General features: G+C 35.6%; 2 protein-coding genes across 2 annotated transcripts; both read right to left on the minus strand.

Annotated features, from left to right (window-relative positions):
- Window positions 1-3,731: 3,731 nt before the first annotated feature.
- LOC113350761 (probable serine/threonine-protein kinase At1g54610) lies at window positions 3,732-4,350 on the minus strand. The gene is made up of 3 exons (XM_026594883.1): window positions 4,219-4,350; window positions 3,940-4,133; window positions 3,732-3,831 (listed from the first exon to the last, which is right to left on the minus strand). The coding sequence occupies exons 1-3, from the start codon at window positions 4,348-4,350 to the stop codon at window positions 3,732-3,734; spliced, it is 426 nt and encodes a 141-aa protein (XP_026450668.1).
- A 13,067-nt stretch (window positions 4,351-17,417) lies between these two features.
- On the minus strand, window positions 17,418-25,104 carry LOC113350763 (ankyrin repeat and SOCS box protein 2-like). The gene is made up of 11 exons (XM_026594884.1): window positions 25,060-25,104; window positions 24,246-24,393; window positions 23,534-23,674; window positions 22,319-22,458; window positions 21,940-22,026; window positions 21,017-21,142; window positions 20,250-20,405; window positions 19,290-19,391; window positions 18,560-18,730; window positions 18,394-18,473; window positions 17,418-17,692 (listed from the first exon to the last, which is right to left on the minus strand). The coding sequence occupies exons 1-11, from the start codon at window positions 25,102-25,104 to the stop codon at window positions 17,650-17,652; spliced, it is 1,239 nt and encodes a 412-aa protein (XP_026450669.1). The 3' UTR covers window positions 17,418-17,649.
- Between the last annotated feature and the right edge of the window lie 46,985 nt (window positions 25,105-72,089).

Consider the following 72,089-nt stretch of genomic DNA (forward strand, 5'->3'; position numbering starts at 1 on the left):
GTAATTCCTTTAATATATCATCACAAGAACAACCATACTTACGTATCCATCCTACACATACCTATCACCTAACCGCACCTAACATATATGTTCCCATAAATCCCACTTCCTTCGGAACAACCTTTCCCCTAAGGTTGTATTTTAGCTAAGATCAAAACGAAATATCAAAATCGGGTTTAGGACAGTAAATCAAACGATTTTTTTTCATATGCCCTCGATGCAGATAAAATGTATATATGTTTCCATCATGCAAATCATGCCAGCACGTGCAACTTCGAGGTATGATTAAAGCATGGTTTGGATGTGACTCTATACATGTCATATTGTTAGCTCTTTCGGATTCTTTCTTGGTTCCTTGAAAGTTATTAGTTGATTGAGAAAACTATTTGAGATTCTTATCAGCGATGCAATTTAAGTTTTTTCATATCCATAGAGAAGGTAATAGAGTTTGTTAGCAAAGTGAGGAACATCGAACTGGTTACAATGGTGGAATGAATCACCTCGTTTTATTCGTTTAACTTTAAGGACGGTCAATATGTCTTTATATAGGTTCAGATAAGTATGTATTATGTCTTTCTCCTTTTCTAATCTTGTTGCTTATTTTCTTCTTTAGAGCCCAAGTCTAGCCCCTCTCTCTTTGTTCTGTTATCTATTTTTTTTCGAATAGAATATCCTAACGATCTTTGCTTAAAAAGTCATAATAAATTGATGTTTTGTGATTAATGCATTTTGATTCTGAAGTTTCAAATGTACCTGGGATGTGGAGTACGTACTAATTAGAAATGACAATAGTTTAACTCTAGGACTCCTGGCCCAATCTATCGATATAGGCACTTAGGTTTCTGCTGAACTCTAGGATACAAGACACGCTTTAAGGATAGCACAAACAACTTAAAGGAATGATTAAAGTTTGGTTTGAATATGACTACATATATATCATATGATTAACTCTTTCGGATTCTTCCTTGTTTCCTCGGATGCTATTATTACTTCACTGGAAAAACTATTTGGAACGTTTCAATTCAATTTCTTTCAATTTATAGAGAGGGTAACAAAGATGCAGACTTATTAGCAAAGTGGTGGATTGATTACAATGGTAGAAAAACCACCCCTTTTATTCGTTTAATATTAGGAAACGATCGAATCTGCTTTTGTATAGGTTCAGATAAGCACGTATCATTTTTTTTTCATGTTTTACCTTATTCGCTTCTTTTCTTCTCCAGAGGTCAGGTCTACACCTGATCTTGTTCTGTAGTCTATTTTTATGAATAGGATCTCCTAGTGAACTTTGCTTAAAAAGAATCATGAGAAACTGTGGTTTTTCTATTAATGCACCCTGCTTATGAAGTTTCAAATTAGTTTCGAGTGAGCATCCAAAAACGGTCTTATATATGTGCTTGCTTTAAATAAGGAGAGGATTATAAGAGGAGGATCCACTCACACTTCTATTTTCGTTCTGTCTCACGTTTTGGCGTTTTTTTGCTAATAAATCCTAAACATTAGTGGATTTGAATCTAATATTTTGGGATATATTATTCTTGTAAAGTTTTGCATATCTACAAAAAAAAAAAAATGAACACATTTCGAAATATCAAATTTCGCAGTCTACATACATAATTTTAGTGGTTAAAAATCTGTTGGTTTCCAAAAACTAATTTTTAGATGGTGGTGTTACGTATATTTTAGTGAGGGTGTAATTTTACTGAAACTTACGAAGGATGTCCAAAGCTTTTCGCGTAGATATCGCGGCCCTAGTATACGCCACTTCGTTGGTTCTCCAATGAGGTTTGCGTGATCACTAGTTATGAATAGCTAGATGCTAGTAATCTTCGTATCCGACTAGTAGCTAGAACAAATTTGCTTTGTTTGTGAGGTAATTTGATATATGGTATACTCGAATTTGGTAAATAATGATATGTGTAAAATATTAGAGCATGTTTGGTACAGTTTTCAAAAACAGTTTTCTGTATTTAAAAACAGAGATAACAGAAAACGGGAGAAAACGTGTTTGGTAGGGACATTTTCATAAAATGTTTTCTGTTTTTGGAAATAAAAAAAACGGTCCGCGGGTTATAACCCCTTTTGGGATTATAAACCATCACAAAAAAACCATCCAAACAAAAGTGATACAAAAACCTCAAATATCATAAACTGTCTAAACTACCCTTCTAGTATTTAAATCACCCCAACAAAAACAAAAATCAACCTCACTTTTAAATATACTATCACCACCAACAACAACAAACCACCAGCAACAGCGCCACCGCCGTCAACCACCACCGTCGTCACCCACCACCGCCGACCATTGCACCACCGCCGCCAACCACCACCGCCGTCTCCGACTACCGCCGCCACCGATATTGAGCAATTGCATCACCCCCGCTACCAGTCAGCACCACCGCACCGCCACCAGCACCACGACCGCCCACCACCACCCAAAAAATTAGATGAAACCGATTTTGGTTTCATCATAAATACGATGAAACCGATTTTGGTTTCATCTTGGTTTCGTGAGAATTCACCTGCAAGAAGAATTATAAGAGGTATTATACATGTTCATGGATAGAAATACATCGTTGAAATACGATGAAACCGATTTTGGTTTCATCATAAATAAGATGAAACCATAATTGGTTTCATCACACTAACAACTGTCATTTCAGTTCCTGCAACTTCATTTTCTCTCGGCAATAGCGGCATCTCCCTTCAGTTCAGGTGCAAATGTGCACTATTGTTCCATATCCTCTTCAATCCATTGCCACCAACAAACCAACTTCTCTGTCTTCTAGGTGCAACATCCGCAACCGCAATCTTCCATTCTCTTCAGCACGAACTCATCAGCACCATCAGTTCTTACCTGCAACACCTTCATTACATTGCAGAGTCTTGCTGCGTTACAGCAGCACGGTAACAACAATACTGCTTCCTTGATGCTCAAACACCACCAAAATTCCACCAGCATCATATTAGCTTCCCTGCCTTGCTCTTTTGTTTACAATTACACCAGCACACGACCTAGTTTTCTTCTTTCATGGCTCAGGCTTGTACTCAAAATCTCAATTGCAAGCAACCCCAACACATCACCATCTTTATCTAGTTATCATGACCACAACCACCTGTAACACGGCTAGCTCAATCACCACCAATGCTGCAACTGCACAATCCTGCACTTGAGCTAACACCACCTGCACCAGTCACTGCACATGCATCTACTCCCTTGTTAATCCTTCCATTAATCAGTTGAACCCAAATCAAACCATCCATATTGCATCTCAGCTCAGAGAGCTCTTAACTCTTCCCATGTCCAGCTCTTTCACTGAATTTCACTAATCTGTAGCGGAAACCCTCGTTTCTCCTTATACTCTGTCCTGAACAGTTTGCGACAAAACCCCAATCACAGACCAATGTTGTAACTGCCATTATCACTGCTTACAGCATAAGCTTCTCTGCAAATTCAGCTCGACTTCTTGCACATTCTCTACAACAACAGCATATCACCAGCTTCATTCCTTCTCTACATTGCAGCAACGCCAACTCATTCAGCTGACTTGCAATCACTGCCATCACCTGAATCTCTTTCCCTGCATTGCACTTCTGTTGCAACAACAGCAGTACTGCCTCTCATACTTTCCTGTAACTTCTGTTGCACTTCTTTACTGCCTTCTCCAGCAAATTTTGTCATTCCTCGGCTTCCGAGATCAGCCTAAAACCACTTCCTGCAACCCTTTCATTTAAGCAACAAAAACTGCTCCTATCATACTCCATTTCCTTCCATCTGCGAGTTGGTATTCAACACCACAGACCCAATCAACCACATCAGCAACCTGAACCCTTTGATTCAAACACACAGCATATCAACAGAATAAACAACCAACACTCCGTAGATCAACAGATTGCCCATAACTGGTGGATCCAAGCAAAAGTTCGGGAGGCCGATACCATAAAGTAACAACTCGACTAGTTAATGGTTGAATGTTCCCGACACTAACAAAATTTTCTAGGCCGAAATCAGCTATCTTCAGAGCTCCATCATCACTAACAAGAAGGTTGGATCCCTTGATATCTCTGTGCATTATACCTCTTGAATGACAGTGTTCAAGGCCAGATATTAGTTGCTGCATATAGCATTTAACCTACACAACATGAAAAAATCAAACCCTTTAACATTGGTAATTCCCGAATACTAGAACACACATCCAGAGTTCCATATATACGAACCTGTGATTGACTGAACTTGATGTCAGGAAAAGATGATAAACCAGCAATATCATGTTCCGTGTACTCGAAAACAAGATATACACTAGTTGACAGTCTTGAAGTAATTAGTCCCTCCAGTTTGCGGAGAATCATTATTTCCCGCGACATAAATCTCACACTTTCTGGCTCAAAGTTATCGAACCGAACTTTCTTTAAGGAAAGCATCCTCCCAGTTGCAAGCTCTCGTGCTCAGAAAACACTGTTGTATGTACCTTGTCCAATCTAAAGATACAGTCATAAAATTGCAGTATTCACATAATTGCAGCACATGAACAAATACAAAAATACCTTGTCGACGTACTAATCCACTTCAACATTCCGATGTACAACGACACAAATTAGACCAGAAATGAGCAATTCAAGAACAATAAAAAATCGTAGAAAAATAACAAAAGAAGAAGAAAAAACCCTTACCTTTTCCAATTTCTCGAAACTTTCAGCACGAAGAGGAATCCAACCATGAATAGCTTCACGAGCAACAACACTAAGCCAAGAAGGCCAACCAGCAACAACTTGTTCACCAAACCCAACAGGTCTTCTGAGATTAACATCACCAATTTCTTGTTTGATTCTGCTCTTATCGACAGACCCAATTCCCTTCCTGTTCTTCGTTTGGAGATTCAAATCGAAACCCTGATTTCATCAATTTCTTCTTCATCTCTGAGATTAACAGCAACAGGTCTTCTTAAACAGCACCAAACCCAACTCTCCATCTGTCTTTATCTGTATTCTTGAACCAAATGCAGCCACAACTCAACATCAGAACATAAACCCTAATTTCTTCATTGTTTCTCGATCTCAATAAATTCTAGCAACAGTTTTTTGCTGATTCTTCCTCTCTACGCTCTATGAACATCATCTCAAATCTTATTTCCTTCTCAATTTCTCAATCAGCGTCTCGATCTGGTCTCTCGGATTTAACAGCAGCGGCTGCTGCTTTCTCTTTCTTTTCTCAGTTTTAGGGAAATGAATGAACTAATGATTGAGAGAAAACGTCTCTCGAATTCTTCATCTCTTGAATCAGCGTCGTTCTTCTCGTGGAGATCCATTGTTGCTGCTGGTGATGAAGGTGGTGGGAGAAGGAGACGAAAGAGAAGAAATCAGAGAAGAAGAAGAAGGAAAGATAAAAGGGTACAATTGGGTTTTTTTAAAATAAAAAAAGTTAAATTTGCTCATTATCATTTGACTTGGGGTTTTTGTCCCAGTTTTATTTGAAACGGTTTTTATTTGGTAGAAATAATATGACCGGTTTTTTCTTATCACTAGTTTGTTCACCTAGGGGTTTTGTCACTAGTTTTGTAAAAAAAAATGAAAACAAAATATTTTTGTTCTCTGTGTTTTCTATTTTTTTCTTTTTTTGTTCCTCCTTCTTCTTTTCGGAACAAAGTAAGAGATCGGGAGAATGACTGCAAGTGAGTCATGGCCAGTTTTACTATCTCTTAGACGAGTCTTTACATTTGGTCTGATTTAGTTGATTTTTCTTGATTTTCAAAAACTGTTTTTATCCTACCAAACAATTTTTAGAAAATGAAAACAAAAAAAAGGATATGTTTTTAAGACAGTGAAAACTTATTTTTGAAAATTGTTTTTAAAAATCGTACCAAACAGGCTTTTAGGTTTCCGCTTACAAATTTGTACGCGGTTCCAATTAAATAATTTATATTGGTGGCCAGCAGTAGATAAGCTTTAATGAAAATTCCAAGGAAGTTCAGATGGAATTTCCAAAAAGGAAATATTTATGAACCTATATTTATATTTTGTAGTAGGTTCTAACTTTTACGGTAGATCCAAAAAAGTAATATGTCAATAATTTTTGAAGCTGGTGTTTGGTAAAAAAAAAAATCAAAGTGTTTTTTATCCAAAGCACTTCGCAAATTTCTCAATTTTTAAAGCTGGGGAGGAGGAGCTTTTAAAAACTACATAAGCATAAGTTTTGGTCCCACCAAAATTAAATACTTGATTATCCTTTTTGTCCTTATTTTATTTTATAAATGACAAAACTTATCCTTAAATATATATACAGTCAATTTTTGATTACTTATATTTTATTCTTTCAATGTTATTATATTTTATTTTCAAACTATTTTATATACCATTTCATTTAATTTGGCAATCATAAAAATAAAAGCAAATATTAAATAGTTTGATTTTTTTGAAAATGGTTAAGTAAAACAAATTTTTTTAACAATCATAATAATAGTGACAATTAGTAAATTTAATACCATATATATTATATTTAATAGTAAAAAGAATTAATTATTTGTATACACAATAAAATTAAATAAAACTATATTAGAAATATGTCTATTTTTGTCATTTACTACAATAACAATGGTTGAATCTGATATTTTACCAAACACATTTTGGCTGTTTTTTTAATCAGTTTTAATTTTAATTAATTTTTTACCAAACGTCTAATTTTTTTTTCCTCACAACACATCACATCAACGCACGGCACAAAAATACCTTTACAAAAGCTGCAGCAATACCGAATTAAACTAAGCCTAAGTCAATCGGTGGTTAATTAGGTTGGATTTGGATGATACTCCGTATTTTGTAACTTATTCATTCATGATATCGCTTTAAGCGTATGAGTTAGAGCTGATCGTAACCGAACTTTGATTCACGTAAACGTAAATGTTCTGTAGTATTATTATACGGATTAAGTGGAGTCCGTAAAAGAAACGAAAAAAAAGAAAAGTGCTTTACCTGCTAACTCCAGCCATGACGCACGAAAATCAACTCTTGTAAATGCAGATAATGGCAATGGCTCGTGTCATGGGGATAGATTCTGCAAACAAGTGTCGTCAATCCCTTGTTGGCAGGTCATGTAGCCCCAAAAAATAGAAAACGACTAATCGGACACCGTTGGTGGCCGGATCGGATCAGCAGCTCGATGGATCTAGTCTGGGCGGCTGTTCCGGACTGGACAGCACCGGTAGGGCGGGATGTACTTGGCAGGGGTGTAATCGGGGAAGCGGATTAAAACGGAGATTAAAAACGAGACGGAAAACCGATCTGTCGACATGGAGAAGGGTCGAGCGAAGAGTGTTCTCCTTAGCAACAAGGACACTTATGCGGTCTGGCCACGCGGGCGGGACATTAAATATCTGCAGCACTCACGGTCTAAACGGTGTGGATTAGCTCTCTCCAAAAACATCCAACTCGAGTAAAGGGAACAAAGGGTCATTTTCATCTGGGTAATGGCTACGTGTCGTCTGGTACGTACATAGCAGCCTATTTTCTGATACGTAGCGACGGCCCCAGGATAACTTGAGATCTTAAATGGAGCGGACTCGGGTCGGGCAGAAGAGGAACATAAGTCACCTGTCAATTGTGTAGTCCTCGGGTAATTCAAGTTGGAAATTCATAAAGTCTTTTGGCCCCGGTATGCTTTGATTCGTTGATTTGACTGTTTGGAGAATGTCCCTCTCTGAAGTTTGGCCGTCCCTTTCTCCAGTTTCTCCAACTTTATCATGTACGCTGATTTTTTATTTCAACTGAAAAGCGCAAATATTATAAAATGGGACTCGTTACGTCACCGAAATAGTGTAGCAAGCGGAAAAAAAAAACTTACAAAACCTAGCTTGATTGGGACCAAAACTTTTACGGAAAATTTGCTATTTGGTCCTAAGCCCATATACTTAGTTATAGTAGGATCCAACCGGAATTTTTTATTATCCGGAGGTCCAAAATTAATTAAAACATGGAAATGATTGGAATATCCATCGTTTCCAAACGTGTGTACTAACACGCCTCCTAATATCATTCGATATTCTTCTCTTTCTCATAGAAAACCCAATCTTTGTGTTCTTCCTCTCTTTTCGTTTTTCATTTCTCTTCTCTGTTCTAAGAGAAATTCTTGTGTTTCAATCGGAGAATCACAAACCAAAAACGTAGATTTCGATCTAAGAGAAACCAATACTCAAAAATCCAAAAAGATTTTCGATTTTCCAACTTAAATAAATATATTTTTCTAGATCTACGAAGATAGTACCGCTCTCGTATAAGAAGATGATTACGAAGAATCACCAACACCAAAAACCAAATCAACGAGCAAAATATAAAATAAGAGTACTGAAATCAATAGCAGAAAAAGGTATGAATCAGTAGTACATATATGTTGTACTGAAAAAATCTTTAACCAATATGATACATCACTGTGTATAAGATGGTTTTTTTAGCTTTTGACTGTTCAAATTACCAGTACATAACTTAAAAACTGATGAAAATCATCATAAGTGATGTACGGTTTGTGTTTGTGTTTGTAGTTTGTGTTTCTGGCACATAGATTTGCGAGTACATAAGTCAAAAAAATGTTGAATAACAATCAAAGACATGCGGTGTGTTTTTATTTGTATTGACAACATATATCCAACGATACATATATACAATACTGAGGTAAAAAAACACTATGTTGTTTATTTTTGGTTGATGAGATAATGATCCGCCAGTACATATCTCTAGTACTTATGAAATAGGTTTTTTTACGCTTTCATTGGATTTAGGCACTATGAACATCAAGTACATAACTCACATACTGAATAGTAACCATTATTATGCTTTCACATGTGATTTTGGGTGTTTTAGGCATATGAGTATGCAGTACATAAGGACAATACTGATTATGTAACATTGGTTATGCTTCTATATAAGATTGTTTGTGTTTCTTGCACATAGATTTACCAGTACATAACTCAAAAACTATCGAATAAAAATCAAAACTGACATGAGGTATTTTCTTTCATACGTCTTTTCGCTGCACACCAGTACATATATGATGTATTGAGGTATAACCGTGCCTTTGTACTCTAAAATCATTAAGTTGGTTTATGAGATAATAATCTTGGGTATGCAGTACATAAGTCCAATACTGATGAATGTTTTTATGCTTCCATATATGATTGTGTTTAAGGAACATTGTTTAATTTCAAAATGGTGGTGGACAACAGGTAATGGAGATGGTGGTGGCGGCGGTGAAGGATTCGGGATGGAAGATATGTAAATGTGTTAAATTTGTATAATTTTTCTTCTTCTATGTCCTATATTCTTTCTTTGTTTGTTTTAATCATGATGTGGATTTTGGTTGCCAGTGTACCGGCAATTGTTGATTAAACAAAATAAAGTTAGTTTAATTTCTACGATTCTGCTAATTCCGGGGAAAAAACAGGGTCGATTTTACAGCATGATCCTAGAGTATATATACGTAACATTGGTTGCAGGTAAGGTTGTCACGAAATCCAGTAGGAAGTTATTTAGATTTTGTCCAACTGCATTACATACTCATTTTGACATGAAACTAACTTTTATAATGTGACAGGTATTGGTGCCGGGAGACATAGTTTAGTAGTAGCAGTGTTGGTGGTGGTCTTGGTATTGGTAGCACTGGAGTGGAAGATCTAGTTTTATGTTTAATTTTTTTTCCTCTTTGTTTATCTTTTATTCTTCTTTTTTGTTATAATCTTGGACCCTTGATGTATATATTGGTTGTTAATGTAGCTGCAATGTTGGAGTAAGCTAATTTTATTTACTCTTATGTTTAACTGTGTAGAAGAACATAAGTAATACAATGAATAATACTAATTTTATTCTACGATTCTATAGATTTCGATTCCATTAGTATGTTATGGCTAACAAAAACAAAAATTATGTCGATTTTTATAGTATAATCCTACAGTATATATGTGTTGTACTGAAATTACATATTAATTGTGCTTAAAAATACAAATTTTACATTAACAAATGTCATATATTGGTTGTACTAAAAACTAAAATATATCGATATCAACTAACAATTTATATACTTGAGCAAAAGCTATCAAGTGTTTTTGCCTAAATACAGATTAAGTTCACATTCAAGAAATGGGTACATCTGATATACGATGAGAAAAACTTCAAATACAAAAAATGAGTACATCTAATATATACTGAGAAAAGTATACAAAAAATGAGTACATCTGGAAAAAAAACGAACATAAAATATTTTCATTCACTTTTAACTCCACGTATTTAAAACCGTTCTTCATAATTTCACAAGTGAACCTGTAGTAATACCCAGTGCTCTTCCCAAACCCCAGCTTAACTTGTTTAGAATCATTGGTGATGTTCCCTGGACATTATTAAAGAGAAAACAAAATATTTCAGCTATGAAAGAAATGAAAACAAAACCTATTCATAATATTAAGAGGGATGTTCTCCACTTTCAGTACATATTGACTACACTCATATTTTCAGTGGATTTTAAGCATCCTAACATATATTGCATTAAAAAACACAACTAATTCCATCCAAAACCTATGCGTAATGCTAAGATGGTTATTCTTCCTTCCACAATCGTCAGTACATATTGGCTTCACTCACACACACACATATATATTCACTGTGACCATCGAATGTAAGCTAAACGAGATTTAGGATTGTGGCAACATTGGAAGGTTAAACCTATCTAGTACTCCATAACATTACTCTTTCACAAAATTACTACCCTTGCTAATCAAATTTCTAAAATATAGTAATTCTAGGGGAACCTGTGTATGGAGGCTTGCCGAATACAACTTTAGTACACATTGAGATGTTGTTGCTACACTTTCGGATCCATGTAGAAAGCATCTAGGCAGGAACTACAAGGACTATCTCTCCATGCCTGTAAAGAAAGAAACAAATGAAATATCAGAAACATCTTCAACCTCAAAAAATGAAGTAAAATTGTTGTGCACTTCTCAAAAAATCCAATACAACTGCTATGTACTGTATGTTCTATTCTAGTCTCGAACATACTGCATTGGTAGTAGTGTGAAGACGGGTATGCAGTAAATTTTTTTTTACTTGAATACGAAAATCCAATATAGTTGTTATGCACTACTCAGAAAATCCAGTACATCTGCTATGTATTGTATGTTTTATTCTAGTTCGAACATACTGCGTTGGGTGGTAGTGTGGGGATTACTAGCATCTGATTTTTCAGTATACCGAATATGTACTCAATATATTCTCAGTACATGAATATGCACTCAACTCAGTCCGTAAAAAAATTTTCACACCACCATCCTATAACCATGATGTACTGTAACTAATAAGAGAGAATAGCATTACCAATTCTCTCAGCCAATTTTGCTTGTTCAAGAGGACTCCTATATAAAAATGGTAATACCCAGACACGAAAATGACAGCATACCATCAAACGAATAGACAACTACTCATAGATACAACCTATTGGAATATAATTAGCAACATGTTCCTTACCGGATCACAATAACTATGAAATCATGATAGCTAAAACTAGGTTTAGTAATCTACAAAGTAAATTAATCACTATGAAAGCATGATAGCTAAACCGCAGTCAAAAAATATTACGCAGTTTAGAAGAAATACACATTTGTAAACAGACATAATATGGGTCTATATCTTAAAGATACCAAAAAATAAACAAATTAATAGGGATTTCAAGACAAATGACAAACATATATACAAAAAAGATCATGTCTATATCTTAAAGATACCTACCCTTAACTAAAACAATACATCATATATATACTGATAGCTAATGTAGTGTAATAAACTGAAAACAAACACAAACCAACAAAATGAAGCTAAAATAATCAGATCTAGTAAAAATTTCAACATAATACATCTAATCAAGCATGAAAATTGCATAAATACAAAAAAAATCATGTTATTCCGGTACTCCACATATGTAGTGCTGATTCACAACCTAAAATTCAACTGCATGTCAAAACAAATGATGAATCTATATAACTAAATCAAAACACTTTTTTTTTTCCCAGTACGCCATATATGTACTGCTGGATCATATAAATAAGTGATGAATCTATGAAAAACAAAATCATAGCATTTCTTTTCAGTATACCATATATGTACTAGCGGATCAAACAATCTCAAACAACAAAAAAACACAAAAAACTAAGTAACCATGAGTGAGTTTATAAGGAAGTGGATTAAAAACATAAAAGAAAAACACAAAATACAAACCGTCAATTCTTTGAATCTTTTTATTATACTCTTGTTCTTCTTCCCCCCTTTCCACCGTCTTTCCTTCTTCTAATTAAAAACCTAATTCTTGAAATACAAATTAACAATTAAATCACCGAACTCAATAACTAAATCTCGATCTCATCTTAATATTGAGTTCAAAAACCTAGTAATGAATCTACGTATATAACATAATCAAAAGAATTTTACATGATATTAAGAAAAAAATTAGGTATTTTATCAGTACGACATATACATACCGATGGTTCATACATAAAAAAACTGGAAAAAAATAATCTAAAACTAACAAAAACAAACTAGTATAGTCAAATCTCGTAACAAAATAAACAAAAAACATGATTCTCCATCTAGATCTGAACTATTTTCACAAAAATGAACTAATTCAGTATGGAGATTGAAAATTTAATCAAACATCAAAAAGGACCATATATATGTGAAGATCGAAAAGATCACCAACTATGGAAGATCAAGATGATATAAGTGATTAATGAGTAGCAGAAAGGTCAAGATGATTTAGATTTAAAAACACAATCAAATATGAAATTCACTAACTTGAGGAGTAGCAATAAGAAAATCGACCTACCAATTACAAGATATGAGTTTGAATTCACGAATCGGGCGAGAATCTCAAAAGATTTCATCTTCGGAGCTCTTCTCTGAAACACAAATTGAGAAAATAAATTGAAATGAAAGAGATAGGTTCATGTGCTTTTATATACTGGAGGGTGTTTTGGGAATTTTTAAAATACATCGTATTGGTTCCGCACGTGTATAGGACCTGGGAATAAAATTTTTGGTCCATTTTTCTTTTTTCTTTTAATTATGGACCTCCGGTTATTGAACTCTTAATGGGTGGACCTGCCACTAATCAGGCCCATAAGAATAGTACAAATTGGTAATTCCTACAACTTTTAATTGGGGCCTCCCACTAGAGGACAAAAAAGATCACCCCATTCTAATTTGAGCCACCCCTTATCAGTTTTTTTCTAAATGGCTAAAAGGTCTTTGCATAATTAATAATAATCTTAATTAGTTAGTGATAATCTTACTTAATTAGAGTTTAACCTTTTTTTTCAAATTTTTGGTTTATCCATATGTGTATGAAAAATTTCTGAGAATGCAATTAAACTGCGAGAAGGTTTTGAAAGACTTAGTGAGTTCGATTCTGACTTCGATATTCTTCCATCAAGTCAGCAGTGGGAACAAGGAATAGAAATTTGTAATTGTTTAGAGGCTTTTAATAATATTTCAACTGAGTTTGTAGGGATTAAGTGTCCAACTGCGAATCTTTATTGGGGTATATAAAATTAACCAAAGCATCAGAAGTTGGGAAGATAGTACTTTTGAGTATGTCAGAGAAATGGGGTTGAAAATGAGAGAAAAGTTTAATGCATACTGGAGTGAAAGTAACTTGATTATGAGCATTGGAGTGGTTTTAGATCCAAGATATAAGGTAAAATGGGTTAGGTTCACATATAAGATAATTTTTGGGAATAATGAACGTGCATCAGTTGAGTATGAGAAGTTCAGAACAGACTTGACCAAAATTTTCAAGGCATATGGATCTCAAAACAACACTTCAGCTCCTGCTTTCTTTAGCAACCCTGTCTCTCGCATGGATGTAAGAGGCCTAGGTACAAGTAACCCTGATTATGCTACTTTTTTGTTGGAAAATGATGAATATGATGTTCAGAAATCTGAGTTAGAGACGTACTTATAAGAACCAATTCTTCCAACTGTGTTACCCCAAGATGAATACAATTTTGATATATTGAGTTGGTGGAAGCTAAGTACCGCTAAGTACCCAATTATATCAAAGATAGCAAGGGATGTGTTGGTTGTTCCCGTGGCCAGTGTAGCATCAGAGTCCATGTTCAGCGATGGTGGAAGGGTTCTAACAACACACAGAGCTTCACTAAGTCTAGAATTGGTCCAAGCATTGCTATGCTTAAGTGATTGGATGCCAGGCTTCTTTGATGCAGGTAAATCTTCTTTTCCTTTGCTTAGTTATTTTCCTTTGCTTTTCTGTGATGCATCATGTACCATTAGCTGATCGAACAACCATTGAATCTTTCATTTTCTGCAACAACCAACATGGTTTATGTTTCTGCACTGTTACTGCAACTAAGATGATTTCTTGTCTTTTGATAATGCTACATTCTTTCACACCTGCCAGTATGGAGTTGTATGTCTGTGTAGCCTGTACTTAGGTTCTCTAATTTTGTAAACACAGTAGAATACTTATTCATACTGATATATGCTTTTGAAATCAATGATTTATTAAAGACTTGTATTCATCCAACATTCTATATTGAGTTCAAATATTGTTAGGAGTATATCTTCAGCATCTATCCTGAATATACACTGCTTTGAATTCAGTTTTTGGTGTTACAGTGTAGAAGATGTCTCTCCTGTTTAAGACTATTTGTTTTTCTTTTCTAGTTGATTGTTTGTGAATGTAGATATGGAAGTCATCGACTGAAGTTGATGCAATGATGCAACATGCAACTAGGCAGCCAAGGAAGATCATCACTAGCAAGTTGTTTGACATTATTGTTAAGTCTGTGTACAAGAAGACATGGTTTTTTCTTTTTTGATGTTGTGTACTTTAGTTTGCAGACTGTTTGGTTGGGTGTTTGTAGTTCTTTTTTCATGTGTGATGTGACTGAGACACTGGAGTAGTGTTTGTGTGGGTTTTTCTGTCTTTCCGTTACACTAAACATTTGAAAAGTCAGTTAAATTTCAGCTTCTGCTTCTGTCCCACAAAACCGGATATTAGAGGATAAAAATGTGACATCCGATAGGTTAACCTTAACCTTATCAAATTGGATTTTTGATATCCGCCGGATGTTATCGGATATCGGATATCCGATAACCCTTAACCTTATCGGTATGGCCAATATCCTGCGGATATTTATCCATTGAACCACTTACTCAAGTATTTTGGAAGCACGACAGTGTCACCTTTCGGAAAGAAAAGGCAGAAGTGGATGCATGCATCCAGCAGTTTTGGACCCCATTTCTTGGCTGGTCATATACCATGGGGCATTCATTTTTATGTCGTTGACTTTTGCTCAAGCTCAAGGGTTCCACAAACAACCTCAGAGAAATATGAACAGATACCTCTTTTGGTTTGGCATACCTTTCCGACATTTTACTAATATTCCAGGCCTATGAGAAGCATAAAGGAACGTGAAGATAAAATCTGATTCTTTGATTTTGAATTTTGATTGAGTCAATGCTATAGCTCTAGGCTGAAGGAAGGACAGTCTTTACTCTTACAAAAGCAGAAGTTGTTTCCATGCAACTCGTTACTGGAATTTCTGTCCTTTCGAATACAAATTACTGAAACATTGCCGAAAATGCTTACTATGGGCGAATGTATGCTGTTTTCTTCCATGTACTTCACGCTTTTGCTTAATTTAATCGTCAGAAAGGTGTGGGATATTTAAGTGCACGCATTGACTTCGTTTTGATGCTGAATTGGGAAGATATATCAAATCTTATCTTTATCTGCAGTGATCAGGGATGAAATTTCCTTGGGAGAGATATCATTTCGGTGTAGTTGTTCGAATTTGTCTTATAAAGAAAATGGTTGTATTTACGCTCCTCGATTTCAAACACCTGATTTATGTGTTGTATGTCGCACCGTGCAGAAAAGCTGTTAAGGATCGAGCAAGAGAGAGGAGAGCATAAACGCGCGGAAACAATAGACTACATTGAGAATAATTCGGTGTGTCAACTTTCATGGCTCAACAGCCTATTTATATTGTTCACAAACTTGACGACCACTCAAGGTATTTTTCTAACTAAGATCAAACTCTAAACATAGACACTTTCCTAATATAACTCTCACAACTTAATATGCATATCTCCTAAATATAGACTCTCATATATTATTTCCTAATAAAAGCGCATAAGATTTAATCAACCGAGTCAAAAACTAGGATCATGAAGTGGTATTAGTTGCAACTACAGGCTAATTGAAACCAGAAGTCCACTTCATTATTTTACAGTTGACGTTATATAGCTATTCCTGGAAATTTGAAAAAGTAATCAAACATTAAAAATACTGATGCAGCTAGACTTGATTCGAATTGTGGAAGCTGACGGTTTCAAACCCCACGCTACGTGCATGGTGTCATAAACCCCACGCCACATGCATGACAAACCAATTGAGTTGATGAAGATCGAAGTCAAGTCGAAGTATTGGCATTAGTTGAAATTTGTTACCTCATCAAGCATTTGACAACATGCCGTCATTTGTAAAAGTGCAATGATCGGTGAATCACCGGCACACCTGAACTTTTGCAACACAACCGTAACTATTTTAAAAAATGACTGATGAACTCGGAAAACTAGCCAAAACTTTTGCAAAAGCTGTCCATGTTTTAAAGTAATGTTATATACTTCGAATGATCACAGTTTACCACATCACGCCATAATTGCGGACTATTTGAAATGAGAAGGATTATATTGGTACAACAATGAGAGGAAATACTTTATGCAGAGTCGCTTCCCTTGAATATGTGTTACACTGGATCGCTCTGTATGCTGCAAGCAGTTTTCTGGCTATTTCCTTTTCTGACTTGAGAACCCAAATGGGTATAACATCACTAAGATATTTTAGTTAGAAAAAATCTCCTCCAATATCTACTGAAGGGGGATCTCTTCTATGTTAACACTGGTTGACAATCAAATGTAATCTGCAACAGTGCCTCTATACGTTCTACAACTTAAGGCTTTGGTCTTCATTTTAGTACCTATTGGAAGTTTCATAAAGCAGCAGAACATTATAGAACCTAGTTAGCATAGATGAGATAATGGATTAGTCTCATGAGTCAAGAGGCTAAATAACAGTGGGCCTTGAACAAAACTACCACTAGTACAGTACCCTATCAATATATGTTTCATCATGCCCAGTTGGCTGTTTCTAATGATAAAAGGTTCTTAAACCTAAAAATCTCCACACATGTACCAAAAAACACCCTAATGCATTATACCTAAAATGTCATCAAAGGAGAAGGAGACACTAATGAGTGATGATCGCATCACTCTCATTAAGGGGAAAGATAAATATCCCATAACATTGCAGTACCAAAAAAATCACATGTTGAATGCTTAGGAGGATCAAAGCCTTCAGCTACAAAATCCATATCAATTATCCAAACCTCAAGTTTTAAAAAAAATGTGGAGGTAAGTAGGGGAGACGTGTTGGAAGTAAGATAACTGAAACTTATTTACACAGCTACTTGAGGCATAAGAGGTTAAAAGAGTTGCCTTCATCAACAAAAATTCCAAGTGGAACAGGAAAGTACTAATTAAGGTAAAGAACCGTCGAGATGCTATTGTCCGTGTACAATCATTACCATCTTCTTCTGCCTATGGTTGTAGGATGGACTTCAACCTAGCTTCATTAGCACCCCTGTAAGCAAAAACGGGAGTAAGTAAATAGAAAGCATGCCAGAGCAGAAAATGAGAAAATTATGATACAGTTTCACCAATGAGACGTATTCTTCAAATTTAATAATTGATGGCTTCAAATTTAGAAGAGAAATTAATGGGGTAATTAAAACAAAAACAAGATATGAAAAGGCTTAGAAAATGAAATACTTAAGTTTTTACATTGTACTTTTTATAATGCTTCAGACAAGATTATAGTTTTGGCAAAATAGAGATGACACTTCTCCAACCACTTGATGGAGTACGGATCATAATGAAACCATGTGCAACATTGACGGCTGATGTTCCATATGGTCGTTAAGACTACACTACGCGATTCAAAGGGGTTTAACCAGTAAACACAGGTCATATAAGCTGTGGGTACAGAATTGAGCCTTTTAACTTGTGGTCTTAAGTCTAATGATTCTGTAAATCACATTTCTTGGGAATGTGGTTATTCTAGACAAATTTCTTAAGAAAAAGGGATAAGACGTTTCTAATAGGCAAAATGGACACTGATATCTGGAAAACATGAGGAATACCTTAAGACAACCAAATTGGTCGCCAAATTTGAATTGGAATCAAGGAACTTTAATTATACTGTCTTCATGGTGAATAGATGACAAAATTAATGACTATAACACATGGGAGTAGAATTCTTAATAAAGGTTAATAAAACTGAACCTGAATGCATCAGCAAGATCTTTGTTTCCAGGATCCAGCGTCAAACCAGTAAAAAATGCATCTGCTGCTTCGCTGTACCTCTGTGATAAAAAATGCAATAAATAAATTCAAACGTGATTTGTCTACGAAGAAAAACGAAAAACTAAGCAGAGGAAAAGTCACAAACTTTCAGAATGTTGAGCGCTGCGCCTTCCCTGTAGTATGCCTTTGGCCAACAAGGCCTTAAAGATATGCATTCAGTTGCATCCCTTAATGCTTCAGGTCCATCTTGCATACGGGCATAACAAGCACTCCTATTGGATAGTAGACTTGCATCTGTTGGAGCAACTTCCAATGCCTATATTTCCATCACAAAAATTTAATTGTTAAAGCAGTCACAACTCGCAATACACAAGAGGAAACCCGGAAAATTAAGATTATAAGAATGAAAACATAATAAAACAAAATATGACACGGGTAGAATTGACTGGCTGGAAAGATTACACAGTCTCTTGTTAATCTTTTAATATATTTTTCCCTCCATAACCAGAATTAGAGTTGACGAATGTTTATACAGTTTTGTATCCCTAAATGAGTCCTCTAAATCCAATGATCATTATAATAATCAGGCTAAACAAACTTCATAATGCAATTCATTATTGCAATTGATAAGCACTAATATGATTGATAATCCCATGACATAAACCATTTCTTAACTTCCCATAGATCCATACATTACCGAGCCCAGAAATCCGTAATAACTACTAGTCAACTTCTTAAATATCATAATTATGGTAGCCTTCAGCTGTAAGTCTACTCCAGAAGCATACACTCATTCTAATATATCATGAGAAAGTATTCAGTTACCACTATGTTATTGAGGGATCATTTGCTTTCAAAGTTAAGCATAAATGTACCTTTGAGTACCAGGTCGCTGCCAAAGAATACTGCTTTTCCTGAAATGCTTCTGCGCCTTTCATTTTTGCTTGAAGAAATGTCTCATAACCTTCAGGTTTCTTCTGTTCGAAAGTTCGGATTTTTGTATTGTTAAAGAAAATTCAAAAACAAACAAGAAGTACAAGGCATTTAAAAAATGTACAATGACGGTGATGGCAAAGAATAGGAGATGAGAGATCATAGTTAAGCACTGGTATCATGACGTGACACATTTTATTGTTTAATGTGGGTATTTTACTTCATTATTATACCTCTGTCCCTTCACTTCCTTTACTATTATTATATTCTTTCTGAATTGCTGATTTTTTTCTAAAAGATTTAAGCCAAAAAGTGCAGATGAGCTCAAAAGCCTTTAGTTCTTCCCTTGTCCTTATAAATTCACCAAGCATCATTGCCTAAATCTTAAATTTGAGAAAGACACAGGGTCTCGAATTCTTAAGAAAACTTGGGCCTCTACTTATTTATGTGGCTACTATCCCATGCAGTTCTAAGGGTTGTATAATGTTGTAAATGTACCTCTAGTTCTGAGCATAAGGGCCTGCTACACAGGTAATAATTGCCAGGTACCTGCAGTGTTTGATATTGATGCAAATGACACAATCTAGACTTGTAAGTTGAGCGGAGCCATCTGGCCTTATTAGTGGTATTACATAAAGCAGGTCCAGCGTAATATGTATATACCATTGGTTGAGATATTTATTATCCAATAAGGGGGGTGCAGCAGGACGATAGATTGGTGAGCAATCAATAGAGGTTGATGTACATATGGAGGAAAAATGCGAGGTCGCGAAATATTACTGTAGGCGCAAACAGACAGAAGTACTCCGTCGTATTTTCATCAATAAAAATCCAACGGTAAGTTATCACATAATTACAGACAGAAGTCAACTCATCAACTGTGTAAGATATAGATTCTGTACCTTCTTCTTTTTGGCAGCTTCAGAATGCACATGCTCCATAAGTCCACCAATGGTCCAATTCGGATATGTTGGAATGCAAGAAGTCACAGGAAATAGAATCTCAACAATTTCGCTATTACCCTCTTTTGCAGCAATTTCTACTGCAGTCATCCCTTCCTGTGTTTTAAAAATAAAAGAAAGTTTGATTCAATAAGCTGGATCATAGGATAACCCGACTTCTAGTCAACCCAGGTCTCTGTAATGGTATTGCCAATTCTCTTGACTTCTGGTGGAGAAATCTGTCACATCCAACCAGCCTGCAACTTATGTTCTCAAGAAATAGGTCGTCATGAAAGTATGGCATCTTGGCAACCTTTTAACTGTAAAAGGAGGTGTAAGCGTGTAGCACACTAAGATTATGATGGTGTTCTTTTTAATAGAAATGGGTCAAATAACTCCAAGTATGACAGAGTCGAATGCACGAAGAATATTGTTTTAATAGTCTTATACATGTATTACCTTTCACCTGTTCTTGTAAACCAAGGTGTTGGTCTCTTAAGAGTATCGAATCCTAGGGTGGTGTACAATCGCAATTGAGACTATGACTATCAGATGAACATCCTTAGAGTGGCCATAGGGGTTAGCTGAACCCACGATTGGGGGTCATGATGGGGGCCACAAAGTCATCTATATGGAAATAAAAGATGATTTTGGCGACCAGATAGGTTTCAGAAGAAGTTTGAACTGGAGAGAAATCAATTAAGAGGCTAAGTATTAGGTATCCATACATTATCTGTAACATTTGGATCAGCACCAGCCTCTAGTAAGCGCACGATACATTGTGTTCGCCCATGATCTACTGCATATAGCAGAGGGGCAATTCCACTTGATTCGGCATTTGGATCAGCACCTGCCTAGATAGATGCAAAAAAAGAATGGTAAGACTTTATTAGTTATCAGGATATGCGGAAAATTCCATAAAAGTCTAGGAAGACATGCATGACATCTTCGAGAAGATTATGACATAAGAATTACACTAGCATGTGGCAGAGAGTATTATGCTTTGAGAGTTTTCCAGACATCCACAATTATCTTTCACATTATTATGCTTTTATTTATTTTTTGTTCAGGATTTCAATTTTAATGAACCAGAGACATTAATTTTAAGCATATACAAGTTATGTAAACTTATGACCAGCAAGCTAAACAATATCTTTTTACATCGTAATTTTCAATAAGGTAAAATGGTTTATGGGCGGTGCATCCATGTGAATCTTATTAATACAACTTGGGGTTGATCAACCAGGGTATGTGATACTTAAAGGTACCCAAATCTGGGAGTGTTGCAGCATCAACTTGTGTAACGGTCCTCATAAGTTGAGTTAACAATTACCTTTGGACCTAGAAAATGAGCTAGCGCATGGCACAAACTAAGAAAAAGAAGTTTGGGATCAAACTCAAATACAGCTTAAAAAATTTACGACCAGTGGTTTTACTCAGAAATGATCAAACAGATAAATAAAGGGATGAGCCTTTTGATATAAGCAGGAATTGTAATCCACATTCACTAAATGTGGATACTGTGTAAATTCCCTCAAAGATCAATGTGAGTGGATAAATATATATTTAGTAATCCCAAAACATTTCTTAGGCAACCCTCTGAGAAGATAATAGGACATTGTGCCACCAGAAGGTTGAGCCAAATTTGTACCTGTAGTAAAAGGTCCATGATTTGCAGGGAATTGTTAAGAATAGCTGACGCTAGCGGTGTAACTGCACCCGACATCACTACATTAGGCTGCACAGGAAGGAACATAGATTTAGTGAATAGCCTGGCCAAGTTGGAAAATAAATAGTAGATAAAAATCATTTGCGCACTAGACGATACTCTTAACTGTTTTCAAGTAGATAATAATCTAGTCATTCTTTACAAAGGTAAGTTAAGATGTTGCATAAAGTTTCTAAAACGCAAGAAAGGTATATCTTCCTATTTATAAAGATTGTAACAGTGCCCTGTTCTATTTTTCTTTGTTGATCGACTACTTGAAAAAAAAAATAGCCCTTTGTTTTGTTGAGGGTGGTCAACTTACATCTGCATGGTGATCAAACAACACTTTAACAGCATCAAACTGGCCAAGAACAACAGCATATGATAGGGCTGTGCCAGATGTAGTAGCAGCATTGATGTGAATACCTTTTGAAAGTAGCAATGTCTGTATCTTTCTATCTCCTGCAGATAAAGCGGCACATGATATACACGCCTCATTGTATGCCGAAAGGGGAAAAAAAGATACTATAGAAGAGATGGGCTACATCTTTATGCTATTTTTGGAATAAAGAAGTAGCAACATGGAAGAATTCTACAATGCTCTAGTTAAACCGAGCACCAAGGTGAAGTATTTTGTTATATCCCAAAGTTCACTATAACAGACTCACAACCGATTCACATTCAATTATAAATCTAAGTCTTCTAAAGTAAATATGCATGCACTGAGTGTTTCCCTCTTATGTAGCAAGAGGTAAGCTGTACGCTTCAATCTTCCAACGCTCCAGAGAACTCCAAACAACATAAAAAAAATTATAACAAACAAACTTATGGAGAATAAAAAGTTTATGAGAAAGTTCATCTAAGCTTTACCCAAGCATGTTCATCTAATGCAGAATAAAGTCTCACAACAAGAAAAATTTTGCTAAGAAAGCTATATTAGGACGTCGAACAGTCCTAACATAAAATTTTGCTTAAAAGGTCAAAGATAAGAATGGAATTTTTTTCCTACCAGGCAAAAAATTAGTCTGATATTTTACTTGTATGCCAACCATAAACCAGTCAAAAGGGATTATATACAAGAATGATTTGCTTGAAGTTGCCAGTAAGTTAGACAGTTCAAGTATTACATGTTCCTAAAAATACAACAGATGAAACTCTTGAAAGCATAGCATTACTTAGGCAAAGATGCAAGAAAGGAATTGGTCAATGGTATTGCTGAATACATATAGGTTGCATACGAATAGAATGTTGTATAAATAAAGTTAACGAGTAAACTAATCTTTGCATGTCTGCCATCGCTATGTCAATAAGATGGGAAATCTCACTAAGGGTACATATCAACATTTAATGCCACCGTGTCTGGATAAGTAAACTACCATCGAGTTTTAAATATACCGAGTCAAATTGCTTTCACTTACTAAAGATTAAGTGGAAATATTAACAACTGAACACACAGACATGCATAGATTTGTACATAACATGTAGATTTATAAGAATGTACAAGTCCTGTTCTAAGGTTAAAGTAATGGGGAAGTACCTCCCAATACAGCATGATGCAAAGGAGTATTAGTTGTACTATTTGGATCGTTTGATCCATCAGGATTGGCACCCTTCTCAAGAAGATACTCTACAGTGTTAAGATGCCCTTTAACAGCTCCGTAACATAAGGGAGTTACACCTGAAACACAAAAACAGCAATAAGATAAAATTTTATTTCAGCTGCAGAGATTTCCCTTTATGTTTCACGCGGATAGTTGAGAATATATTAAACCTTACTGACCAAACAATTAGGTTCCACTTTAGTCCCCTAAAGTCTAAACTATGTCTGTTCGGGCATAATATGGTTCTGAAGAAGGCCACTGTGAACCAAAAAGTGAATAATAGCTCAAGCGTGAGACCATAAAGCCCATAAAAGACAAAATTAACACATAGAAAATTTACAATAAGGGACTTAAAATCTTTAACGAAGTGCTTGAATTTGTATTTTCAAGCAAACAACTTCAGAAAGATCCACCACATCTTGCTGCCAACCTGTAGCATAGTCGATAGAATTCCTAACAATTTTTCCTAATCAATAACGAACAACAGCTAAATCCATGGGAATGAAGCGATAATTGAACAATATTTAACAGTGAAATCTGCTATCTGAGAGTTTATTCTCTATGAAAACAAGATCAAAGTTACATAGACACCGAATCTGATAAAAAAAAATCAAAATAAGAACTAGACATCAAAGGGAATGATGTTACCATGATAGTCTTCCACATCAACGTCAAGATTCAACTCTTCAAGCAAGTATCTAACACATCCACTCTTCCTCCAGCAGCAGCAAAAGCAAGAGATCCTCTTCCATCTCCATCCACAAGACGTGGGATCGCTATTGCTAATCCTTCCTTTCTACTATCGTAAAATGAAGCTTTCACTGATAATCACCCCAAAGTAACATGCAGATAACTTCAGAAACATAGTTTTTTTTTGAGAAAAACAAAAAAAAGGAAAATCATAAATAAATAAAACCATATTGGAGCTTACTCTTGAAACGATCTAGTTTCCCTGTGTAAGCAGAATTCAGAAGATCAAAATAAGATGATGCAGGGCCCGCAAAAAGAGTCAAAATCAAAACAAAATAATAATAATAAATAAATAAAACAAAATACATAAATAATTCAAGGGTTTTGAAGAAGAAGAATACATACATGGAGAATAAACGATATTGATCTCATCTTTATCTACGATGACACCGAGAAGTCGTTGTTTTCGTGGAGCTGCAAAATCGGAAAACGAAAATGTAAAATCCAGAAGAAGATTCAAAATCAGAACTACAGAAACTGGGGTTTTACAGAGAAAGAAAACGAACTTCGATTAATCTCCATTTTAGGGTTTCTGGAGTAGAGATTGTTGTGTGCAGAAAGGGGAACCTGTACAAGAGTGAACTGTGAAGACTGAAGAGTGATTTTTATATAGGAAATTTTCTTTTTCCGATTTTGTTTTTTACGCATTTAAGAAAAAACTGAGAAAATGAAGACGCGCCAAGAAATGTGAGTGTACGAAACAGTCGGGCACCTTTAAAATTGACACGTCATCCAAAAGTAAAATCAGAAAAGCCATGGTATTTGTTAACCTATAGGTGATCGGGCGTAGGTAAAACTCACCGATAGCACTGAGGTAGAAATTAACATTTAATTAGGGGTGCACACGGACCCGATAAAACCGCCAAAACCGTTCGACCCGAACAAAAATGACGGAAGCCCACCGAACCCGAAGTATACAACGGCCTAGGGGTGTATATCGGGCCGGGCAGGCCGGCCCTAGTCCGAATATATCACAGGCCGGGCTGGACGGGCTTAGCAACCTAACTACCCATCAAGTTTCACAGGCCAGGCCGGGCCGGGCAGCAGCAGAAATTTACTGCCCATGGCCTGTCCAAGCCTGTGAAACAAGACGGGCCAGGCCAGGCCGGGCGGGTATCAGGCCTTGACAAGTGACAACAGTAAATGAGAAGATAATAACTAGCAAACTTCAAATCAGTAAATTGCATAAAATTGTAGATTGTTCAAATCAAACTTCAACAAAAATTCATAACACCACTACTAGGCAACTAGCAAACAAATTCATAACACTACTACTCCAAAACTTTATTTCATCTTACTAAAAAAACAATGAAATGGTTAAAAACTTTATTCCTCTTTGTCTAGCTCTTCACCACTGACACCACATGACTTCAGATTCTCTACCGTATACCTACACAGATCAAGAAAAGTAAAAATTTAATCAACAATTCAAATAACATAAATTAACACAAAAAATAATATCGATGAACAAATTGTAATAGTGCGCATCAAGTTATAGCATGCTTGTATTTAAAGAGATGAGAAGAAGTAAATTCAGTGCGCATCAAGTTATAGCCTGCTTGTATCTAAAGAGTTGATAAGAAAATAGAACAGTCAGACATAGACATGAAAATAAAATGAAAAAATTGCATAAATTTTACCTTGAAGAGACACATGATGATTCAGAGACATCATTCTCATCATCAACTGGAGTAATATCGTCGTTTAGTGGATCTAGTGTCATCATATGATTTTTCAGTTCAGCTTTCCACCAATCTTTTAGAATCACACAGCATTCCAACATTTGCGGTGTTAACCTACTGCGATAATCACTCAACACACGCTTGCCGAGAGAAAACGCAGATTCAGAAGCAACTGTGGAGACAGGGACTGCTAGTACATCTCGTGCAATGCAAGAAAGGACTGGATATCGTTTTTCATTAGCTTTCCACCAACCCAATATGTCAAAATTCTTCATATCTTCAAAAGTTGGTTCTGGCTCTGCGAAGTATCTCGTCAGTTCTTCTGATGCTGTAGAAAGGGGATCCCTCCTATTCTGACTTCGGGATTGCCAAAAGGAGTCATCTTCGTCGTCAGAGATTGTGTCTTCTTGCATCTGTAGAACACTCTGTAAAGGTGGTTGATCACTAGTAGAAATTGAGTTAATACTAGAACCATTCTGCATTTGCTCATTTAACATAATAATATACTCTTCAAATAAACTTTTAAGTTTAGCTACTATCAAAGATTTTTGCTCGGCATGACAACGAATGACATGTGCAGAAGTACTAAAACAACTCTCTATATCAGCTAATGTAGTTTCCAATCCTCTGAGATTAAGACGGGGATCAAGAATGCATCCAATGCCGAATAAAATAGGAGTCTCACCCCAATATTTGACAAACTTATTTTCCATAACAACAATAATGTCCTTGAGCTGATTCATATGCCTGTGTTTCTGTAAGACCCTCCCAATTCTAAATAAGTAATTAAGAACAGAGTTACTTGTCACATAATCGACACCAGAAAAATGTTTGGTTGCATCATAGAAAGGCTTCAAGAACTTGCATAATAATTCAGCAATATCCCAATCATAATCAGTTAAATCAGAACATGTCCTATCAGCGAGAAAGATTGAAATTGCAGCACGATAAGGAAGTGCATCTTTTAGCATGAAATAAGTAGTGTTCCACCTGTGCTTGACATCTAGCTGAAGCTTTTTTGGTTTCAAACCCATTGATTTGCACAAATCTCGAAACTGGTCATATCTTACAGATGAAGCAAAAATGAATTCTATACTAGATTTAACATGAGAAATCATTTCTTGAAAATCCTTAACTTTCTTCCTGCTATCATCTATGAATAAATGCAAGATATGACAACAACATCTTACGTGAAATAAGTCTCCTTTCGATGGCAAGTCAGGTAGCATCACTTTTAACCGTTCAACCGTAACAGTATTTGCACTAGCGTTATCCAAGGATAATGAGAAAATATTCTTAGAAATCCCCCAATCATTGACAAGTTTCTGAATAAGTAACTCAGCAATATGTTCTCCAGTGTGGGACTTGTAAAGTAAAGTATAAGAAATTATCCTTTTATGCAAGACCCAATTTTTGTCTAAAAAGTGAGCAGTGATAGACATGTAACTTAACTTCTGACACGACAACCACAAATCTGATGTCAAAGATATTTTTCCAGGTGCCTCTAATAAAGTTCTCTTTAAAACTTGTTTTTCCATTTCAACGGTGAACCCGAAGTATACAACGGTGAACGGCCCTGAACGGTGAACGGCAAGTGCTGTTTAAACCCGACCTTTCTACGATGCTACTCGGTTGGAGATAGCTACCGACCGACCGATCAAAGTAATCAAGGGCTAAGAAAACCCTAATACCTTCATATAAATACTTCTCTTAGCTACTCCCGTCCAACCACCTACCATCTCATTTATTCTTCCTTTCTTCTTCCCATTTCTCTCTCGAGGAAAAAACTAGGGTTATCGAAGAGGCGACTCCATTGTCGTCTGACTCGTCTCATCTTCAACCTTCTTTACAAACTACAAACCCTCACCTAGCTACATCACCACCATCTTCTGATGCATCTCCAGCTTTTGCTGATTTCTGTTGATAATCAAATGGAGCCTATAGATAATTGAAAAGTTTGGTGATTGATTTTTATTAGTAGGGTTTGTTTGATTTCGATTTGTTAATTGATTCTATTTATTTAAGGTACTGTTGTGCTGCTATTTAATGGGGTTTAGTTTGATTTTGATTTTTTGACTGGTGTTTTAATTATTTGAGATACTCTTATTAATGAGGTTCGTTTTGCTTGGACTATTTGATTGTTTTTTGTTTGATTTTTTGTTTTGATTATCATTTGTAGTAGGATTTTTCTTTCACTGCTTTGTTTATTTTGTTTTATACATCAACAAAAAAGATGTAGATTTTACTCTGTATAGTATATGAGATCATGTTAATGACTTACTGTTGATGGTGATACATAGAGGAGGAATTGATCATTTGATTGTTTACATGCATGTCACTGTTGAATATTTAAATGATGCATTTTTTGGTGTTATGGTGTAAGTCTGTAACTGTAAGGAATGAACAAGTTTGTTTGAGCCTGAAAATGTCACTTTTAGTTGCGTAAATAGTTGAGTATTTTGTTGTTGGTAGTTCCATTCACTATATGAATTGCATTGAATGCCTTGTCTTGTGTATATATTTGTGTATTTTTTATGCTTTTTTGACAGTTTAGTGGGGAACTAATAGTGATGTTTAATGTTTCCTTCAGTTGTAACTTTGGATTCAGATGTAGCTATGGATGTCGATCAATCCACCCCTGCTTCAATTGTGGTATGTATACAATCAAGCTCTTTGTATGCAATTTTTTTAGAGATTATTTTTATACACTTCTTATCGCATCACATTCTTGTAGTTAGTAATGCAAAATAACTTGGTTGCTTGTATAAGTACTTTGTACAATCACGAATCAAACCGATTTTGTTTCGATTTGTTCATGAATATTTCTATGAGATAGTGAATAATTGAACAACTCTATTTGAAACACAATTAGATTCATTTGATTATCTATCATGATTGATTGATCATCATATTTGATATAGAAGTGTTAGATGAATATGGATAAGTTAAAAGTGCTCATATGGCTAACTTCGGTTAACTGCTAATGAGCCAACCCAATATACACGTTTAGGTACGGTTACCCATATCTAAATATAAGTATATTTCATTTGTGTGTAACAATCTAAAACCATCTAACGGTGGAGATTAATTGCTTAAATTTCTAAGCAGACTTAGCTTGAATCTTAAATCAGGAGTTCATCTAACGGAGAAAATTGAATGCTTTGTTACTAAGTTATCTTAGCTTTGATTGTAAGCAACCCTGATTTGAAAGACTATGTAAGGGACAACTCTAGAAACTGGAAAACCTAATCCCGACACTTTCGTGTGTCCTAGTTGCAAACTAGAGTCGATTCTCCTTTAACCTAAGTTTTCCAAAACCATTATTAGGTTAACGACTTGAAGACTTCGTTTGGATTTCGTGAAGACAGACCAAACTATTTTCTTTGTAGTTGCGTATTCTGATCTTACTTGTTCTATTGCATTGTGTTTTATCTTCTCTAAGATTTATTCGAGATTTATCTCCGATAGGTAAGATATAAAAAGTAATCACAACAGTTCTTCGTATCAGACTCTTGTGATTCCCAAATAACTTCTTATGTTAATCAGTTAGGTTATTATGAGGTGACTAATATTTTTAGGTTGCTCTTCGAGAGTATATGACCAGATTATTAGTTGATCCTGTTCACCTTGATCTTTGTATCAAAAGACGGAACACAAAAGAATAAAAGATACACATATCTGTAGGAGACAGATTTGTTTATAAGTCTTCAACTTTGGGTCGTAGCAACTCTTAGTTGTGGGTGAGATCAGCTAAGGGAATCAAGTGCGCAGAATCCACCGTGGTTCTAAAGGCGTAAATAACGCGACTGTACCTTAATTGGTGTGAGACTTGGTTAGGGCTCAACTACATTCCAGTCCGAAGTTAACTTGTAATAGACTAGAGTCTATAACGGCTTAATATAGTGTGGTTTTCAAATATCGACTAGGTCCCGAGGTGTTTTTGCATTTGCAGTTTCCTCGTTAACAAAATTTCTGGTGTCTGTGTTATTTCTTTTCCGCATTATTTTTATGTATATTAACAAAATTTCTGGTGTTTGTGTTATTTCTTTTCCGCATTATCTTTGTTTATATAATTGAAATTGAAAAAGTGGGGGTACAACAACCTCACCCAATATTTCGCTTAGCAATCTGTATGGACTAGCTCCAATATACTTTTAAGAGAATCAACTAGACGGTTAGACTCAATCTTAATAAAAAGTATATCAAAGAGTTATATCTCAATTTCTCGATTCAATCCTTACTCAAACGAATAGAAATCTGCGATCCTGATTGAATATAAGAGAAATAACTTGAACAGTACCAAAGACCAATGTTCAAGGATCAATCAATTTCAATCAACAACCAAAGGTTGGATTTACCAATTGATCGATTCAACGCACAACCTGTGATATTTCAATCATATAACAAAATATAATGCGGAAAAAAAATAACACAGACACCAGAAGTTTTTTTAACGGGTAACTACAAATGCAAAAAAACCCCGGGACTTAGTCCAGATTGAACACACACTGTATTAAGCCGCTGCAGACACTAGCCTACTACAAACTAAATTCGGTCTGGACTGTAGTTGAACCCCAATCAATCTCACATTGATCCAAGGTACAGCTGTGCTCCTTAAGTCTCTAATCCCAGCAGGATACTACGCACTTGATTCCCTTAGCTGATCTCACCCACAACTAAGAGTTGCTACGACCCAAAGTCGAAGACTTTAATAAACAAATCTGTATCACACAGAAAAGTCTACAGGAATAGATAAATCTTTCTCCCACAGAAATACCTACGAGTTTTATTTCGTCTTTTGATAAATCAAGGTGAACAAGAACCAATTGATATACCAGACTTATATTCCCGAAGAACAACTTAGAAATATTAATCACCTCACAATAATCTTAATCGACGAGCGAAATAAGATATTATGGAATCACAAACGATGAGACGAAGATGTTTGTGACTACTTTTCTATCTTGCATATCAGAGAAATTAATCTCAAGTCAATCTTACGATTGCACTCAATCACGAGAGAAACAGCAAGATCCGATCACGCAACCACATAAAAAATAGTTGGGTCTGGCTTCACAATCCCAATGAAGTCTTCAAGCCGTTAACCTACAGGGTCTCGATAGAAACCTAAGGTTAAAGGAGAATCGACTCTAGCTTATACATCTAGTATCACACAGGAGGTGTGGGGATTAGGTTTCCCAGTTGCTAGAGTTCTTCTTTATATAGTTTCCAAATAAGGGTTTACAATCAATACTACCTTGGTAACATGCATTCAATATTTACCGTTAGATGAAAACCTGATTAGATTCAAGCTAATATCTTTCAACCGTTATATCGAACTTAGCTTGTTATACACACATGAAATGTAACTTCATTTAGGTTTGAGTAGCCATACCTAAACGTGTACAAGTTGTTGGTTCAACTGTAGTTAACCAATGGTTAGCCATATGAGCACTTTCATATCAACCTTATTCTTCTTCACCATAACTAGTTCAAATGACTCAAAGGAACTAGTTAGAGAGTTGTTCAGTTGCTTAGATCTCATAGAAGTATACAAGACACAATCGAAGAAAAAAAAGTTTTGATTCACTCGAATCGATTCATGAACATTATAGCCACGGTTTGCAAAGATTGCATTCCTTAATTTATAAATGTCTTAGTTCATGAATTAAACCGTTTTTATAAAATAACCCACTTAAGTATGCATACTTAAGTACCCGGACTGAGCTTGTTTTCAGTTCATGAACTCCAACAGAAATTCACGGGATGTAAACTTCCGATAGTACGCGTACAGGTACGTGGACTTAGCTCCGGTTATCCTGAACAACAAAGTACGCATACTTTGGTTCAAGGATTTTGGACTTACACAAGTATGAATTCACAAACAATGTTTATATCCAAACATGGTTATATATTCTAAACTCACATTCCAATCATTGAAACTTTCTTAGAGGATGTTATATAGTTGTTATTCACAAACTATTTTCATAAAAGAGATTTTCAAGCAATTGAAATAATCAACATGACTTTCTTCACTAGTAAAGATGAACTTGGCCAAAGCGAAAGCTTACCAACACATATTTCGAGAAATAGATAAGCGAGATAAACTCGGCTCGAAATAGCAAATGTGTATAATCGAAGTCTTTATAGCAATACGACTTTTGTCTCAAGATAGGAGATAGAGTAGATATACTTTTGAGTGATAGATAAGTTCAAGTCTGCACATACCTTTTTGTCGATGAAGTTCCACCAGTTCCTTGAGTAGTTCTTCGTCTTCGCATGATGAACACCGTGGACTCTAGAGCTCAACTACACTTTTTATCCTAGTACGAGGCTTAGCTATAAGTAGACTAGAAATAAAGACTTATAGTTTTGGCAACTAAACTTGACAAACAAGCTTGAGATAACGACGCTTGATTGTTCGACCGAGCAGTGCTCTAACAATCTCCCCCTTTGTCAATTTTAGTGACAAAACTATCAATACATATGGAATACAAAACAAATAAACTTTGCAGCTTCTCATCCACATGCTTGATCTCCTTGGTTCTTCAACATTACTCGAAATCTTCGTCACTTCCAAGTACTCCAATGATTCTAAAGATATTCAATGCAACATCATCGTTGTTGAAGATCCGTAGCCATAACAATGAGAAAACAAAAGCTCTCAATCATTGTTACATAGTGTCATAGTATTATTACACAGCATCAAAGTTTAATTGTATCACAACTTCGACAACAATATTATGGTGATATGTATCACTCCCCCTTAGTCAATACTTCATCTCATATGAAAACCACTCCCTCTTACATAATGATCCGAAAACCATGTGTATTTGTAATGTGAACTACATAATAATTCTCCCCTTTTTTGTCAATAAAATTGGTAAAGGTACGAAAACTATTGGGATCCTAATGAAATTTTCATAGAAACACTTCATGACCAAAATAAAGTACATATCAACTTTTTAAATGCAACCATATAGTCGAAACTAAATGCATTCATCCAGGAGTTTATAAAGATACAAGATAATCCCTATAATGTTCCACAACCGAACTCCCCACAAAGATTTGGCAATTAAGCACGAGTTCAATTAAGAACTCTCCCCCATAAAATGTCATTCCCGAGAGAACAACAAGAGAGACCTTACTTTCACAAGAATAAAAGAAGGATTTCTTTGGACATTAACAAATCCAATAAGAATATGAATTTGTATCCAAAAATCTCAATTAAATTAACCACAAGAGAACCCATGATTAATTCAATCGAAAATGCTCACCTAAGAGAACTTAGTAGTTCTTTTGTTGATGAGATTCCACAAGATCCCCTTAGTAGTTCTTCGTCTTCAATCGATGAACATCGTGAAGTATAATGCTCAATTACACTTTCTATCCTAATCCGAGACTTAGCTATAAGTAGACCAGAAATCAAGACTTATAGTTTTGGAAACTAAACTTGACAAACAAGCTTGAGATAGCAACGCTTGCGAGATCGACCGAGCAGTGCTCTAACAGAAATATCACAAGTTGTGCACAGTTCAATTAGTTGATAAATCCGACCTTGATTGTTGGATTGAACTTGATTGGCACTTGGGCATTGGTCTTTGGTACCATCATGAAAATCACGACTAAGAGCCACTCTTTACCAAAAATACTTGAGACATCAAACATGTAACAAACTATGGGATGTTCATCAGGGTATTGGTCCAGCGGTTTACAACATGCAGCGTGCAACACGCCCATTATGAGAAAGTATCAGGAAAGGCGGACAGTTGACAAAAGTAGAGGAGTGGTGGATGTAAAACCGACCAGTCTTCCCTTCACAATAGGGACATGGTTCTCATCACTTTTATACGATCTCCACCTATTCACTACTCAACTACCTCCACCTCCTACGAGATCAGGGTGCTCGACTACGACTTGCTATAAATAGATTTTCAATCTATTTCATGAAGGGGCTAGCAAAAGTGTCCAGATAAAATACAGAGAACTTACAGATTCCACTTTTTACAAGCAAGTTCCATTTCTGAGACAAGTCATAAACCGCCACATCTTACGGAGCCCGTCTCTCTAATCTCAACACCTTCTTTGCTTCCCTCCCTAAGATCAATCCTTCTCCTTCATTTTGTGACTGAAGCAAGGATGGAACGACCATTTCTTGGTTTAGGTCAGAATTATACATATTGATCTCTCAAATCTAAAATGCTTCCGTGTAGTACATTTGTTTAGGTTATAGACTCGTTTCTCATCAACCTACCCACTTTTACTCTTTTCTCTAGAATAAGTTTTTACCCTACTACAAATTTGCGACCACAATGGGAGATAAATCTCTCGGTTACAATTCCCAAAATTTTCAATTCTTCCCAATTTCAAAAAATGGTAGGTCTTAGGTTGGGTTTAACTTCCAACCCTAATCTCAAACCAACAACGGTGGTGATACCTTATTCACCAACACTGGCGTCAATAATGGAATCAACGTCGATGCTATCAACTTTCCTATCTGTGGACATGATAATGAAGAAGCCTGAAATAATCGAGTTCATACTACCATAGCTGATCTAATGCAGACGTAGGTGACCCTTGTTTAGAATCAAGGAGGATAACCAAGCAATACAACCTTCGACCTTATGTAAGCAGTTTCACTGAAAGAACAAAAGGAAAGCCATCGTCTCAGAGATGCAACATCATGCGCGTCCAAACCCACCAGCTCCAACTCCGGTATCACAGGCGAGACTTTCGCAATGAGAAAACCACGTCCAAGGTACACCATATCTGGATCGACGACAACAATGTCAACAAGAGAGACGCTTTCATAGTTTCCTCTCCCATAGAAGAAATAGTTGAATTGTTGGAGGAGATTGCACCTGGGGACTAAAGGGGTGCACAGGGACTCGTTCCATGTCAGGAGCTTCATCATATTTGCACAACCCATCAACTAAATCGTTTGCATATAAGAATTTCCCTACTTCTCAAAGGAACGATGCAAAGGTATCCTCATATTTCTTAACTGTGTCATAAGGACAATTATCTTTCCAAATGGAAATAGAATACACCTTGAACATGCTCAAATTATAAAGGCAAAGAGAGTGTGGTCGGGGGTTGTTCAACACTACTCAACTGAAATATGATGAATCTAGAGATACACTAGTCAGTGCATGCATGCTATCATTGTCATTCCAAGATTCCCATAGGCGTAGACATACTCAAGTGAGCAGATGTGTTGTCAAACCCCAGTGATGTGCCTGACCATCTATGAAGCGCAATGAAGACGTAGGGAAGGCCCCATGGTCGACAACTCATATGATTCTCGTCAAAATCGGATTCAACTTCACTCCCATCCAAATTAATTCTTCAGACCACACGCGTGAATACCAACCAAAACATAGCATCCAGGTCCAGTGATGGTCTTTTTGGGGACTGATGCCTACCTGATGCAGTCTTCAATTTCAACTAGAAGGTCTTGACTACCTACATGTGTTCAACTTCTCTAGAGCTTCTCATTCATCTCGTTGATCACGTCAAGAGTGGGGATCACACCCATGCTACCTACTCCACTCAGGCAACGGTAATCTACTTCCAAGGACATACTTTACCAAATTTGAAGTTCTGATTATCACTGATAACAAGGCAGCAACAACCATCTCCAGCCTCAATACTTATGATGATTCCAACCTCGAGACCTCCTTCATTAGCGTTCCTCTTACCACCTCATGAAATTAGGACAACCTCAAACTGTACATCTTGTCTTATGACTGGGGACTGGTGTCCATGCTCTTCTTTTTTGAGCGCCTAAACCTTCGTATCAGATGCTTGCTTCACTACTCATCATACCAATGAAGTATTACTTGGATCCCTTCTGTTTATCTTCTCCGCTAGCAAAAACGTCTGCCAAGTTGAAATATCTGTGGGTACTCGTGGGCAAGGGACTGCCTCCCTCTTCTCAATTCCTTCCATAAATTTATCGTAGCTCTTCTACCAGGATGACTGATCCTATTGATGATGCCTGCCCTACCATTTTGTGACCATCATTGAGATTAAGGAAGACAATGAGAGTCCATGCTCAACATCAAGAAATCTATTGACGCCATCATCAGTTTCTCCGCGCGTCTCTTATTCCCTACATTGGTGTTAGTCATCATCTCATGCTATTGTTCTCGCTCGATAGGTCTGTCCATATTACCGCTGCTAGCTCTAAGGAATGAGACGAGCTCTACCACCATGTGAGAACTGTCATGTTCATGCCTATTACTGCAACGCAAACAAGTAAGACTACCTACTTTCACAATATCGTCACTTGGCATATGTGAAGAAACTTCTTGGAGAGGATGCAAGATCGTACATCTGAAGGTTCTACACACAAGTAAGTTTTGTTGAACAACTCTCTTTACAATTAGATATTATTCATCCCATCAAGACTTGGGGACTTGGTCTGTATATCAATCCAACTGTGACTAGGCTACGTGAATGGAAGGCTGGTCCCTTTCAATATTTTATCAAATGCTTACAAACTATTTCAAATCAAGATCTCGATAAACCCAAAATATTTGAAAAATAATTACCTACTTGTTCAAAATCAGAAAATCAAACCACAAAAGAACATCTCTTGTCTTTCAAAACACTTAAGAAGAAAATGTTCTAAGTAGAGAATAAAGACATTCAAGAGAAATCATCTAGTAGAATCTCGAAAACACATCCTTCATCTATTGAAGAACACCTTCCTTCAACTCCAGTTCTTGAGTCAGCTTCTCAATCTCTGCTTCGCTTTGCCTGATGAGACCACTATAAGGAACCAATTAATTGTAGATGCAATCAAGAATGTTTTCGCATTAACAATACTTCCCCCTCACTATACCCGTTGTCGACTACTGGAGCCGAGAAGAAGAATTTTGTTGTGTCCAACTATTGCTAGCCGAAGCTTCAACTCCTTGCTGTTGATGGGATTGTCTCTTCTCCTAGCTAATGTTGTCCTTGCTTCTGGTGTAGTCATGATAGGGGAGCTGAAGTCGTTACAATTCCTCCTGCAATTATTTGATATTATCGGTGTCGATGTTTTTTCCTTCGATGATGTTTGGCCAGTTAAAGTCACCTAAGACATGGATCGTATGTGGTGCATGATTTTCGAAGAAAAGAGGAGTACTACTGCTTCTCGATAAAGACAAGAAATTCAAGCTTGTTGAGAGTCTTTGTTTGATTGAGCACACCTCTCCTTGCAAGTTTGTCCACAACCGGTTGCTTCCGTTTTCAACATTTGACGTCGACGTTCTCAAACTATGCTTGTTACCAGCCAAATGCAAGAAATAGATACCTGCAACGAGCATGCGTCCTAAAATCCCTAGCTAATGAGGTTACTCAATACCATACTCTCCTAGTTGATACTGACTTTCTCTTACGCATTGAGGGTCGATACCTGCTTCACCAGTTTGACTACCAAGAAGGATCAATCTAACCACGACATCTCCGTCTACGTCAATAAAACTATCGAAGTCCACCACCATCTTCTCCTGATTATGTCTTCCGCCTTCCCTCTATCATCTAAAAATTGAGCAATCATCTCATAGTCACTGGTTTCATCTGTTGTCTACAATTACCTGTTGCATGTTCCTCACAATGATGTTGACTGATTACTAGTACTAAAGCTGCTGGCACCTTAAAGGAGAGAAGCTTACCTCGAACTCTTTTTTTCGATGTTTCCCTTGTTGTTGATATCTCCCTGTTGCTACTAACGGCAAAGTGAATGTGCCTTCTTCGTCGCCCGTATCACTGTTATGATCGAAGTCCAAAACATGTTTATGCTAAAAAAAAGGGCAAAGAGGGAGAGTAGATACCTACCTGAACGATATTACTGCTAATAATCTTGATAATCGGCTCTTGATCAACGTTCACTTCACCAATGCCACCTCTGATATCAAACTCGTGAACTATTGGAGTTGTTGAGAGTATCAGGATAATGAAACAACGATTGCCATGGGTATCACACCCATAGTCAAAGCCAAGTTGGGGTTTATACCCGTCTTTAAGAAAAAAGGGTGGGGGATAAATTCCCTTTTATACCAAACATACATCCCAAGTCCAAAAAGGGAAAGGATTTCCCTATCTCGTGCACCCACGGAGATCTGGAGCTGCTTGCCCGGTGAGAGGCTTAGTCGACCGCGCCCCTTGTTGCTGGCTCATCGTGATGGTCATCCTCGTCACCAATTGATACTTCCCTAGTAATCTTTATCAAGTCTCATCTCTTATGAATTTTATTTTCGTCTGTCACCATCTACTGCTTATCCCGCAACAATGTCACTGTTAGGTGCTAAGCAGGGGGCTTAATGTTGATGGTTATTTTTAGTTCATGGCTAAAATTGTAAACTCTATAATTGTGTGCCTGCATTCTACAAGGAAGTAGAGCCACTAAAAGCTGATGAGTGTCTACACCTCTCTGCTTACATATGTAATGTGTAATTCAGTATCTACATGTACGAAATTTATTAGAATAATATTTGTGCATGTTTGCAATAATACCATATTGAAAATGAGGGGGTCTAACAACCACACCCAACAATTCGTTTGGCAATCTGAGAGGACTTACTCCAATAAACTTTATAGAGAATCAACTAGACAGTCAGACTCAATCTAGAGTAAAGTATATCAAAGAGTTATATCCCTATTTGTCAATTCAATCCGCAATCAAACAAATAGGAATTTGCTAGCCCGATTGAATATAAGAAATAACTTGGACGGTATCAAAAACCAATATCCAAGTTTCAATGAATTTAATCAACAACCAAAAGTTGGATTCCCAATTGATTGAACTTACGCACAACCTGTGATATTTCAATTATAATGCGGAAAAGAAATAACACAGACACCAGAAATTTTGCTAACGAGGAAACTGAAAATGCAGAAAAACCCCGGGACCTAGTCCAGAATAAACACACACTGATTATAAGCTGTTACACCAAATTCCTACTACCTATTCAGACTAGATGTAATACCTGCTTCAGCACTTATAAAACTCCTAGCACAACACTGATTGTCTTTAGGAATTCTTCTCGTAAATATTCTAGAAGAACCCAAGGCTCTCTTTAAAAGATACAACAACACGATTGATACTTTTCGATCTTTTATTTTCACAAAAACAACGATTTAATTTTCCTTTAGATGTAAATCAAGGTTTTGGAGATCCTGTGTTTGTTTCGAACAACTACCAAATAAAAGTAGAGATACCGAAACAAACTTGTAGATTAGGGTTTTAACTTACAATCAGTATGCGTACACACAAGGAGTCCGTGAACCAGATTTTTGTAAGTGAACTTGGGCGGTTTTAAAGATCAATTTCCAAGTTAAGAAAACCCTAATAATTCTACAACAAGAACAACTAGAATAAATCTAGAGATATCTTGTTTAAAACTTCTTAAGGATATTTACGAGATACCTTAATCGAAGTTTTCTTTCTAGCTTCCGATTTCGACTAACAAGTGTTGGTATACAATCGGAAACTGAAATCTATCAAAACCTAGGGTTTATGATCAACAACTCTTGCATGGTTTTATATCAGAAGAGAAAACCTTAGAATAGGCAAGGGGTGAAAAACCTAGATTACAAGTTGTATAATCAATCACGAAGATTATACCAAACTTGGCTTTGTGATCCCCAATACAAAGACTTTTATCTTACTCTTGTTCACGAAGAACAGAAGAAATGGAAAACAACCTTATGAGCTTACACCAATTTTCCAAAGGGGATGAAAAATGTGTAGCACTCACGAACCCTTTATAGTGAAAGGTAGCTTGAAATCTAAGCAAAGCTATTTTCCTTTTTCAAGACTCGCCTAATTTTGGAAGTCTTTCCTAAGTTACAACTCTTTCCAAAATAATTAAATAAATAATTAATTAGAAAATATTGTATTTATGTGAATAAATCACATTTTAACTTAGGAAGGAATCACAAACACTTTAATATGGTAATAAAATATATTCGGAGTAATAGCTATCTTGCCTAGATAAGGAAACATCAAGAACATGACCAAAAATGGCTTCTAGTCACGTAATTGAGCTCAAGTCCGTGAACCGTTACAAACAGTTCGTGGATTGCTTCCTACTAACGAACTGTAACAATTACAACAATACTTATAATTGTTACTTTAATAAATCACTCATAACTTCATCGTTATAACTCGGAATTGAGTGATTCTTGGCTCGTTGAATTTGTAAGCTCATTCACTATAACATGAGAAACTTTCTAGGGATAAAGGATATTATCAAAAAAGTCTTTGCTCAAATAACCTCGAGTATATATACATAAATGTACTTTTACCGTCATAGGAATTGTTCCATAAAGTGAGCATTTGATTGGATATATTAGAAAGGTAGAATTGAACAAGAATCCAAATCAAAACAATTAAAAATCATACCTTTGTTGATGAAGTCCTTGTCGATGTCTTCTTGTAGTCTTCAAACTTCATCCTTCAAGGATAGCTTCGATTCTACTTCTTAGTCTTAATATAGTCCGAAACTATCTTTAGTATACTAAATCAAGAATGAATTTTGGAAACTAAATTTGACAACTAAATTGACATACCAATGCTAGTGGGTTCGACCGAGCAATACTCTAAGACATATATTCTATGAATTTTATTTAAGCTCCTGGTTGCATTATTCACTAATGCGTAGCCTGCTGCGCTTAATAATCTCCTAGCTGCATTATTCACTAATGCGGAGCCTGCTGCATAATACGATCCTAGATGCATTATTCACTAATGCGGAGCCTGCTGCATAATAAGCTCCTAGCTGTATTATTCACCAATGCGGAGCCAATTGAGTATCTATTCTATGTTTCGTTCTTAGATGAACTCTCAATTCTGACATGACATGACGATTAATGCTCATTCTTAGCTGAGTAACATTAATCTCTCGAAGTGTCTTGAGATATGCATGAAGGATAGCCGATCAGAAGCGCAAGTTGTGCTAATAAGATCAGAGTTGCGCTGCTCGTAAGAGTAAAAATTTGTAATCTTGTGCGAACATACGAAATTCACCTTAATCGATTGATTTTGTGTCAATTCAACAAATTTAATTTTAACCTAATTTTGTGTCAATTCACAAAATATTAGGTTTGGTGCCCTAAAATGGAGCATGCACGATATCTTGATCCCTATTGGTCGAGACTATAAACCTAGTCAAGCTAGGAGATTGGCCTATCATGGATCTAAAAGGAATAAAATCCTAATAGAAGTAGGAAGAATAAACAAAAATGGAAGCCGTGACTGATTAGGTCAATCACAGATGGGGCATGACCGCGCCACTTGGCTGGTCGGTTTGCCTTAGCCCACGCCTCTTATGGCCGATCGGCCTTGCTCCATGTTTTCCCCCACACACTCCTCTTTCCTATCGTCTAATCACATTGCTTATAAGCTGCAAGCTCCGCTTTAAAATGTTAGTGGAAGTAGGCTGGTCGAAATGCTTATATTTCTTAAGGGATAGATCTTGGCCGCCCAAGTCAGTCGCAAATTAATCACGACCACACGACTTGGTCGGTCAATTTAACAAGCTTGGCCCTCTCCTGGAATGACCGAGCAAGATCCATAATAGTTACCTGCGGCCCTTCTATTATTTCAGCCAACCGTATCTCTCCTACTCTACCTGCTCCATCCCAAATCATTGAAAGGTCACCTAAGGTTGGCCCAACAGCTGGGAGAAACTCGTAAATCTGGACGTCAGCTATATGTCAAAAAAATTGTATGAATGTCTAGTATAACATATTAAAACTCACATCAATCGGAGTAACGAGCTAAGAGATACAACTTAAAAAGCGAGCTAGGTCATGGCTGAAAACTGACAGAATTCCTCCTGAATTCTTCCTGAGTTTTTACTGTTGGTTTTTTTTCACCTCCTAAACAAGCTCAAAACCTAAATATTCCCTCGTATAAAGATAGGAAATTATTTTCTGATAAGAATGGTGGGGTCAACCATCAAAATCTGAGTTCGTATGAAGATTCTACAACAGTTTTAGTGAAGGGTCTTATATCTGAATTTTATGACTACGAAATTTCACGAATTCCTTCATGTACTAACATAAACTTCCATTCACTATTTCATTCAATAGGTGGATTAATGTGATTATGAGACCATATGTTATGATACATATCCGTGACTACTTCCATACTCATATATATTTTTCTCTACCTTTTCATGAATGCCCATCACCTCTCGTTGATGTCATGAAAAGCAATGCTTGACTTGTCACTTACGACCACCTGCTTCCTAGCTTGCACATGATTGGTCGAAATATTTCTCTACTTGTAGATGTTACGTACAAGGCTCACGGCATATGTTACTTGCTGAATAATCACGTACTCATTCTTCCAATATTCATGACAACTTCTCACATGTCGTGGTGGTGGGCCCATTCAGCAACTACCACGCCTCCCATTATTATTCGTAACACGACTTGCTCCATATCATATGGACTTCACCATACAAATAGGCACGCCTTAGTCATGCATGACTAAGAGCCACTCTCTACCAAAAATACTCGAGATATCAAACATGTCACAAACTGGGGGATGTTCATCAGGGTAATGATCTGGCGGTTTACAACATTGCGGCGAGCAACACGCCCATTATGAGAAAGTGTCAGGAAAGGCGGACAGTTGACAAAAGTAGAGGAGTAGTGGATGTAAAACCGACCAGTCTTCTCTTCACAATAAGTACATGGTTCTCGTCACTTTTACATGGTCTCCACCTCTTCACTACTCAAATGCCTCCACTTCCTACGAGATCAGGGTACTCGACTAAGACTTGCTATAAAATAGATTTTCAATCTATTTCATGAAGGGGATAACGAAAGTATCCAGAAAAACACAGAGAACTTACAACTTCCACTTTTTACAAGCAAGTTCCATTTTCTGAGACAAGTCATAAACAGTCACATCTTACAGAGCCTGTCTCTCTGATCTCAACACCTTCTCTGCTTCCCTACCTAAGATCAACCCTTCTCCTTTATTTTGTGACCGAAGCAAGACTGGAATGGCCATTTCTTAGTTTAGGCCAGAATTGTACACATTGATCTCTCGAATCTAAAGTACTCCGGTGCAGTACATTTATTTAGGTTCTAGACTCGTTTCTCATCAACCACCCACTTTTACTCTTTTCTCCAGAATCAATTTTTACCCTACTACAAGTATTGATACCATCTATTTGACTGCTAATGTGTTTCATGCAAGGACAATGCACATAGAAGTGGACTACTATTACCGGCCTAATCACTTACGCGCCATGATGGGACAACACTGCAATTAGTGACCTAGCAAACTAAGTTACATTGTCCAACGAGGAAGCGACATGATGGCTAAGACGAGAACGACTATTTGACATGCGCAACATTATGTGATAGTGTTGCATATCCTTGATCCAAAGTTAGCCCAGCTTAAGGAAGGGTAAGGATGCAGTGATAGTCATTGAGTGATTTAGGCATTGGCATAAGGCTTGGGCAATGCATAATAGAGGAATCGCCAAACGCTATATTTGACTATTGCCCGACAAAAAAGAATGCAAGTGATGCACTTACCATAAGGATCTGAGCCAAGCAGCATGCCAAGGCATGAATGACATGACTTTACTCATATGATGGCATCAAAATAAGTTTAGTACATGGCCAGGACAATTATAGATACATGATAACGGTACACTATCTCATGCCAAAACAATTACAACGCAATAATGACGGTACATAGGCTCAGGCTGATAGCTATGAGTTGCATGCGCATCACACGCATGCCAGAGCAAGGAGTTTGATTTGAAAGGTGATAAATAGGTTCTATAACCATATTTGGAAAATCCTAACCACCAGGTACATGGGTGGCATCAATTGACATGACAACACATAAGTTGGCAGTTAAAAAGCGTATTGGCATTTAGAGAAACTACCTATGGACAAATGGCTATCCATAGGCTGTGCAAACGGTTGAATACGATTTTGGTATGATCTTTAGAAATATAAGTAGCCTGGAATATAATAAGTTTGGTGTTGTTCGATTGTAGGAGAACCACTTAATTGTATAGAGAGTCAGGCTTTCACCAAAGAGGGTGAATGGCCTATTTAGTCCATGCGATAGACTGTTTCATGTAATCTTCCTTAATGCAATACAAGAGAATGTTGCGTTATATCTTCGTGTTTATTATGTTACTGTTGTTGTGTGTTTGTTTACCTATATTGATGCAGTGAAAACCTATTATGCTTATGGGGTCATACAAAGTTAGAGGAAAAAGAAGAAAGACTTATGTTGCGTAATACCTTAAGAGTGAAGGCATATGCATCCTTCGATGCAAGTGCACAAGACTGAGCACTTGTGGGTGAAGTTGGTTCACTGAACCACATAGTATTGCAGGTCATGTGCCAAGGAGAATGAAAGAAGCGAATTTGGCGTATGACAGCTACCATAATGTTAAAGAATTGGAGGTGGGTGGATTCTTGTAGGTGACTCATGTTTGGAACGAGGACCGGTTAGCTGACTGTTCACAAAGGGGCCATGCTATCACGTCTTCTCGAACTTCTTCAACAGTTGCTAGGGACTACTTCTTTTGATTCACTTACTTCTTCAGCTAGTACTTATGATTCTTCTACTTAGTTTGTTTGTTTGTTCTTGTCAAAGAGAGTGTTTTTTTGTTTATTTTCTCAAACTATCATGTTTTCAGTTTGCGGGGTATGATTTTATTTCCTTCTACAATCTACATGTATCAGTTTGCAAGGGTGTATTAAGAACAGTCAGTCATAGCCAGTCTTCTTTGACTTTACTGTTGGCTTAGTCTTAGTCTTTCTTAGCCAGTTGTCCTTTTATAAGTTGTGCTCATACTATTTATATACTGTCTTAATAATATTCATTAGAACTTAACGATTACTACCAATTTATTTTTATGTTCACCATAAGTTTGTTCAGTATGTAACAATTTTATTACTACTATATATAATTATCTTTTTCGAGAAAAAAAAAAGAAAAAAAAATCCTCCTTTTTCATCTTATCTCATTATGTAATACGAAGTATGTTATTAATTGCTTTGGAAGGCTCTTAACAATCATCCTCTATGATAAATTCAAGTGAAAGATCAACGATGAAACTAGCCTAATTGGGGGAACAAATTACTTCAAATAATGCATTTTAAAAAACATGGTCAACTCCCCAATTACGAATCGAGGTTAGACGCAACAATTCAAACTTGAAAAAATAAGTTGAGCTTCTGTTAGAGCATTGCTCGGTTGAACCCACTAGCGTTGGTATGTCAAGTTAGTTGTCAATTTTAGTTGCCAAAATGAATTCTTGATTTAGTATACTAAAGATAGTTTCGGACTAGATTAAGTCTAATAAGTAGAATTGAAGCTATCCTTGACGGATGAAGTTTGAAGACTACAAGAAGACATCAACAAGGACTTCATCAAAAAATGTAAGTGGTAATTGATTTCATTTGGATTCTTGTTCAGTTATACCTTTCTAATCTATCGAAACAAATGCTCACTCTATGGAACAATTCCTATGACGGTAAATGTACATTCATGTATATATACTCGAGGTTATTTGAGCCACGACTTTTGTGACAATAACCTTTATCCTTGGAAATGTTATCATGTTGTATTGAATGATCTTACGAATTCAACGAGCCAAGAATCACTCAATTCCGAGTTATAACGATGAAGTTACGAGTGATTTATTAAAGTAACAATTATAGGTGTTGCTGTAATTGTTAAAGTTCGTTAGTAGGAAACAATCCACGCACTGTTTGTAACGGTTCATAGACTTGAGCCCAATTACGTGACTATAAGCCATTTTTGGTCAAGTTTTTGATGTTTCCTTATCTAGGCAAGATAGCTATTACTCCAAACATGTTTGATTACCATATTAAAGTGTTTGTGATTCCTTCCTAAGATAAATTGTGATTTATTCACATGCAATATTTGCTAAATTAATTATTTATTTAATTATTTTGGCAAGAGTTGTAACTTAGGAAGGCTCCCAAAATTAGGAGAGTCTTGAAAAAGGAAAATAGTTTTGCTTAGCTTTCAAGCTATTTTTTACTATAAATAAAGAGTTCGTGAGTGCTACACGTTTTTCATCCCCTTTGGAAAATTGGTGTAAGCTTCATAAGGTTGTTTTCCATGTCTTCTGTTATTCATGAACATGACTGAGTGTAGATGGGGCACAACGATTTGCTGTTTTTTAAGGAATTGGGGAGACGACCGTGCGGAGGAAACTCCTTGAACCAAGAGAACTGTCTAAACTCACAAAGATGCACTGCAAAGAGGGAGTGCTTTGGATTCGAGAGATCAATCTGTAGGACTCCGTCCTAAACCAAGACAATGGCCGTTCCAGAGTCAATTCGGTCACAAGAGAGGATGGGTCGGTCTGTAGGAGGGAAGCTGAGAAATGTGTGAGATCAATGGTGATCGAAATTGTAGGTGTGTTGTGTATTCTGCGTGAATAAATAAGATAAGTTCTAATTGATTGAATTTGCTCTGTTGAGAGTAATTGTTCAGACGTCGAGTTTTTTGTTCTCTTGTTGTCTGTTTGACAAAAGATTGTCTGTTGTTTCAATCATGATTCAGAGACTTATTTATATTGCAATAATTGTAGACACCTTGATCCCATGAAGTGTGACAGTTACTGGAGTCAAAGAGTGGGGAAGTGAAAATCGTGTTAAAACCAGTTTCTCATCGTGCGGAGACTTGGTTGATTGTCCACCCACTACTTTGCTAACTCCTCTAACTGTTTGCACGACTTGCTCACATTCTCATCGTGTATGAACACGTGTTGTAGACCGCTAGACCAAAACCCTAGTTGATATCCCCCATGTGACACGATTGATGTCTCGTGATTTTAGTTAGTCGGTTGCTGACTTGATGAGACGATGAGTCTTTATATTGCTGAGTCGAACAAATGTTCTAGAACTCATGAATTGAACTGTCTGTTGAGACAAAAGTATCATTGTCGAATAAATGTTGATAGTTAAGGTGAACAAATATTGTTCATTTGATGAATTATTGAATATTGATAGTTGAACCAATATTCCTTAGTCTGAGCAAATATTGCTCATCTGAGAAAATATTGCTCGTTTGATGAATTATTGGTAGCAACTAAATAAAAATATTAATTTAAAATACTGGCAGAACCGAGTATGATAATTAAAGTGTTGATTACGGGATCAACATAAAATTATTAGTGTTTGAATCTGGAACTATGAACCTTGGATTCGAAACCCTAATTTTGATCAACTGCTGATCAATTGATGATTTATTGAAAATCAACCACGCAGTGAAGGAGGGACCGGCTACATGGGATGATGGGTCGACCATGTAGCGCCCAGGTGCTCAAGTGAGAAAATACCAAAGTCTCTTGAATACCAGTTGGTGAAAAGATGATTAAATGTTGGTTTAATCATTTTAGTAAAATAATGCTGGTCTGAGCGTTAGGCAATAAAACCTAATTATGAAGAGATTAGGGACCGACCAGGGGGTCATGGAACCGGCCTTGGTTGGTCATGGGACCGACTGACGATCGTTTTATGAAATTCCAAGTTGTTTGGAAGAGTTTCAACCTAATGTGAACAAATTAGGTCAAATTATGAAAATATGTGGGACCGGCTTCTTGCAAGCCAAAGGGCCAACCCTGGTCGGTCAAGGTAATATGCCCATGTCACCAAAGTGTTGGTGTTTCAGTCTTGAGAATTTTGATATTTTCTGATGCGCGTTTGAGTAACATTTGAGAAAATATGAAGAAATCAGGGTTTTTGCTCAAATTGAGGAAACTTCACAAGATGAAGGAAATAATAATAATAATAATAATAATAATAATAAAATAAGGAATCATGAAGTGTGGAACTGGCTACGGCTAAGGCATGGCCGCCCGGCCAATAATCCCGGTCCCATAGCACTTTTTCTGATTTTATAATGTTTTCATGAAGAAAATATCATGAAATAAAGGAGTTTGTTGAAATAAAGGAGTTTCCTTAAAGTGAAGGAGTTTCCATGAGATGCAGGAAAAACTAATAATAATAATAATTATTATTATTATAATAAAATAAGAGGCGTGCGGACCGGCCATGGATAGGGCATGGTCGGCCGGTTAGTGGCCCGGTCCCGTGAACTTTCCCTAATTTTATATCTTTTCCTTGGTGTGAAGGAAATATCATGAAACTGAGGAATTTCATGGGATGAAGGAAATAATAATAATAAAATAATAAGTAACGCAAGGTGTGGGACCGGCCACAACTAGGGAATGACCGGCCGGCTAGTGAACCCAGTCCCGTGACACTTTTCCTAATTTTATATTATTTCCCCGATACAAAGGAAACGTCATGAAACTGAGGAGTTTCCTTAAAACGAAGGAGTTTTGTTCAAATGAAGGAATTTTCATGAGATCAAAGAAAAATAATAAAATATGATAAAATAAAGAACTAGGCGTGGGACCGGCCACGACATGACTGGCCGGCCGGTGGGCCTAGTTCCCTAGCGCCTTAGCTAATATTTTTCTATTATTATTTTTCTTCCTATTTTGCATAGGTTCATCGTTCCTTCGTATTTTTGAATGCTCGTTCGTGCATTCAAGTGCTCGTTAGTGCATTATTGCTGAGTACACTTGCACCATTTTGGTCGGGGCTTACTCGATAGCGGCTCAGATTCCCGTACGTTGAATATTTATCGCTAACGCATAAAATTCTGCTGGGAAGAGCCATGAATTGAAGTAATGAAATATTATGAAGAACGTAGAATATTTTCTAGGGATTCAGTTAATGAATCTAGTGATTATAAATAATTAATTGATGGCTCTATACTAGCATGTCGTCTAGGAGCATTAACTATTCAAGAATTGAGCGATATGAGCTTGTTGAAGCGTCATATTTCTTTTATATAGTCAGGGAAAACATTGTTACATCCTGAAGACGTTATCGCTCTATACTAGCAGGAAAGCTGTCTAGGAGCCGTCCAATCGTTGGATTCTATATAGAAGTGATTACTGAAATTGCTCAGTATTCGTGAGATATGTCGTTGCCTCAGTTGAGAGACTACATATCCACGTATACTCTGAGAGACAATATACTCAGTCAGAGATTCTTGTGGCATGAGCTTTCATGCTTCAATGAGAGACATGAGCCTCAATACTCATCTGATTGCTGGATCAGGAATATGTAAGATTATGGTTTTACGATTTTAGCCTTTTTCGAAAATCCACCATCTACAGTGAGATAAAAGTCTTTGTATCGGGGATCACAAAGCCGAGTTGGATTTAATCTTCGTGATTGATTATACAACTTGTAATCTAGGTTTTTCACCTCTTGTCTATTCTAAGGTTTTCTCTTCTGATATAAAACCATTCAAGAATTGTTGATTATAAACCCTAGGTTTTGATATATTTCAGTTTCCGATCGTATATCAATACTTGTTATTTGAAATTGGAAGCTAGAAAGAAAACTTCGATTAAGGTATCTCGTAAAAATCCTTAAGAAGTTTTAAACAAGATATCTCTAGATTTATTCTAGTTGTTCTTGTTGTAGAATTATTAGGGTTTTCTTAAATTTGAAATTGATCTTTGGAATCTCCCAAGTTCACTTACGAAAATCAGGTACACGGACTCCGTGTGTATAAGCTTACTGATTGTAAGTTAAAACCCTAATCTACAAGTTTGTTTCGGTATCTCTACTTTTATCTGGTAGTTGTTCGAAACAAACACAAGATTTCCAAAACCTTGGTTTACATCTAAATGGAAATCAAATCGGTGTTTTTGTGAAAACAAAAGATCGAAAAATATCAACCGTGTTGTTGTATCTTTTGAAGAGAACTTTGTTTTGCTAAAACGTTTTTCAGGAATAACTTCTAAAGAGAATTTGTGTTCTGCTATAAGCTATACGAGAAGAATTCCTAAAGAGAATCGGTGTTCTTGTTGGAGTTCTATAAGTGCCGAAGCAGGTATTACATCTCCGAATAGGTAGTAGGAAATTGGTGTAACGGCTTATAATCAGTGTGTTTATTCTGGACTAGGTCCCGGGGTTTTTCTGCATTTGCGGTTTCCTCGTTAACAAAATTTTTGGTGTCTGTGTTATTTCTTTTCCGTATTATATTGTTCATCTTTAAAATTGAAATATCACAGGTTGTGCGTAAGTTCAATCAATTGGAAATCCAACCTTTGGTTGTTGATTAAATTGATTGATACTTGGATATTGGTTTTTGATATTGTCCAAGTTATTTATTATATTCAATCGGGATCGCAATTCTGTTTGATTGTGGATTGAATTGAGAAATAGAGATATAACTCTTTGATATACTTTTCTTAAGATTGAGTCTGTCTGTCTAGTTGATTCTCTTGAAAGTATATTGGAGTTAGTCCATACAGATTGCCAAACGAATTATTGGGTGTGGTTGTTAAACCCCCACTTTTTAATTGGTATCAGAGCAGGCAAACATGATAAGAACTTATAAGTCTGTATTTGAAGCAATCTGATTATTATGGACAGAAGTGTTATCTCTGTAAACGTACCGCCAACCTTCGATGCCACGAACTATTTATGGTGGAAAATTGCTATGCGTGCTTTTCTACAAGCGTGAGATTTTCAATCATGGGTTCGTATTGTTAATGGATATGATCCTCCACCAGTTATAGTAGACGGTGTAACTGTTGCAAAGGATATTGGTAGTTATAGTGATATCGAGATTAATGTTGCAAGGCAAAATTCTGACGGATTCAATGCTATCATCCATGTCATTACCCCAGATATTCATCACCATGTAACTACGTGTAATAAGTCTAAAGATGTTTGGTATGTCTTAGAAACCGTATTTGAAGGGAATGTCGCATAGAAAGAAGCAAGGCTTCAAAACCTAGCATCTGACTGGGAAAACCTTCGCATGTTTGATGATGAAACCTTTGATGAGTTTAACTAAAAAATTTCTCAAATAGTTAACGCCTCATATTCATTAGGAAGACTATTCCAGAGAAAGTTACTGTGTGCAAAATTCTCAGGTCTCTACCATCAAGATACGAGTCTAGGAAACATGTCATTGAAGAAGAAAACGATCTTTCAACACTCTCCAGAAATACACTTGTTGGAAAGTTAAAGATCTTTGATAATGAAAACCGGTCTGGAAAGAGGTGACTTCTCTTAAAGCTGCAAATAATTCTGAATTCTCTAGGGATAAATCTGGTTCGCCAGATGTTAAGGATGTTACTCCGCGACAATTTAGAAAAATCTTGAGAGACAGGAAAAAGAGTTTTTCTAAAAGTGCAACATCTCCTAATGATGATGTACAATGATTTAACCGTCGTGGTTTCGGGCACTTTTCTTCAGCATGTCCTAGATGAAGCCGTAGACAATCGGCATATGCAGCATCTTTGCATACTCTTGATGATGGACCTGAAAATTATGATCACCAAGAGTACGTAGGCGAGGTTGCATTAGCTTCTGGAAAAATTCTTTCGGATACTAATTCTGATTCTGACGAAGAAGTGTTCCATGTAGATCAATTCTTAAAGAATATCATCAGAAACTTTCGGAAGCTGAAAGCACCATTTTCAGTGAGAAAGTTAAAAATGACAGACTTCGTATTCGGAATAATTAAAGACTTGCAAGACCAACTTGATTTTATTAGTTCAAGAGATTATCTCAACGAAATACGAAAGCTTAACGAAGAAATTGCCGGAGGTCGAGATCGGGAAATTACTCTTCAAGCAAAGCTAGATAACTTGGAGAACATTGAGATGAACTTGTTATTTGATTCGAAACGACAAAATCTCAAAGTTCAATGTGAATCATCCAAGAATGATCTAGTTACTGCGCTCGAAAAGGTCAAAAGGTTGGAAGAAGAAAACTCGAGCTTAAAAGAGAGTTTGTCTAGAAATAGCATCACAAAAAAATTAACCTCGATATTGGGAGCATGTAGAATTCATCGTGATACATGAGGATTGGGCTATGGAGGAATAGACGCTCCTGGTATTTGCAAAGAGGTAAAATTTGTCAGAACTAAAGATTCTTGTAAACCAACTGCCGATGACGAAAAGAGGAAATTCTATCAAGCTCCAAAGAAAGCACATACATATTCAATAACACTAAACATAAATTTTTCAATTCTATTAAACATTTCTTATTGTGGAAAACCAGGTCACTTGCAAAGGAATTGAAGATTTCTTAAACGAGATAAAACCAGATCTGATTCTGTTAAGATGACAAGATCTGATGTTCCAAACAGGAGAAAAAATAAGTCTCATAATATCAATTCTTCCAGTATTCCCCCCCCCCAAGAAGCTTCATAATTATATTGGGGAAAAAAAGAAATACGTTGCTCAAAAAGCTGCTCAGAAATGGGTACCAAAGAAGATCAATAAAGAAACGAGTGTTATTAAGAAGGATCTCCTAGATAAGAAGGATTTCCTAGACAAGAGTTCGACAAGGGATAACATCTTAAAAAGGTATGGAACTGATAGCGTGTAGAATACATCCTATTTATTATCTATTGTTTATGCTTTCTCTGCTATTTTTCTTGTAAATTATGTATTTTACGCGTGTTTTTAGTTTTATAGCTACTTTGGAGTCATGCGGAAGAAAAGAAGAAGAAATCATCCAAATTGAGCGACAAGGGCAAACTAGTCATTTCAGAGGCGAACACAATTCAGAGCCAGTAAGATTGAGCTGACTCGGCTAACTCCCTTTCTTGACCCAGCTGACTAACAAAAGACCGTTAGATTGACAGTTAAATATAAAGGTACCGGACGGAATATTCTGTTAGCGGCGATGAAGATTCCAACGACCGTCAAGGAGCTTTACGGTGCCGTATTTCGGTGGTACCTGTGAATTTCCGGCGACTCAATTAATGAAGAATTTTCTAGACTCATCTACTCATGGGTTTGAAGAATTGGGCTTGGATTTGGAAAGAGAAAATGGAAGATTTGAGAAAGACTTAAAATTGGAATTAGACTCAAATTGGGAAAGTGGTGTTATTATGGAATGAGGATTCTATTCCTTAGAGGATTGCTAGGAAATTGAAGCCTATAAATAGATAAGTTCTCTACACAATTTTTACATACCTTTTACGCACACAACACTTCTCTTTTCTTTATTCTTTGTGTGAACTCCTTAGCATGAGTAGCTAATTTTATTGAGGATGAATTCCTAGTTCTTGATATGTTTTGAGTTTTGTTTTAAATGTACTTTGAAGTTTTCACATGATTATCGTTTGTTTTTACTAATAGGAATGTTTATACATTCATGGTTGATTGATAGGTCGTTTAGGATGCATACTAAATTGATTATCGTTTGATGCGTGTCGTAACCACAACAAATTAATTAATATTTTTCTCACTAATTAACAAGTAATATAGTGATAGTAAGGATCGTTCTCACGAGGAGCAAGAGGTTTTAGTTGTCTTATAATGTCACCAAAAAGGGGGGTTTTATATTTTATAAAGTAAAAGAATAAACAAAGAAATTAAAAAAATAAAGTTGAAATCAATAAGAGAGATTAGATCAAGGAATCCTTCTTCGTTGCAAAACAATGATTCAAGTTATTTTCTTTTCCACTTTTTATTAATCACAGATTATCACCAACCGTAGGTAAAGCAGCTAGCTTAGTGCTAAACCCCTAAATCCCTAGTATCACCGGATACGGAAGTTCTCGACTACCGGATTCTATTCACCAAACTACCTAGTAGTAGCTCACTCAAGATGTAATTTAGTTAAATGCATTAAGATTTATGAATTTATTAGGTTGATATTAGTAGTTAGACTCTTAGCTCAAGGTCTACTTGCTAACGTTGTTTCCACACACAATTGCTCCACGGAATCCCTCTGCAAGGTCTCGTGTTTGCTACTTATGTAAAGAGTCAAGAAACGATTACTTATCCCCTAACTTTGACTAGATATAGATCAATTAACAAATCAATTTAGTATGCATCCTAAACAACCTATCAATCAACCATGAATGTATAAACATTCCTATTAGTAAAAACAAACGATAATCATGTGAAAACTTCAAAGTAGATTTAAGACAAAACTCAAAACATGTCAAGAACTTGGAATTCATCCTCAATCAATAAAATTGATGCGTGTCGTAACCACAACAAATTAATTAATATTTTTCTCACTAATTAACAAGTAATATAGCGATAGTAAGGATCATTCCCACGAGGAGCAAGAGGTTTTAGTTGTCTTATAATGTCACAAAAAAGGGGGGTTTAGATTTTATAAAGTAAAAGAATAAACAAAGCAATTAAAAAAATAAAGTTGAAATCAATAAGAGAGATTAGATCAAGGAATCCTTCTTCGTTGCAAAACAATGATTCAAGTTATGTTCTTTTCCACTTTTTATTAATCACAGATTATCACCAACCGTAGGTAAAGCATCTAGCTCAGTGATAAACCCCTAAATCCCTAGTATCACCGGATACGGAAGTTCTCGACTACCGGATTCTATTCACCAAACCACCTAGTAGTAGCTCACTCAAGATGTAATTTAGTTAAATGCATTAAGATTTATGAATTTATTAGGTTTATATTAGTAGTTAGACTCTTAGCTCAAGGTCTACTTGCTAACGTTGTTTTCACACACAATTTCTCAACGTAATCCCTCCGCAAGGTCTCGTGTTTGCCACTTGTGTAAAGATTCAAGAAATGATTACTTATCCCCTAACTTTCACTAGCTTTAGATCAATTAACAAATCAATTTAGTATGCATCCTAAACGACCTATCAATCAACCATGAATGTATAAACATTCCTATTAGTAAAAACAAACGATAATCATGTGAAAACTTCAAAGTAGATTTAAAACAAAACTCAAAACATATAAAGAACTAGGAATTCATCCTCAATAAAATTAGCTACTCATGCTAAGGAGTTCACACAAAGAATAAAGAAAAGAGAAGTGTTGTGTGTGTAAAAGGTATGTAAAAATTGTGTAGAGAACTTCTCTATTTATAGGCTTCAATTTCCTAGCAATCCTCTTATGAATAGAATTCTCATTCCATAATAACACCACTTTCCCAATTTGATCCTAATTCCAATTTTAAGTCTTTCTCAAATCTTCCATTTTCTCTTTCCAAATCCAAGCCCAATTCTTCAAACCCATGAGTAGATGAGTTTAGAAAATTCTTCATTGATTGATTCGCCGGAACTTCAAAGGTACCACCGGAATACGACACCGGAAAGCTCCTTGCCGGTCGCTGGAATCTTCATCGCCGCTGACAGAATATTCCGTCCGGCACCGTTATATTTAACTGTCAATCTAACGATCTTCTGTTAGTCAGCTGGGTCAAGGAAGGGAGTTAGCCGAGTCAGCTCAATCTTACTGGCTCTGAATTGTGTTCGACTCTGAAATGACTAATTTTCCCTTGTCGCTCAGTTTGGATGATTTCTTCTTCTTTTCTTCCGCATGACTCCAAAGTAGCTATAAAACTCAAAACACGCGTAAAATACATAATTTACAAGAAAAATAGCAGAGAAAGCATAAACAATAGATAATAAATAGGATGTATTCTACACGCTATCAAATTCCCCACACTTAGACTTTGCTAGTCCTCGAGCAAATCAATAAAAAAAAAATTATAGATTTTCCTTCCCCCATGGCTTATTAAATTTATAGATTTTCCTTCCCCCATTGCTTTGTTTATTTATTTTTCTTTATAAAATCTAAAACCAAAACCCTCCTTTGTGACATTATAAGACAACTAAAACCTCTTGCTCCTCGTGGGAACGATCCTTACTATCGCTATATTACTTGTTAATTAGTGAGAAAAATATTAATTAATTTGTTGTGGTTACGACACGCATCAGAAACAGTTATTGAAAGTTTCAAGGAAGTTTTTAAATTCCTAGAGTCCATGCATGATTTTGTTTCAAATACCTGTGGTGAGCAAGATTGTGTTCGCCTCAACACGTCCTGATTGTGTTGGAAGTGCATCCTCACCAAGAATCCATATTAAATGTGATGAGGATTGCAAAAGAATTAGGCGCACATATTATGTTGAGTAATTTTTGAATATGTGGAATAATTTATTCTTTCGAGCTGAGTTTAACTCGCTTACATATTTCTGAAAATATGTGTTGGTAAGATTTCGCTTTATCCAAGTTCATCTTTACTCATGACGGAAGTCATGTTGATTATTTCAATAACTTGAAAATCGCTTTGATGCTAACAATTTATGGATAACAACTATTTTAACATCCTCTAAGAAAGTTTCAATGATTGAAATGAGAGTTTAGAACAAGTAACCATGTTTGGATATAAACATAGTGTGTTCTCACATTTGTGTAAAAGTCCAAAACCAGGAACTATGCGTACCCGTACGCGTACTGTCGGTTGTTGGAAATCAGGGTAAGTATGCGTACCCGTACGCATACTGGCGGAAGTTTCACGTCCGTGAATTTCTGCTGGAGTTTGGAAGTAAAAAACAAACTCAATCCGGCTACTTAAGTATGCGTACCTGTTTGCATACTTAAGCAGGTTACTTTCTAAAATTGGTTTGTTCATGAACTAAAACATTTATATAATAAGAAATGCAATCTTTGCAAACCGTGGCTATAATGTTCATGAATTGATTCGAGTGAATCAAAATCGATTTTGATTTGATTGTGTCTTGTATACTTATATGAGATCTAAGCAATTTAAAAACTCTCTAACTAGTTTCATTTGAGTCATTTGAACTAGTTATGGTTAAGATAAATATGGCTAAATACCACATGTATGATTCTTAATTACCTAACTTGATTTTTGATTGAAATTCTTAAGTATAACAGGTTAGAAGAAATAATCAAAGCTATTTGATGTTTGTTTTTATTGTCAAAGAAACTTTTTCATACTCTTATGGTAACCATTCTTGGTGTAAATCCTTATGGAAAAGGTTATTATTCCTTCTAAGCATATCAATTCTTGTTTATACAAGTTTTTATCTTAAAAAAGATGATCACAATACTTGATCTTCATGATTACTTATTATGTATCGTTACCATGAGATAGTTTTATTTCTTTGGTAACACGATCCCATGAGAGACTTTCAATGATTGGTCCTTAGCTCTTATCTCCTTGTGGGGTTTCGAAAATCCAATTTATAAATCCTTCTCCCTAGAGAAAGGTCACTCTTGTTGTTCTTTCGGGAATGACATTTTATGGGGAAGAGTTCTTAAATGAACTTGTGCTTAATTGCTATATCTTTAAGGGGAGAAGCAGTTCTGGAACATGTAGGGGTTAACTTGTATCTTAGTAAACTCCTTGATGAAGTCACTAAGTTTCGACTCTGTGATATCATCTAAAGTAAAGTTTATATCTTCTCTTTTGGTCATGAAGTACCTTTATGAAAATTTCATGAGGATTCCACTAGTTTTCGTACCTTTTCCAATTTATATTTACAAAAAGGGGAGAATTAATGTGTAGTTCACACTAAAAATACATATGGTTTACGGATCATTATGTAAGGGGGAGTGGTTTTCATTATGAGATGAAGTATTGACTAAGGGGGAGTGATACATATCACCGTAGTATTATTGTCAAAGTTGTGATACACTTGAACTTTGATGTTGTGTAATAATACTATGATGGATCTTCAACAAGCACAGGATGAACAAACGCATAGTTGAAGAACCAAGGAAATCAAGCATGTCGTATTTTGGAGCTGTAATGCTTTTAACAAGTACAATTGATATGTAAAATGGTTTTGTCATTAAAATTGACAAAGGGGGAGATTGTTAGAGCAATGCTCGGTTGAAGCCACTAGTTTTGGTATGTCAAGTTAGTTGTCAATTTTAGTTGCCAAAATGCATTCTTGATTTAGTATACTAAAGATAGTTTCGGACTATATTAAGTCTAAGAAGTAGAATCGAAGATATCCTTTACGGATGAAGTTTAAAGACTACAAGAAGACATCAACAAGGACTTCATTAACAAAGGTAAGTGGTAGTTTATTTCATTTGGATTCTTGTTCAGTTCTACCTTTCTAATCTATTGAAACAAATGCTCACTCTATGGAACAATTCCTATGAAGGTAAATGTACATTCATGTATATATACTCGAGGTTATTTGAGCCACGACTTTTGTGACAATAACCTTTATCCCTGGAAAGGTTCTCATGTTGTAGTGAATGATCTTACGAATTCAACAAGCCAAGAATCACTCAATTCCGATTTATAACGATGAAGTTATGAGTGATTTATTAAAATAACAATTATAAGTGTTGATGTAATTGTTACAGTTCGTTAGTATGAGGCAATCCACGAGCCGTTTTTAACGGTTCACGGGCTTAAGCACAATTACGTGACTAGAAGCCATTTTGGTCAAGTTTTTGATGTTTCCTTATCAAGGCAAGATAGCTATTATTCCAAACATATTTGATTACCATATTAAAGTCTTTGTGATCCTTCGTAAGATAAATTGTGATTTATTCACATAAATACAATATTTGCTAAATTAATTAATTAATTAATTATTTTGGAAAGAGTTGTAACTTAGGAAAGACTCCCAAAATTAGGAGAGTCTTGAAAAGGGAAAATAGTTTTGCTTAGATTTCAAGCTATCTTTCACTATAAATAAAAGGTTCGTGAGTGTTGCACGTTTTTCATCCCCTTTGGAAAATTGGGGTAAGCTTCATAAGGTTGTTTTCCATGTCTTTTGTTCTTCATGAACAAGAGTGAGATAAAAGTCTTTGTATTGGGGATCACAAAGCCGAGTTGGATTTAATCTTCGTGATTAATTATACAACTTGTAATCTAGGTTTTTCACCTCTTGTCTATTATAAGGTTTTCTCTTCTGATATAAAACCATTCAAGAGTTGTTGATTATAAACCCTAGGTTTTGATGGATTTCAGTTTCCGATCGTATACCAATACTTGTTATTCGAAAGAGAACTTTCTTGTTTAGTCCAGTAAACCCGACCCGGATTAATGGCTAGTCTAGTGAGAAAACATATTTACTCGCTAGTCCAAAAAAGTTCTGAAAAGAGTAAAATTACTCTACTAACCCTAACATACAATATCATGTATATTGATACATATGTTACTACATATGTAGTATGTAGTAATAACATATGTAGTATGTAGTATACTAGTAGTAATATGTAGTATACTAGTAGTAATATGTAGTATATTAGTAGCAACTAGTACTAGTAGTAATATGTTATATATTGATATGTAGTAACTAGTATACTAGTATACTAGTAGTAATATCTATATTATAAGGGACAATGGTGTTTTTCCATATGGACGGTTATCTACATTTCGGACATATAAAGGACGGTTCAGATCGAGTCATATATTTTACATTTTTAGCATATAAAGAAGGGTTGAGATTGAGACAATGCTTTTAAGATTTTCAATCTATATTTCCAAGGGTCCAGATCGAGCCACATTTCAATCTGACAATGGTGTTTTTCCATATGTACGGTTATCTACATTTCAGACATATAAAGGATGGTTCAGATCGAGTCATATATTTTACATTTTTAGCATATAAAGAAGGGTTGAGATTGAGACACTGTTTTTAATATTTTCAATCTACATTTCCAAGGGTCCAGATCGAGCCACATTTCAATCTCCACTTCACCTTCCCAGTGTCATTTATTTGGAATTATTCTTCACATTCAATGTGAAACCGTTTCTTTTATTATAAATTAAACTCCCTCTTAATTCATGCTTCAAAAAAAAAATGATTATGTTGTTTCATCTTCTTCATCGTCTTTTTTTTCATAAAAAAAAATAAAAAAATTAAAAGATCTTCTTATGCCCGTGATATTTCAATTTCTCCAATGTGTAATATATTTCTACCAAAGAAGATCTCTTTATCATCCACTGCATATTGAAAAGACGGTTAGTTATTATATTTGTTCTCTTATAGTTTATACTTTTTTACAGTTTATTAATTTTCATCAAAATTTCTTTTCATCCAATTGGTGTTTTTAAATCTGGGTTATTGAGAAATGTTTCAGATTTTTTATTTTTATTTTGTGGTTTTAGGGTTAATTTGTGTAAAGATTAGATTAGCGCTCATTGGATTCATCAAATGGTATTAAAGCGCAGTAGCTGCAGCATTTTCAACTTAATGTTTGTATTTCTCTTTGCTCTTTGAATTATAATTTCATTTTTAAATTTGTATGGTGAATATTTTTATTTTTCCCCAATTAATTTTATTTTAGATTATTAAGTTCTGTTTGAATTTGATTTTGTGCATCCCACTTCCTCTTCACAAGAATTATAAAGGTTGATTATTTTTCAAGTTCTATATGTTACACTTAATCCTATAAATTGACTTTTTGGTATGATTTCCAAGTCTCACTTGAAGTGTTAATACGTGAGCACTACCAGTTGAATTAACTTTTAGTTCATCGTACTTCTTTTTGTGTTTATAGAAATCTTGTCGGCTTTAGCTAACCTAAAAATTTTCACCTTCTGCAGACCTCGAATATGGGCAAATGGAAGTTGATTCTACGAACCAAATACCGAAAAATAGACTTTTTCTGTATTCAACTGCACAAATTATTTTAAGGTATTATATTGTAATGTGAATAATTATAGAGGAGATCCATTCGTCGATTAGGTTCTTTGATTTTCTTAATTTGATTTAACAAAAATGAAGTTTCAAACATTTATAAATTAGTCTTACTTTGGCACTCTTGGTTTTACAATCTTTGGTCCATTTTTGTTGTATTGATAAGTTGGAGTTTTTTGGTTTTTTTTTCATTTATTGTATTTGTTGTTCTGGTGTGTATGTGATGATTTTAGTGCTTTTCTTACTTGAGTTAGATCTGTTAGCAGTCTAATTAATTTCTGAATTTTAAGTTAGTTTATAAAATATTTTAAAATCTTGCCTTTGCATTTAGCTGTATTATCATTTCAATTTTTTAAATTTGCAGGTTCATCGAAACTTTTTCGGAAATGAAATACCACTTAAAGCAAGGGAGAAGGGACACAGGTTGGTTTTCTCTGTCGAGGTAAATACCAGTATTTGATTCATACATTGAGGTTTGGTAAAAATCTTTTCGTTACGTATTCCGGATGAATTTAGCACTGCTTGAGTCCATTGTAGCAATGTTCACGAAGTATAATATAGGATATCGTTATTATTAACATGTTATTTAGGGGGTTTGCGCAAGGTCAGATTTGTTTGCCCGATATATATAAGGTCGGGTGAAAGGTTTATTCGCGTTTATGTACTGTTGGTCTCACTGCAAGCTACTTTTAGACCCTTAATACCAATTGAGCTCGGATAAAGTATAAAAGTTAGGTATTTTTTCCGAGGGACCTACTACATGTTCAGTTCGTACAATTCTCAATAAGTTTTAAGCTCACTTTTGTATAACACCGAAAATGATATAATACCCTGCTCCCTTCCCCCACTTCTTTTCCCCACCTATGTATCAAGCATTATTGGTTAAATCCAATAATATTGAGACCCCCTGTTAATCTCAATCCAGGGATCAAGAGCTAAGAACCATGACACCTAATAGGGGAAGGGAGTGAGGGAAGTGTAGCATCTTCGGTATAACACCATATAGGTAGGAGAAATGAAAATTATCAATTATGTGAATGTTTTGACAGAAGGTCTACAGATGTTGACATGAACAAGGAGGTTGTAGAATTGTAAGTTTTCTCATATCATTTGGCTGTTTTAACACTTTATCCATGTACTTAGAAATAAGATATTATCAATTATCAACAGTCTTTATATTTCAGTTTTTACAAGATAACTGAAAGTCAGAGTTTGTGTTATTAGTGTGTTACCTTATAATTATACCGATATCGGTCTGTGGAATCTGTTTGTTGGGAATTCGCTGAACAAGGAAAAGCTAGAAAATATTTTATGAAAAATATGTTGGTAGTGTCCAATAGCAACATAGATTATGAATTGGGATTGTGGTGCATGCCGAACGTCGGTTGGTTCAATAAAAATTCAATTTTTTTCAGGGAATAAAATCAGTAATCAGTTGCTTGATGATTTATGTTCACGGTAAAATGATGGTGGCATGTGTCGTGTTATTTAATGAGACTAAAACTACATCTTACATCTCTTTCCAATATCGTACTTAGTTCCCTACCCTTTTTTTATTCTCAAGTGCCTATGATTCAATCGGGATAAGATCATGTTGAGTTAGTGTGTCACTTTCGTATAGTTTAGTCGTTTGAGATCAATTACGTTGAGTAATTTATTTTAATATTGTAACAAATTAGAAAGCATGTACGATAGTCATGAAGAATTTCCTTAGGCACAATATTTCCTTATAAAAGTTAATTGGTAACACTATCTCATAATGAATATAGATATGCAACCGGAGAAAGTTTGGAACACCAACAACACTACCATCTTATATTAAAAAATTACTTTCTCTTGCATTTGATCGTTCCAGCAGTCTCACTTCAAACTAATCTTTTGAATAAGCTATTAAATTTCATGTCTTTTTAATATAATGTGGAACCGATATTTTTCCTCAAATTATACAGGTGAACTATTGGAACTCATGCTTTTGTAAATAATTTTTTCCGTTTGATCGTTGGCATGTTGATCTCGATGAAAGATTTTCCTACAACAATCCACTTATACAGATATCGGCAATCATTCTCGGTATGGAATGGGTTATCTTAAATAGTTGGTTAGACATAGGTTAAATTTGGCCTCCTGTAGTCATCAAGCATTAATGTTCCTTTCAAGGTTATGTACAAAATGGTGTGCATACATGTATTCTCTTTGATTTCTGAAGTAAGTTGGATGTTAATCCTATATTTTTGTACGCATAGGAAAAACTGAAAAAGTGTGTATGGAACCGCGACATGTTGGATTTTGGGAACATGAACACCAGCATATGCATCATCTCTTATATTCTTTTTCTCTATGCATACAATTTTTAGAACTTATATTCCAAAGTTTCAAATAACTTTGTAAAGGTATTGGAATAGTATGGGGCAGCAATCATGTAAAAGTTGTTGTCGTTCAATTTTGATGTTTCCATATTTTACAAATATTTAAGTAAAATTCCACAATTTCGCTATGTATTAGCTTTATATGTTTTTGGTTAATTATTAGTCTCAAATTATGCATCCAAAAAAAAATTTTAAGTATGCTTCAACCAACTAAAAAAAGAACAAATTTAAGTCAAAATAGGTGATTGTTTATTAGAGATCATCATTAAAACAACGTCTTGAGAAGCGTGTCAACGTCTTGAGCAACGTCTTGAGCAACGTGTCTAGGAAAAAATGACACAATGTAATGACGTTGGAGTTAGATTTAACAGGACATATGTCGAAATACGATAAGAAACAATCATTCGGCAACACCGAGAATAAATTAAATCCCGTGTCGTCATGGCACTGGTCATATCCTAGTGTAGTAATATGTAGTAACTAGTATACTAGTAGTAATATGTAGTACACTAGTAGTAATATGTAGTATACTAGTAGTAATATGTTATATATTGATACTACATATTAATATGTAATATGTTATATATTGATACTACATATTGATATGTAGTATGTTATATATTGATATGTAGTATCTTATGTATTGATACTACATATTGATATGTAGTATGTTATATATTGATATGTAGTATCTTATGTATTGATACTACATATCAAAAAATTGTTATGTATTGATACTACATGTTACTACTAGTACTAGTTACTAGTATACTAATATACTAGTATACTAATATATAGTATACTACTAGTACTAGTAAAGTAGTTACTTAATTTACTAGTGACAAATTAGTAAGATATTTTTGTTACTACTAGTATAGTACATATTAATATGTAGTACCACCGTATTGATATTACTAGTATGTAGCAACATACTACTAGTAATATTTACATGTGTTGATACTAATTAGACCTGGAAGGGTGTTTTAGGCATTTAGAAAATACACTTTATAATCTCCACGAAGTTTTTGGACTAGGGAGTAAATGTTTTTCACGGGTGGACTAGCCATTAACTGGGTCATGAAAAATTGGGCTAAACAGTAATTCTTACTATTCGAAATCGGAAGCTAGAAAGAAAACTTCGATTAAGGTATCTCGTAAAAATCCTTAAGAAGTTTTAAACATGATATCTCTAGATTTATTCTAGTTGTTCTTGTTGTAGAATTATTAGGGTTTTCTTAAATTTGAAATTGATCTTTGGAATCGCTCAAGTTCACTTACGAAAATCAGGTTCACGGACTCCATGTGTGTACGCATACTGATTGTAAGTTAAAACCCTAATCTACAAGTTTTTTTCGGTGTCTTTACTTTTATCTGGTAGTTGTTCGAAACAAACACAAGATTTTCAAAACCTTGATTTCCATATAAAGGGAAATCAAATCAGTGTTTTTGTGAAAACAAAAGATCGAAAAATATCAACCGTGTTGTTGTATCTTTTGAAGAGAACTTTGTTCTGCCAGAAGATTTTCGGGAATAACTTCTAAAGAGAATTTTTGTTCTGCTATAAGTTATACGAGAAGAATTCCTAAAGAGAATCGGTGTTCTGCTAGGAGTTCTATAAGTGCTGAAGCAGGTATTACATCTAGTCCGAATAGGTAGTAGGAAATTGGTGTAACAGCTTATAATCAGTGTGTGTTTATTCTGGACTAGGTCCCGGGGTTTTTCTTTATTTGCGGTTTCCTCGTTAACAAAATTTCTGGTATTTGTGTTATTTCTTTTCCGCATTATATTGTTTATCTTTATAATCGAAATATCACAGGTTGTGCGTAAGTTCAATCAATTGGGAATCCAACCTTTGGTTGTTGATTAAATTGATTGACACTTGGATATTGGTTCTTGATACAGTCCAAGTTATTTCTTATATTCAATCGGTCTTGCAAATTCTGTTTGATTGTGGATTAAATTGAGAAATAGAGATATAACTCTTGGATATACTTTTCTTAAGATTGAGTCTGACTGTCTAGTTGATTCTCTTGAAAGTATGTTGGAGTTAGTCCATACAGATTGCCAAATGAATTATTGGGTGTGGTTGTTATTACCAGGTGGTGAACGTGGGTCGATTTTCACCTCATTGGCATCCAATCCAATTCATTACGGATTTCAAATTTGGCATCTGCATCCAATCCAACATCCAAAGAATTTACATATGACGGATGTACAGATGAACTTATTGGATACAAATAATCCAATTGATTTGTTTTATTTGAACTTTATAATAAATAAATAAAGTTAATATAATTGGCTACTTATAAAACTCGAAAAGTGTATATAAATACAAAAAATGTCGTGGACAACAACCCAAGTAAATACCTTAAGAATTCCTAAACTATCCATATATTATCTGAAAATAATCTAATGAGTATGAATGTCTAACGGAATCTCAAAATTATAATGAGGCCCAATCTGTAATCTGTTGGATTCAAAAAGTGGGAATTATATAAATGACCCTCCTTTTCATGGGCTTCACAATTACCCTTGTGAAGCAACAAATATACCTCTCTCCATCCAAAGCCCATCATGGGTCCATTAAGAATTTTGCGAGATTACATAATTACCCTTTATATATATTTCTTATTCTAAAACCAAAAAACAGTTGATCAACGGAAAGAAAAATGAGAGAGAGAGAGAGAGAACTGTTCTTCCGTCAGCTGAATTCAGGAGAAAAAAAATCGAATTTTTTTATGTTGAATCTATAGATTCAATCACCAGAAAATTATCTTCTTCTTCTTCTACTGAATCTCTTTTCATCAACATCGTTTGTATCTATTAATCTCAGATCTGAAAATAATTTGTTCATCAACAACAGAATCAACCGAAAATTCTCGATCTGTTTTTCTGCAACAAATTGGTAATGGTGATTCGTGATTGAAGATGAGTAGAAGTTTATTTTATATTTGCATGTTCGATTTATAGTATCTTAATTTTCAGTTTTTTTTGTATTTTCTGTTGCAGAGATCGAGATTTTTGAAGCTTGATTCTGTGTGTTTGATTCTACTCGATTGATTGGTTCATTTACATATGTTATTCATCTCTTAAACATATATTCTTCAATCTCCAATCTTCGGTTTTTTGATTTTTGAATTTCTGTTGTTTTATTTAGATCGGCTCATGATTCAATATTAGGTTTATAATTCATGAGTTTTAGCTTCAATGTACTTTGCATAAAACAATTCTCGTTTTGAATTATTTTGGAGAATTTCATAGTGTTGATGAATTAGTAGGAGAATTATTTGGATAATATTGATTGTTGAAGAATTATTTTTGAGTACGCTGAATATTGATCAACCAGTTTTGGTATAATTAGAAGTTAGTGTAATGAATAAGAAGTTACAAGTTAGTGTTGATAATATCAGTTTACATATCTAACGTTTGATATTGAATAAATCTTTCACGAGGGGGCGCAGCCCCCGAGTGATGTGCGACGTAATTTGAATTTGTAGCTTAGGTTAGGTTTAGGCTTTTTCTTATGGTTTGCAGTGAATTCTTTAATATGGAGCATGTATGTTTATGTAGTATTTCATGTTGCAGGTTCACATTTGCATCGATTGCATACTAATGCGATGCGAAGTAACATATATGATGTTGTTTATGCTGTTTTTTGGTAGCAAAATCCTTGTTGTTGGACATAGATTTTTCATTGTTGACACTTAAAATTTGCACAATATACAGATTATTTGTATCAACATTGGTTGTTGATGCAGGTTTGTTGGATCAACTTTCATTTGTTGATGCAAATAACCTGGATAAATTTCTGATTATGGTTGTTGATAGCTGTTTTATTGGATCAACATTGGTTGTTGATGCAGGTTTATTGGATTAACTTTCGTTGTTGATGCAATAACCTGGTCAATTTTCTTATTATGGTTGTTGATGTAGGTTTATTTGAATCAACTTTCATTGTTGATGCAATAACCTTGTCAATTTTCTGATCATGGTTTTTGATAGATATTTTTTTTTATTGGATCAACATTGGTTGTTGACAAATTATGGTGTCAACATTGGTTTGTCGATCTCAATTTTTTTTTTTTTTTTTTTTATGTTTGATTAGTTTTGTTGTTTTGTTATGATTGTTGCAGGCCAAAGATGGCTATTGCAGAGTTCACTTTATCCAATTTGACCGTATCGCATGCTATTTCGGAATCTACTACTCTCAGCGAGATGATTAGTGTGGTCAAAAAATACGGGCCTTATATCCCTGAAGACCTTGTACTTTTTGGTTACATTGTAGATGAAATTTCACATGTGATTAATCATGATTTGGAGTTGAGGTTTTTCATTCACTACTACATCTCGAAAGGGATTGATGTGTTGAAGTTTAACATCCAGTTTAAGATTTGTGTTGATTCTGTTCCTCCTTCTTTTTCCGTTGGTGCTTCTTCGTCATCATCGAGTTGTGTTTCAAATAATGAAGTGGTTATTGTAAAAGATTTGACGGATGATTAATCTTTGATCAAAAGGGTCCCCAAGAAGTCAGATTCTTGGGCCAACATATTAACTGGAGTAGGGAAGGTTTTTAAAAATAAAATCGATTGTCGTGATACTTTTAAGAAGTATGAATTTCATAGTGGTTACAAAACTGAACTTCGTAAGAGTGACAAGAAACGTTACACTGTGCGGTGTAAGAACTATACGAGTGAAAACTGTAAGTGGAGGTTTCATGCTTCTCTCGCTGCCAAAACTAATGGTGTGTTTCAGTGCAAGAAGTTTCACATAGATCATTCAGGTGCTTTAGCTTCTTCTGATCCGGCAAAGGTCAGGATGGCGAAGTCTTTTCTGAAGGATATCTTAATAGATGAATTTCGAGCATCAAAGAAGAAGAAGACTGCATCTGATGTCAAAGATTTTCTCCATATGGAATACGGTATTGATCTCTCGTATAGTCAGGCATACCATGGTTTACATTTCACTAAAGAGTCTCTTTGGGGTGATGACATCAAGTTCTATTCAGACTTTGTTTGGTATAAGGAATCTTGAGCGTTATAATCCTGGAAGCGTCGTCAAGTTTGAGTATGATGGTGTAACGAAGCAGTTCTAGAGGTTTTTTGTTCCCTTCGAAGCTTCCATTACTGGTTTCAATAAGTACTATCGTCCAATGTTATTTATTGATTGTACTTTTCTCACTGGGAAGTATAAGGGAGGTCTTATGGTTGCTTGCGGGAAAACTGGTAACCAGGTATGATTTTTAATGTTTTTTCTCTTTTTAAATTATTAAGTGTTTCAACTTTGGTTCTTGAATCACACAATATAGTCTGATATGTCCATGGATTTCAATTATATGGATCACATAACTTTTTGTTGACCCATAATTACTTTTGTTGATCCCATAATTCCAGTTGTTGATCCCATAATTCCAGTTGTTGATCCCATTTTTTTGTATCAACTTTTGTTGTTGGTCCATATATTTCAATTGTTGATCCCGTAACTTCTGTTGTTGATCCCATAATTTCAATTGTTGTTTCCATAACTTCTGTTGTTGATCCCATAATTCCAGTTGTTTGATTACATAATTTTTTGTTGTTGATCCCATAATTCTTATTGTTGATCCCATAATTTTTTTTGCTCGCACCCATAACTTGTTCATAGGTCACTCTTTGGATCTTTGGTTCTTATTGTATTTTGTAGAGATTTATCCAGTTGCATTTGGAATCGTACCTTGCGAGAATTGTGAGAGTTGGGAATGGTTATGAACCAATTTGAAGGGTATTATCAGTGAAGACCGTCCATTGACCATCATATCAGACCGTGGAGCTGGCCTTTTGAAGCATGTCCCTATTATCTTCCCAAAGGCTTGCCATTCGTACTGTTTGTACCACATGAAATGGAATATTCCGGTTCCAAAGGGAAAAAGCAGGCAAACTGCTGTGAAGTTACTTGAAGAGTGCTACACTGCTTAAACGAAGGAGAAATTCTATGATGCTTCCAAGAGTATGAGCAATCTGAAGCTGAATTCAGTGATTGATTGGATGGTGAAGATTCCATTCCAGAACTGGGCTGCTCATGCGTTTCTAGGAGAAAGGTATGGTGAGAACACATCTAGCATTGCAGAGAGTTTTAACAGTGTGATCAAGCATGATAAGCGGCTTCCATCACTTGAGCTTATCGACTGTATTCGTGCTAAGGTAATGGAGCAGAACTACAAGAGGTTGGTGGAGTCTAGCAAGTGGACTTCAAATATTACTCCCTTGATTTAGGCTAGGCTCAACAAGAGGGTGACCGACTACCGTTTTTACAAGTTCCGTAGATCAAGTGATAGAGTTTTTGAGATCATTTCTCCTACTGGAAAGCACACAGTCAACTTGGACGCTAAGACATACACTTGTAATTGGTGGAAGAAGCATAGTTTCCCTTGCACCCATTCGATGAAAGCGATGTTGCAAATTGACCAGACGAACCTTACAAGCATATCATTCTGTATTATACCACCGAGTACTATAGAGGTATGTATGCTCGTCCTATCTATCCTATCCCCGATTGTGAGAGGCCGCCTAAAATTAATGAGGAGGGTTATGTTTTGCCTCCCATTGGTGGTCGAGAGTCAGCTAGAAGGCCAACTACTTCAAGGTACAGGGGTTCTCGAGAGAAAGTTCGCAAGAAAAGGAAGTGTGGTCAGTATGGGAGACTTGGCTTCCACAATCGTCGTATATGTCGTAGAGCTCTTTTGGCTCCTCCTGCACCAGTGTTTCGCAGGGAGTCTAATTCCAGGATGATCAACTTTTTGAGGAGGATGTTGTTCTGAAGTTTTAGTGAATGATTTACTATTTTTATGAACTTCTTTTTTACCTTTTTATACTAGTTCTTGAATGATCAACATGGATGTTATTTATTTTTATGCTTTTCCTATATATTCTTATTGGATTTGTTATGTTTTTAATTGCATACATTCTTGTCAGTTTATGTCAGTTTGCAGGTTCCAGGTTTACTGGTTATTTTACAGGAAAAAATACTATGTAAACAGTATCAACATATCAATGTTGATCCAAGTCATGTGATCAACTTCCATTGTTGATCCTTACTGAAAAGAAAAAGTACTATGTAAACAATATCAACATATTAATGTTGATCCAAGTCACTGCATCAACTTCCAATGTTGATCCCCATTACTGGACCAACTTCCATTGTTGATGCTTAATGAAAAGAAAAAAAATTGCATGGTTTTATCTGTATATACAAGTTAACTCCATCAGCCGTGCATACCTGCAATCCTTACAACCAACATTCATTCACTTGATGAGAAACCAATCACTTATTCATCAATTATTTTTTTAACCCATTGATTTTTGGGATCAACTCCCATTGCTGATCCAAAAAATGGATCAACTTCCATTTTTGATGCTCAATAAAAAGAAGAAAAAAATTTCAGTTAACTCCATTAGTTGTGCATACCTGCAATCTTTACTACCAACATTCATCAACTTGATAACAAAACCATTCATTCACTTGATAATACTTGATAACTAATAGTAATATTAATTCATAACAAACTAGTACTAAACATATCCTCCAAATTGTTTCTGAACATAAACAGACCTTCACACATAAATTTACAGTAACTATAAAATGTCTTTTCAAACTAACAGTTTAAATAAATTAGCAGACCTATACAGATTAACTAAATTACTTACCAGCATATGTTAAACTACACCTAAGTGTGTTTGCACTAATATAATGGTTCAACAAAATCTTGTATGTTGAGTACCTCTTCGACTGAGTCTGTAATTTCTTGTACTTGCTTACCTTCTTCCAAAGTTGGTTTCCATGCATCAAATTCAGCTAACATCTTGGCATCCATCTTCACTCTCTTCTTGTTTATCTTTTCATGGTATTCAATTCTTTTATCATTTAGATCACAGCAGTCTCCACGCTTCACCAAACATTTCATGTACATGCAGATGTGCATTGCGCAGTCCAAACCCTGTTTTTGTGGTACATGGTAATGGTCTAAATCTGTAGTTATTGGTCCACCTGTCTCAACATCTTTTTTACCCATTTGGTTGAGGAGAGGAGTCAATATTTGTACCATGACATTGTACTGCTTGTTGTATCCTTTTTTGTGATGTATGGTGTTGAAAATCAACCATCTTCCACGTATCAACGTAAGAAGCACCCAATGGAATGGTTTCTGAGCCTTGTCTTGTAGACACATTGGTATCAGAAGTATTGTGTCATCGTCATCCACTGGGTAATTCTTCTTTAAGATATTTGGAATCCCATATTCATCCACTTTCCTTGCATCTTTGCTAGCTACTGTGCCCCTCATTATTTGTTGCATCATTTTCTTGGCATTTAGTTTTTTTTTGACAAATAACAACAATAATTCATTCATTTATTTATTATGTATACTTGAACCATCCCTAGTACACTAGATTGTTTCATCTCACCTAAATAAGGTTTCAACTACGATAATATAAAACTAAATAAGTTTATGTAACAAGTTATTGAAAAGAAATATTAAGAGTTTTCGTTACTTATATAAGCATTTGTAGACAAAATTAAGTGATTCTTACCATAGTATGCCGGCTTAGATGGATTTTGCATCTTTGATTGCAGCATGTTGATGTAGTAGTCAACAATCTCGTTGTTGGATATGCCTTCCATAGACGATCTCTTCCACTACATTGTTGAAATAAAAGCTACATGCTTTGGTACTGCATTTGCAAATATTAGGTTAACTCCCTGACATAACATAACATAACATATTATCGTTGAAGCATTATTATCTTGACATAACATATTAGAAAATTCTAACTGTAACTTGGATTTACAATCATTTTTCGCAGATGTTCCAGCATCAACTTTGGTTGCATAAAAAACAATTTTTTACAGAGTGACATACCTTTATGTCGCTTTCTCAAAGAATGGACGAAGGACCTCTTTTTGTTCCTCAGTGGAGGATTTCCAGAGTTTGAGTTTTTCTAGCTTCTTCAGATTTATGGCTCAGGTGGCGTCACATCAATGTAATCATCAAAGTTGATTATTTCCGGTTATTCAACATTTCCCCTCTTCTTATTCTTCTTCTTCTTCTTCTTCCTCTTTCCTCCTTTCTTCCTCTTCTTCACTTTATCACCAGGTGTGAATTTATTTGGCGGATTCCTTGACGACCTTGTGTTATACCTACCTGCTCTGCCAGTAGCCTCAGACTGATTCCTTTGGC

This window comes from Papaver somniferum, chromosome 2 (genome assembly GCF_003573695.1).
Source record: "Papaver somniferum cultivar HN1 chromosome 2, ASM357369v1, whole genome shotgun sequence".
NCBI classification, from domain to species: domain Eukaryota; kingdom Viridiplantae; phylum Streptophyta; class Magnoliopsida; order Ranunculales; family Papaveraceae; genus Papaver; species Papaver somniferum.

Bases quoted from the DNA above. Each gene is read 5' to 3' on its own strand.
- LOC113350761 (XM_026594883.1), bottom strand. From the start codon at position 4,350: ATGATTCTCCGCAAACTGGAGGGACTAATTACTTCAAGACTGTCAACT. The intron at 4,134-4,218 runs GTTCGTATATAT...CATGTTGTGTAG, and splicing joins TCAAGTTCAGTCAATCACAG to GTTAAATGCTATATGCAGCA. The intron at 3,832-3,939 runs GTATCGGCCTCC...TTTGAATCAAAG, and splicing joins AGTCGAGTTGTTACTTTATG to GGTTCAGGTTGCTGATGTGG.
- LOC113350763 (XM_026594884.1), bottom strand. From the start codon at position 25,104: ATGGCTTTTCTGATTTTACTTTTGGATGACGTGTCAATTTTAAAG. The intron at 24,394-25,059 runs GTGCCCGACTGT...TTACGATAGTAG, and splicing joins ATGACGTGTCAATTTTAAAG to AAAGGAAGGATTAGCAATAG. The intron at 20,406-21,016 runs GTATGGATACCT...TTTAAAACACAG, and splicing joins ATCCAAATGTTACAGATAAT to GAAGGGATGACTGCAGTAGA.